Source organism: Prosopis cineraria, unplaced genomic scaffold (assembly GCF_029017545.1).
Source record: "Prosopis cineraria cultivar Desert tree isolate PC_DT_omini unplaced genomic scaffold, ASM2901754v1 PC6, whole genome shotgun sequence".
Classification (NCBI taxonomy): domain Eukaryota; kingdom Viridiplantae; phylum Streptophyta; class Magnoliopsida; order Fabales; family Fabaceae; genus Prosopis; species Prosopis cineraria.
Window position 1 is genome coordinate 31,891,896 of NW_026555337.1, and position 64,788 is coordinate 31,956,683.

The window sequence follows — 64,788 nt, forward strand, 5'->3', positions numbered from 1 at the left end:
CGTTGAAATAAGCCCTAGTAGCCACAAGTCTCTCTTCATCGCTACTATCGAGTTCCTAATTTCTCTCTTCTATTTTTCAAGTCTGATTCATGATATGATAAGTGCAGATTTTGCACATGTGCTATGGCGCATTGACATGCCTACTGTGGCGCATGACATAAAAAATCCCATAAAATTTTACACTTCCTTCCATGCTATGGCCCGCTTGAACATCGACCTAGTCCTCTTCTAAGGTTGTCTGAGGATTCAAAGACCATATTAGTCTCCCATAAACCTTACTAAATCAATAATTTATCTAAATTAACCAAATCATCCTTGAAAACATTGATAATTACTAATGGAAAAACTTAAGATGTTACACGTCATGGCGCATTGACACGCTCGCCATGGTGCATGGCATAAAAAATCTCACAAAATTTTAAACTCCCTTCCATGCCATGGCCTACTTGAACATCGACCTAGCCCTCTTCTAAGGCTGTCTAAGGATTCAAAAATCATAGTAGTCTCCCACAAACCTCACTAAATCAATAGTTCATCTAAATTGACTAAATTACCTTTGAAAACATAGATAATTACTAATGGGAAAACTTATGATGTTATAAGGGCTTTGGTGGCTTGTCTAAAAATGCCACCAGGGAGCCATAAATCTCTTATCATAGAACTACCAAGGTATTGGAAATTCGTTAGCAGTAAAGAATCTCAAAGAGGTCATTTCCAAAAATAAGCCAGTAGTTGTGTTTCTAATGGAAACTAAGCAGCTGGCATCTCGCTTTAACTATATTTGAAGAAATTATAGTATGGCTCATTCCTAGTATGTCGATCCCATAGGCCTCTCTAGAGGCCTTGCTCTTTGATGAAAAGATGATATTTCTATTCAGATCTTGATCTTCTGTAAAAATTACTTACATGTGGCTTTGCATTTTACAATATGGGAAGTTCCTGAGTTCATCACTTTTCTTTATGGTCCCCTTATTAAAGTAGATCGATGGAAAATTTAGGAAGATATTAGTTATTGGGCTCGTGGCATTCATAATTCTTGGCTTTCTTAGGTGACTTTAATGATTTCGTGTCTAATTCTAAAAGTTTGGGGGTGTCCCATAAAATATGCACCATATTCTGAATTCCCAAAGATATGCTGCCTCCTGTGAACTGATTGACTTAGAAACAAAAGGCTCTAGGTATACTTAGAGTAACTAGCATCTCGACAATGATTGTGTGAAAGAAAGAATAGACCGACCCATGGCTAACTCTCACTTTCACAAGTTCTTCCCAAAATCTCTGGCAATCCATGTAGATGTTATTGCCTAAAATCACCACTTCTTTTTGGTTTGTCTTTGTTACTAGGACAGTCGTACTCCTCACTCCTTTAAGTATGAAATCAACTGGGCATTGCATCCTAATTTTAAGAATATTGTCAAAAAATCCTAGTATCTTGAAGATCCTTTTGATACCTTAGTAGTGCCCCAATTTGTTTCTTGTACTAAGAGGTGTAGCCATGAATTATTTTCCTAAAGTAAAAAGGCATTCTCGAACTTTAAAAAGGATATTGAATGCACTTTAAAAAGCATAGAGGTTGTAAAAGAGTGTACTCTTACTTCTTCTAAGAGGCAAGGGATACAGTCTCTAACTAGAAAATTAAAAGGTCTTTATAAGCAAGAAGAAACTTATTGGTGGCAGAGATCTCAGGTTAATTAGGTTTCTGTTGGTGACCTTAACACTTGACTTTTTCACTCATCCACTAAGATTCATAAGCAAAGAAATCAAATAGTGAAGCTTTGTTCTACTTCTGGCCAATGGTTTGACTTTGAGCAGGAAATTGGGTCTTTAATTTCATATTTTTATAAAGATTTATTCTCTACTAGTCATACTATTGACTTACATCTCACCTTGAGCTATGTTTAGCCTTACATATCAAAGGATCAAAACAATTGGTTGGCCTCACTTATCACTAAAGAAGAGCTAAAGCAAGCAATCTTCCAACTTGATGCTTCAAAGGCTCCTAGCCTGATGGCTTTAATGGCCACTTTTATCAATCTTCTTAGGACGAGGTTATACCTAAGAGAGGGGTTAGGCAGGGAGACCCTCTCTTCCCATATCTCTTCATTATTACTAGTGAGGTCCTTTCCTTAATATTGAGCACCCATGCACAAAATGGTGATCTTGCTGGTATTCAGATTGCTAATAATTGTCCCATATTGACGCATTGCCTCTTTGCTGACAACACAGTACTGTTTTTATGTGCTGATAGAGAAAAATGTAGTATTATTAAAGAGCTCCTTCAATCCTATTATAATGCATCAAGTATCTATCTAGGACTTCCTGTTCTTTGGGGTTGTTTGAAAGTAGCTGCCCTCGCTTACATCAGAGAAAAAGTACGGAAGAAACTCCATGGTTAGAGAAGTACAAAGAATAGGAAGTATACTTCTAAGCTTGGCTATAGACTTAAATATGCTAAGACTTATCCAGCTATCTTATTGGTACCTAATACTTCTATAGCGTTTCCAATGGCGCTATGGAAGTATGTGTGGCAACAAAAAAATCATCCAAAAGTTAAGCATTTCACATGGAGGGCTCTTAATCGGTGCCTTGCAACTAAAGATGCTCTTTTCTCTCGTAAATGCATATCAAATCCTCTAGGCCCTCTTTCCAATTATCAGCTCGAAATAATTGACTCTGCTACTTTATGACTGGTTAAGGTACATCTTGTTTAGCTCTCCTCTGTGTCTTACTCTTGATCCTTTATATATTTCATCTTTTGAGAATTGGTGCAGTCACTTTTTGTCTGATAAAAGTCCCATGGATGCATATGAGGAAGCTTATATTACATATTTATGTTAGAATATCTAGAAAATCAAATCAGCATCAGTATTTAATGCTATTGTTATTAACCCAATTCATGTTCTTAGTAGTATCAAAGTTATAGTTAAGGAATATTAGACCACTAATAACTTAATAGGTGAGATGTAACATGTTGATCATCTATGAATTTACTAGATTTCACCTGATCATGATGCTATAAAAATCAATTGCGATGGGGCTTTTGTCCCATATTCTGGCAAAGCTGCTATAGGAGTCATTTGTAGAGATCATGATAGTATTTTTCTTTAAGGTTGGAGGGAACTTGTGATAGCAAATTCAAGCTTTATGATTGAACTCCTTACTTTCCAGAAAGCTGTCCAACTTGCCTTAAATTATAGCAACCAAAAGGTTATAGTGGAAACTGATTGTCTTGATTTATTTAAAGCTTTATCAAAGAAAGATCTCTCTTACTGCACTTGGTTTATCATAATGCTCTTGGTGACTTGTTCAAATGGCTTGAGTTCCATAATTTCATCTCCTTCTTGTTTGTCAAGCGAGAAGGAAATTTTGCTACTGATTGGTTGGCAGCCTCTTCCTTAAAGGGTATGGAGTCTACTGGATTACTTCTCAACATGCCACTCCCTCTTTCAGCCATTATTCAATCTGATTCAACCTTCCCTCAGTCTTCCTTCTAGCACCCTGTGATCCAATAAGATAAAGAAGGAATCGGTTGAGCTGTACTTTTGCAGGGAGTCCTTTTTTTTTCAGACCTCTACCTTTAGGCCTATAGTTTTATTTCTTTCTTTATTGCTTTGCATTGCACTTGCTGCGTTATTACTCTGATGGTTTATGAATGGAATGATTTCTTGTTGGCAAAAAAATGTACCCTTAAAGTCTCATACCAAACCTTCACAATTAACATTATTCTAGTGATTTTATGATGCATCTACATCCACATTTACGGTGGTGATTTTCAGTTTGTTCGATAACGGCCACTTCCATAACTTAGTCCAGACACAAAGGGAGCCAGCAGACTCTCCTTCCTTAAGGAATTTATAGGGGAATTTAACCAAAAATTTACCATTGCTAGTAGGTCTCTACTAAAAAATATCATTCTATTGACTAATAGAAGGAGGGACTGATAGAATTCTGTCAATAATTGCAATAGGGAAATGTTGCAAGAGGGCTGGTTTGTTCCATCTTCCATAATCAAGAGAAAATCCTGAATTTTGGCCATTGCATCAAAAGGGGAATTGTTTTTTAGCCTATGATCAATGAAAGGATTTTCTAAAGGTTCTTAACTATCCCACCAAATACTAGTAGAGGAGCCATTATTAACTTTCTTACTCAACCCTTGTAGAAAAGTCTCCCAAACTTTAGTAATATTATTCTAGGTATGCAAGGCAGATTTTTTCTTACCTACTATGGGAATATTGCTATTTCCACATCCATACTATGCTCTTAAGAATTGTACTTAAAAAGCATCACAATTAGTAAGGATACCCCAACAAATTTTCACTATAAAAGCCTTATTTTGATTTTACAAGTACTTGATATCCAGACCCCCTTTATATTTGCACTTTCTAATTGTATCCTAGTTAGTGAGGTGTAATTTCCTTTGATCATTTCCATTATTCCAAAAGAAATTTCTAGTTAGTTTCTCAAGCTCCCTTAACATACTAATCGATATAATCATTGTTTGCATAAAGTAAGAGGGTAAGGTAGAGTTAACAGTCTTTATAAGCATAGTCCTGCCAGTTATATTTAAAAAATTACTTTTCCAAGAAGTTAGCATATTTTGCACCTTTTGGATAAGAGAAGAAAAAATACCTTTAATGACCCTTTTTATGAAGTAATGGCACGCCTAAATACTTTCCCAAGTCAGAAGTAAGGCCAACTCAAAGTACTGGCTAATTTCAACAATATGAAGGAAGCTAATTTTCTTAAAGCAAACATCTTTATCTTTCCCAAATTCATTTTGTGTCCTCAAGCAAGAAAAAAATTGCATTAATGTCTCAATCAGGTTAGCTTGCTCTAGAGATGCTTTAAAGAAGAGAATAAGATCATTCATCAAAAAGAGGTGAGAAATTGCAAGGCCAATGGCCACAATTTTCAAAGGTTTTCATTTCTTTCTTCTACAGAGCTCATATATTATCATCCCTAACCTCTTCATATAGAGAATAAAGATATAAAAGCTTAAAGGGTCACCTTGTCTTATCCCTTTAGTTGGTTGGAAATCTTTAGATTCATCCCCATTCCAAACCACTTTCATAGAAGGCATGGATAAGCATTCCATAACAATAGAAATGAACTGTGGTGCAAGCCCAATATATTAAAGAGTATTCTGAATAAAGCTCTAATAAAGCTCCAATCTAATCTATCGTAGGCTTTTTCAAGGTCAATTTTAATAGTCATGTATCCTTTTCTCCTTTTTCCAGCTGTTATCGTGTGTATTGCTTCTTGAGCAATGGTAATGTTATCACAACTTTAACATCTAGTGTAACCTCTCCTTATACCAACTGTAACCTCACCATAAATCTAGTATAAGAAGGGGTTAACAAAATCACTACATCATACAATACACAATTAAAGAAACATTTAGTTTAAAATACTTGGGACCCCAAGACTTCTAAGTTAAAATCATTCGAAATCAATCACATATCAAAGTAATATATAACAAAAAAATAGTTCTTGCATTCATCACTTCCAACACATAGTTTTAAACAAAAGAAACAAGACTAGAAGAATGGCCATGTGTTGCGACATACACCATATGCACCCGACATGTGACACAGAGCCATGGGCTCCCTTTCTATGTCATGTGCTACAACATGTTACACCATGCACTGTGGCTCACAATGACAAATTTTACTATTACTTGACAGGTCATGAAAGTGAACTTTTTATGTGCGTTGTTTCCTCATACAACATTTAATCGGAATTATTCAAGCACTCACATGAGGATTATTTCATAAGTTAACTATTGAGACATATTTGGACATGATACAATGGTCCAATCTAAATTTAGACACTTGGGCTCAAAAAGTCACTTTTCTTTATAAATTCAAGCACCAAAGTGTTCGAATCACACATTTTGTTTTATGAGACCATTTCGGGCCTAGAACTATGTCCAAAAAGACCAATTACACATGATTAAACAATAATATTCTCATAGAAATTCCTACATCAAAATTTGGCCATTAAACCACCCACATGACAACATATAGGCTTGTTTTTCCCAACTATACACAATAATGTTTTCTTGACCAACCAATTCATAATTTAACAAGTTTACCACTATCAATATATTCATATACACACATAAAGTAATCTTAGCCCACAATCACATTTTATCACTTTTTCACATAATGGGGCTAAGATTTACAAAGTTAACATATTTCACCATAAAATCACCTCATACACATTGACATTATAATTTCAGTCAAATCTTAGCTCATATCACATGATTCATTACATATATTGCAATTTCACACACATTAGGCTAAGATTCTCAAAATCACTACTTATCACAATTTAAAACATGTATATGATTTCTTGTGGCAACTTATTCATTTACAGATGTACAACAAAAGCATATTCATTACACATACTCTTAACCACACAGCCGTAGCATTACTACGCTGGTCTAAAATCTTTCTCTTTGCTTGGCTTGCTGTTATGACTTATAAAAATATAACCATAGGGTGAGATAATAATCATAGTAACATAATGAACCACTACTACTAACTATGATAGGTAACTGTAAGCAAGTATTACATATAAGTAGTCAAATATAGCATATGACATAATTTCACTTCATAAAACCATTTTCATAACAAATTATCACTACTAGTATGATCAACTATCATCCAAATCTTTGAGTCACCCCAACTAAAACCATAGGCTCTTATTAGGCCAATACACACTCATTGAACTAAGTCGACCTTCAGTACTAGTATGATCAACTATCATCCAAATCTTTGAGTCACCCCAACTAAAACCATAGGCTCTTATTAGGCCAATACACACTCATTGAACTAAGTCGACCTTCAGTAGTGCAATCACCTAACTAAAGGTGTTATGTTCCACTTTCAAACTATGATTTTCCTATATCACACACATTGATTAGGGTGTTATTACTCTAATATCACATGTTACAGATGCTAAAGAGCTTTGATATCCAACACCACACCCCACATAGGTATTAAGGAGATAATCTTCAACACCATACCTTAATAGGTACTAAGGAGATGAAATTCTCTAACACTGTACCTCATTGGGCACTAAGGAGAATAATGCCATATGGACTTCTCACTACTTCTCCCTGTGGGTGAACTTCTGCCCTCCTATAATCATGCTCACATATAAACCACTTATTTGTATACATATCCATGTATATATAGTTAAAAAATCATATAATTTCATAAACTCATTTCCTTTAAAATCATTTTCATGCATCAATCATTCACTTTTCAAATGTGCACATTCTAAAACCATTTCATGCAATAACATTCATATTCACAAACAATTAAGCTAGATAATCAAATAGAGTAAGTTATTTAGTTATTTTAACTATTCTGTCACAAGAAGGGGTTACTCGTGCATTTCTCAATAAATAATTTCTCTACTTGCTTCCTTTTCTCAAGTTACATGTGAAATGCAACAATCTACACACAATTAGTATTATTAGTCACGTAATCAAATTGACCACAACAACTAATTATTACTAAAAATCACATTTAGCCATTTTTTTTCCTTTCACTGGAGTAATTTACTTCATTACAATCCAATTACTCATTTCTATCATTTTTACTGATTCCATCACATCTCTTCCACAACTTCATCCCTATTTGCCTTTTAGTTTATAGCTAATTTAAGCTTACAGCTTCAAATCTTCATTATTTAACTTTAAACTAGTCATAAAACCTTAATTTGACTCTAGAGAACCTTTTCATTACTAAAGAATAAGAAACAAATCCCTTAAAACTTTTTGATTCAATCTCTATAACTTATGCTAAGAAAAATTAGGATAGAACTAAAGCTAAAGGCGGTATGAAACTTACCCAATAAACTACTAGTCAAAAATGTCTCTTAAGCTTCTAAGAATGCTTGCCCTAGCTAACCCCTGATCTCTTCTCCTCTCTTCCTCACATTTCTTTCCCTTTTCTCTTTGAAACTTACGAGCCTCCACCTACTTATTAATAAGTTTTCTATGCTGTGCGTCATGACTTGTGGTATAGTAAGAAAAATTCTCATCACGTGCAACTAAGGGGCCTATATTTGCGTTATTGCCAATAACTTTATGTTCTTACTAATTTGACTTCGATGTTTGGTAGGTATATCTAAGATTTGGTCCATTTATTTTTAGGATAATTATAACATCTTAGGTTTCTAAACTAAGAATTTTCAGTGTTTCCAAGGCATTTTGGTCAGTTTAGATAAATTATTCACTAATGACATTTTTGGGAGACTAATATAATTTTTAGATCCTTAAACAGCCTTAAAAGAGGCTAGGTCAAGGTTTGAGTGGGCCATAGCATGGAAGGGAGTTTAAATTTTAATGAGACTTTTTGTGCCATGTGCTATGATAGGTGTGTTAATGCGCCACGGTAGGCATGCAAAATCAACATTTATTAGTTCATGAAAAGTAGATTAAAATCAAAGAAAGGAAAAGAGATATCACGAGGAGGAGATAGGAAATGATCGGTGTCTATTTGGGCACAATTCTTAGGCCACATTAGAAGCATTTTAAGTTTAAATCATCACCAGGTAAGTTTCACATTCCCTCTTCTCCCTCTTTATACAAAAATTTTGACTTTTAAGATAATAGGGACTTTAATCTCAGTTTTCTTGAGTTTAGACTAAACCCATTAGATTATTTAAGGTCTTGGGATTAAATCAAGCTTCTAACCCTAGGTTTATGAGCTTTATAGTGATTTGGAATTTTTGTTGAGAGTTTAAACGAACCCTAGGCATAATTTAAAGATTTTAAGACAATGTGAGGAATTGGATGGTGATTTTAATATGTTAGGATGTTTGATAAGATGGTTAGAGTATTTTGAAATGGTTGATGTTGTTAAATAAGGAATTTGAGCATTATAGGTGCTTAGAACCTAGTGAATTCAGCATTATTTAGAGTGATAATTGACGATTGTTACTTAATTGTGTAGATTAAGTATTGCTCGAGCTTTATCATGCATATAGAGAGTGTGGAGCTAATATTGATCCACAATAACCCTTTTGCGTGACAAAGGGTTAGGTTAACAGGATAATTTATACTATTTGATTATATTGCTTAACTATTTATGAGTAGATATATTAATTTATTACTTGGGATTTGATAACCTTGGATATTGTGAAATGTGATTTTGTGCATAAAAAACTATTTGCAAATGATGAGAATGGTGAAAATTTATATGGACTGGTTGAGAAATTTGAAATGTATATGTGTTATATATGATGAGTGTGAGCATGATCATGTTAGAAGGTAGGAGTTCATCCATAGAAAGAAGTAGTGAAATTCTATATGGCATATATCTCCTTAGTGTCTAGTGAGGCATAGTATTAGAAATTATCTCCTTAGTATCCATACAGGATACGACGTTAGAGAGTGATGCTTTTTAGCATCAGTGATATGGTGTTGGAGTAACGACACTCTGATTTATGAGCGATAGGGGGAGATCATAGTTCAGAAGTGGGATAGGACACCTTTAACTGGGTGATCCTAATAGTGAGCTCAGACCATTGTGAATGTACACTTGGTTCAGGAGCCTATAGTTTCAGTCGAGGTGATATTGAGGCTCGGATGATAGAATGATCATGCTAGTAATAAATGACTTGTGTTCATGAAAAAGAGTATATTGTAATATGCTAAAAATAATAGTTTTACTCCCTTATAATTGTGCATGTTAATTAATGGTAATTAATTATTCTATTAATGAGATGTTTATCTCACCCCATAGTTATATTTTACAGGTGAGGGCTTTGGTAGGAGCAACAGGAAGGAAGGAGCGATTGAAGAGTGAAGAGAATTATCGTATATCTCTTCCCTTTCTCTTTTTGGGTTTGTAATGAATATTGCTATTATATTATGCCAACTTAGGAACATGACATTGTTTTGTTATTACTTATATAAATTTGTGATATGTGTGTGTATCTTAGCCTATAGTTGATGCTATTGTAATTGAATGAGTGTGCTTGGCTAAGATACAATTACAAGTGATATATTTGAAGTGATTTATGTGTCAAAATGACTAAATTAATATGTGTGTTAAGTTTTATCCATTCCTTTATATTGTTGTGATTTGGGGGTTTGGTGGTTGTTTTGAGTATAAATGATTGTTTATATGATATGATTGATTTCTCATGTTGTGCATAGTCCATTTAAGGTGGTCAAAGTGTTTTTGAGGCTAATGGCATTTAGTATTGTGAGTTGGACACCGTTGAAAGTGTTTTAAGGTGAAAACCAACCATTTTGGGTATAGGTATCCATCTTTTTAACGGATGATTATTTGAGTGTAAGACTGGTGCCATTAGATAGAGGGCTTGAAGACTTCATATGGATACTTGAATCACTCAAATCAAATACCAAATGGTAAAATGATGCATTCTGGAAATTTAAAGTGTTGTCATGATAGTAATCTACTATTATGATAGTAGGTACGCACCACGACACATGGTAGTTATGTCATGGCACAAATGTCTTCCTAGGGATTCATCCCTCTGTGCCATCTATTGTGGTGGGCATAACTTGCGTCGTGGTAGACGGACCAAATTTTTGAAAAATGGCTTGTTTTGAAGTGTTGTTTGATTTTCATGCTTCCGTAGTTATTTTTAACTAATTTTAAAATATGGTTGGAGCTCAAATAATATTTTTAAAAGGGTTTTTTTAATTCCATTGTTGTAAACTAATTATCTTTTAAACCTTTGGGTTGTGATAACTTTTACTTAGGATTAAGCAAATTCTAGTTATCACAATGGCATGTAAGAGTATTGTCCTAGTAATGTCAAGACGGACATTACAATGGAAGCTTCGAAAACTTGTTTCCCTGGTTCTTTTTTATCAACAACCTTAGGCTGAAGGTTCTGCTTCTCTCTCATTGTTTGAGAGTCCTTACCAAACATGTTGTTTTTTAACTTAGGGACTTAACTTTGCCTTACTAAACTCCTCTGTTCTGCCTCCTCTATGATAGGCTAGTCATCTCTATTTTGCAGAGATCTTCTCTTATCTGTAGGCACAGTTACTCTGTTAGTATTACTTTGGGTAGGTTCAATAGTTTGACCTTCCTCTTCCAACTTAGCAATAGCAGTAAATCTTGATTGATATATTTCTACCTTCTCTTGTCTATCATATTTGACTGCTCCTTTCTGATAGTCCATATAATCTGTCCTTACCCAATCTATTCTTGAAAAGTAGGCCTTGAACATATTACAAGGCCATATCCACGACCTGAAAATGTTTTCAGCTTCAAAAGGGTAATTTGTAACATCATAGATTTCAAACTTGGGGATTTTAAGTGTTTAGAAGGGTAGACTATTAATTTCAAGTGAAATTTAGATTAATGACATTTTTAGGAGACTAATATACTTAATGGATCCTTAGATGCACCGATGAGGTCGATGCTCAAGTGGGCCATGGCACAGAGAGAGAGAGACCTAAAACGTGTGTGGGAATCTTTGTGGCATGCACCACAGTACATGTGCAAAATCTGCACTTATTAGCTTTGCGAATCAAATCAAAAAATCAAAAGTGGAGATAGAGTGAAAATGAGAGGCTATGGAGGATGAACTCTTGACTGCTAGGGCACAACTTTTAGACCAATTTGGGAGTATTTAGAGCAAGATTTATCCTTGGGTAAGCTTTCTACACTTCTTCCTCTCCCTTTATGTTAATTCCTGACTTCTTGAGGCAATAGAGGTTGTGATTTCATTTCCCTTTCATTCAGACGGAACCCATTGACTTGGTTAAGGTCTTGAAGAGTTAAATCAAGCCTTTAATCCTATGTTTATGGGTTTTGTATGGATTTAGAATTTTTAGTTAGGGTTTGAGCAAACCCTAGGTATAATTTAAGAGTTTTAAAACAATGTGGGTAAATAGTTAGTGATATTACTATGTTTAAATGTTAAATAAGATTAATGGAGTGTGTTGGAAGGGTTGAAGTTATGAATGAGATTTTTGGTATAGTGGGTACCCAAAATTTAGTGATTTCAGAGTGTAATTAGAGTGATAATTGACAATTATCACTTAATTATATAGATTAAGTGTTTCTTGAGTGTAGTTATATGTGTTGAATGTGTGGAGCAAATGTTAAGCTATAGTAACCCTTTTTGTAATAAAAGAGTTGAGGTAACGAAATAATTTATACTATTTGATTAAAGTGCTCAATGGTCTGTGAGTAGATATATAAATTTTTTTCATGTGATTTGAAAGCATTGCATATCACAAAATAAGGTTTTTATGCATTTGAAATAATTTTCAAATAATGACAATTAGTAAAAGACTCTTATATGAGTTAAATGTAATTTAGATACAAATATGTGGTATGTATGATAATTGTGAGCATGATCATCATAGGGGATGAGAGTTTACTTGTAGGAAGGAAAAATAGAAGTCCATATGGAATATATCTCTTTAGTTCCTAATAAGGTACCTTGTTAAAGATTATCTCTTAGTACCCATGTGGGATACGGTGTTGAGATTGATGCTTCTTAGCTTCAGTGATGTGGTGTTAGAGTAACGACACCTTGATTTGTGCTTGATAGAAGGAAACCATATTTTTAAAGTAGGATAAGATACCCTTGGCCGGATGATCCTACCATTGAAGGTGAACTCGGGCTATGGTGAATGTGCACTTGGTCCAATTGAGCCTATAGTTTTAGTTAGGGTGATATAAAGCTTGGATGGTAGAGTAATCATGCTAGAGTGAAAATGAATCTTGATTATTGAAAAGATTATGTTGACTATGCTAAATGAATGTTTTCACGTATATTAGTTTTACTTATTTATAATTGTACATGTTAATTGATAGTTGTGAATTATTTTGTTACCAAAATGTTTATCTTATCATGTGATTATATTTTATAAGTAAGGGCTTCAATAGAAGCAAAGGGAAAGAAGGGACTACAGAGGATTGAGGGCTACATTTGTACAACTCTCTTCCCTTACTATTTTGATTTTGTGAGGAATGTTTTAGATATTATGCCAATTTAGGAGCATTTCATTATTTTTTTTTCATTTACATGAAAATCATGATGCATGAGTGTGTATCTCGACCTAGATTGATGTATATGTATTGAAATAGTCAAGAAGTCGAGATATTTGTACAAGTGATATGTTTGTGTGAATTTATGTGTTGGAATGATCAAAATGACATTTATGATGAATGTTAGCCACCCATGGATACTGTTGTAAAATGAGGGTTTGGTAGTCATTTTGTGCATGGAATGTTATTTGTGTGTAGTCCATTTAAGTTGGTCCAGGTATTTTCGAGGCTTTTGGCACCAGGTTGTGCGATTTGGACGCCCTTAAGTGTGTAATGAGGTGAAAATGAATCATTTTAGCTTTGGGTATCTACTTTTTAATGGTTGAGAATTTAAGTGTGAGACCAGTGCCTATAGCTAGAGGGCTCGAAGAGCTATATGTAGACATTTGAACCGCTCAAATTGGACATGAAATGGTGAAATGTTGTTCTCCGAAAGTTGACTTGGAGTGCTGTCATGACAGTAGGTGCGTGCCGTTATGTATAACAGTCGCACCGCGATGCATTTGCCAATAAGAGACTTCACTCTCTATGCCATCTGCCACAATGAGTAAGACCTGTGCCGTGGTAGATGGTGCAAATTTTGAAATTTTCCCAATTTACTCCAATTGTGCTTTTAAGTGCTAATTTGTGTTTCCATGCTTCCATTACCTTGTTTAACTTATTTTAAACTATAGTTTAAGCTCAAATGACTTTGACTTTTCAAAAGGGCTAACTTGGGATCCCAATATTTTAAATTGTCTTATAATCCTTAGGTTGTGATGACTTTTCCTAAAGATTTTAATTGATACTGGTTATCACAATGGTGTATGAGTATTGTTCTGGTAATGTCAAGGTGGACATTATAAATTTCACCACCATCTTTTTCAGCAAGCAGTGTATGTGTGTCTTACCTCTGTGAATTTTCATCCTTTAATTCATGATGCCACAGAGAATTCTCACACCTGTGTCCATATCATCCACACCAAAAGCAAATTAGTCTCATTCTTTCATAATCAACACTATACACCATGTTTCTAAAAATTACTTTTGGAACAAGCTTTTTTTGTAAATCAATCTCTACACAAATTCTAAAAATTTTCCCTCTCCCAATCTTCTGCATTTTTTCCTGCCCAGAACCCACCTCATTCAAAGTGTTAAGATCAACCTTCAGAGTTTTATCAACACGATCACCTAGTCTCCAAACAAAATTTTTATTGTAATAGTGCATATTGGCATTAGGGATTCTTACCCATACAGCCATCTGTCCTAGTGTGTTGTTATAAGTATAAAATCTGGAAAAATTAACCATGATTAGTCAACCCTATTATTTTGATTAATAAGTTAATGAGGTGTGTGACTAGAAGGGCTTAACTTAGTGTAATTATGGTAATTTCAGCCCTAAAAGTGGGTCCGAATTGATGGCGGGCCACCTGGGCAAAGAAAGAGGAAGAAAAAGTGAAGATTTGTTCTCTGTGCCACATACTGCGGCGCGTGGTTAGTCCACCGCAGTGTACAAAGACAAATTTAAAAGTAACAGGCTCTTCTATGCCATGCGCCGTGGCAGAGGGCATTGTTTACGGTAGTGCACGGGCAAAATTTTTGATAAATTAGTTCGCATCTGTGTGAGAAAACAGAAGAGAGAAAAGGAAGAAAACGAAAGGAACATTGGAGCTCTACTAGGGCACACATATTGGCTTCCATTGTTGATGTTTTGAAGCTTCCAATCACCTAAGGTGGATAATCTAAGCCTTTTTCTTCCTTTCTCTCCCTCATTTATGATTATTTATAAAAGGGTCTAAGTTGGAAGGTTGAAATTCAGTCTATAAAGGTATGAGTCCAATTTTATTAGTTGAAATGAGTATAATAGGAGTTCTTTAAGGTATTGAAACACCATATTGATAATTTTAGAAGTGGTTGGTCCATGAGAGCATTTAATATCTAAAAATTGATATAAATGTGGTAGTCGGAAAAGGTTTATACGCATTAATGATGATTTGAAATGTTATCAATTATAATATGCATTAGTAGAACTTAAAGAGCCTATTGGGTATGAATAGATAGTGATTTATGGGTTGATTAAGTAGAGTGTGTGGAGATTTAAATTGGTAGAATATCAAAAATGAGATAATGATGGCATTGATTGCTTATGATTATAGTGTGAATTATTTGGCACCATTCAAGCTTGGGATAAGCTTTGGAAGTTGATATTAGGGGGAAAAACCTTTAACCACTCAAAGGTTTGAGGTAACTGAGGGAAACCTATTTTTTTATAGTTGAATATTAATTATGTTTGTGAAATGTGATTTATGATTTAAATTTATGATGCATATTGGCAATGTGTTTGACTTGCGAAATGGTTTTAAAAAGAAAAACCTCAATTATGCCACCCTTTGTGATGTGTGAACTTGATTTTGGTTTGTTATAGTGGGTGGATAATTGTAATGAGAAATGTGTTGAGTTAGTGGAGTATTTGAGCTTATGTGAGTTTATGTGCTATGAATTGATTGTTTAAAATGCATATTATGTGAGAAATGTGCATAGCATGATCATTGGCGAGAGTTCGCCTAGGGAGAGGAGTAGATTAGTTTAAATCCATGTGGTACTAGCAGTGACCGTTGGAATCGAGAACTTGCCTTGTCATTAACCGTTAGAATTGGGAGGTAGCCCTTGTCCTATAGTTGATTCGGGACTGTGCCACTTGTTCTATAAGGGACTTAAACCTAACTAGTCTCAACCGGTTCATGAGGAGGTTAGATTAGAGGTACAACACCTCATGATTGTTAGTATTGAGGGAAACTAGATTACATAAATGAGTAAGTTTATCCTGGCCCGATAGCTCCTCACAAGTAGAAGGCTGGGTTAGTCTAGGAAGGACGTAGCCACGTGATAGCCACTGGTTTTGTGTCAAAGGTAATGGGAGGATAGAAGGTTGGCATATGATCATGCATATAAGTCCCAAAATATGGTTGTTAGTTTTGTGGTCTTACATGTGTTAAGGGCGCATGGTTGTTATTTTTACGACCCCACGTTGTGGTTTGTGAAATATCATGATAAAGTGTGTTGTGGTAAGCTCGGTCACATGGTTGTTAGTTTTGTGAACTATGGCTGAGTGTTTATTCATGATATCTGTGCTTATTTGCCTATTTACATCTATTTACAATTGATATGCAACTGTATAGATTAGATGAAACTTGATTGCTGAGTGATTGTACTCACTCCTCAATTCTCAATATTTTCAAGACCTCGTTCATCAAATTTGAGTCAAGAAAAACACACAAAGGTGTAGGATTGTGGAGTAATCCTCTTTATGCCTCTTTTTGTTGTTTTCATGTGTATTTGTTAATGTAATTTCTAACTAGGATCATTTGACATGATTTATGCACTACTTGTATGATTTTGTGTATAACTTGTATATTTTGTGCCTGGATTAGTGAGTTTTGATTGTAAACCCGTGGATCGAGCCAAAATACTTGTGCAAGTAGACATCTGTATTTTGAAAGAATTGGAATAAAATTGATGAATTGTGCAATTTTTTGCTCCCCCTTTGTGTTTTGAGAAAATTGGGGTTGAGTAGTGATTTTATTATAAGCGTGTTTTTAATTGTGTGTGGTGTATTGCACGGGTCCGCTAGAGTCTATTGAGTATAGTCGGATAGTCGGTATGAGCTATTGGCATGTGTGGTGAAGTTGGGACACCCCATTTGTGAAATTTTTTGAAAAAGTAGTCAAAATAAGTTTTGATATCCAACTTTTTATAGAAAATGAGTTTGAGTGGAAAAAACCAGTGCTATTAGCTAGAGCTAGGAGAAAGCTCCAAGTAGACATTGAAACCACCTTAATCGGACGTCGAACGAAGATTTGAGATACGTTGGAAATTCGCTCCCTGTGCTGTCAAATGACAGTACTAATGCTGTCAAATTCATGCAATGTGTCGTGGCGTATGGTGCCTCACACTGCGACACATAGCACAGAGAAGATAAGTCACGGCGCACATGCCGTAAACAGCGGCGCACATGTCATTTTCTACACAAAATCTATTTTTGAGTTTTAAAACTTATTATTTTGGATTCCAATTGATTCCCAAGCTTCTGCATTACTTTTAAAACTCTGGATCCCACCTTAGAACAATCATACAGTGTTGTTGGATTGTCCATGGCCTTTTGAAAACAGCCTTTTGGTACTGTTCTCTCCACATTTCTCCATCTGTAAATCTCACTGTGAAATAATTATTTGGCAGATCGATGATTTCAAATTCTAAGATTGCCTAAATCCTTGATAGCCACCCTTTCATCATTGAGAGCATCATCCTCTTTCCCAACACTACAAGAGCGTATTTCCACGGTTTGCACCATTCTTGAAATTCATCTTCAATAACTAGTATAATTGGATAAAGCTTCATTTCTTTTATCTCCTTGATTAGGTTCATCCATTTCCAGGGTATATGGTCTACATCATCAAACAAATCATCTTCTTCCATTACTAAAGCACCATTAACAACTCCATTAAAACCTAATAGAGAGTCTCTATAGGACACCTTCTTCGTAGCATCCTTTTTTTCCTCAGTCAATGGATTTGTAGTCTTTGCAATAGAGATTCACCTATGTCTCTTTCCTCTTCACCAGTCATTTTGTCATCCATGGTTGAATTTTCTTTCGCATCCATATTGCCTGAGTTAGAGGGATTTGTCTTTGTGTTCTCACTCATCCCCAACTTTAGAGCATCCACCGATCGATCCGGATGTTGTTTGCAGTGGCCATTAGCGTTAGAGCTCATGGAGAAAATCTATGGCACAGAACCCAAGAGAGAACCTTTGACGATTCTTCTGACTCTGCATATACTTCAATTAGATCCATATCAAATACACAACTTAAATTCTAAAAGGAAAGTACAGAAAACTTGGGGCGTAGCTTGCGTGGTTGTTGTAATGTTACTTCCTCATCGTAGTGATGAGACTGTCTAAATTTAATTATTTTGTTTTATTTTTATTATATATTTATTAAAATAAAAATTATAAATTTGCTTGATCATCAATTTGAATAATTTAGATTTAATTTAAAATGTTCAATTTTAATATTAAAATTTTATAATGTTTATAGATTGATAATTCAAATTTACTCTAAACAATTTAGATTTAAAAATTTTAATTTTTGATTTTCTCAAAAAATATTTTTAGACAGTGTTAGGCTCGTTTGGAGATTATCTTTATTTTTAATATGTTATTTATTAAAATAAAAATTATAAAAATTTTTAATATTAAATTTAAATTGTCAATTTTTAAATATTATAATAATATTTAAGATTAAATTAAATTATTTAAATTAATTATAGACTATTTAAATTGGTGATAAACAAATTTATTAAATATTTTATAATTTTTATTTATTAAAGAAAATTTTTAAATATGAATTGTTCAAATTTTGAATGGATCGCGTCTCGTTAAATCACCTTGATAAATGAGGTGATGGGTAAGGGTGAGCAAAATCGAATCAAAATAAAAAATCGAACCAAATCGAATCAAATTTTGTCTATTTGATTCGATTTATTTAATTTTTCGATTCGATTTGATTTTTTTATTTTAAATATTTCGTTAATCAGTTCGATTCGGTTAGTAAAATTTAAAATCAAATAGCCCAATCCAACTGAATTACATATAATTTATTAATTTATAAATTATATTTAATTTATAAATTATTTTATTTTATTTTATTTTTTATTTTAATAAAGAATAAAAAATAATAACATCACTTGAAACTGTATTTTTGTCTGTCACTCTCATCAGTAGATGTTGTTACTGGATTATGGTGTTGTGACTGAATTATGAGGCCATTATTTGATCATTAGTGTTTATTTGTGATTGTTTATTTGATTATTCATGCCTTTATAATATTTGAGTTTTATGTCATATGGGTGTAATTAAAATGGGCTCAAATTAAAAAAAATGAATAAAAAAAAGTCCAATTTTGTAGTGTTATTTGTTTTAATATTTAAAAAAATGAGCTCAATTTCAATAGCCCAATGTGAAATCAAAAAATCGAATTAACCAACTGAACTGAATTATCAAATTTTAGTTTGATCCTTGTTCGGTTTGATTGGTTTGTTTGGTTCAATTCGATTTTTATTTTCAGTGTTATTCAATCGATCGATTCTATATATTTTAGGATCGAACCAAAGCGAACCGATTGATACTCACCTCTAGTGATGAGTAGTTGAGAGAGAGGTTTCTTCACTTTCTATCACTCTTTTCCTTTTATTTTCTAATTATAATTATTAGTAGTATTATATTAAATGAATTTGTTTTAATCATAAATTGGATGAACGTTTTGGTTACGAAAGCGAAGAAAAATCAATAATAATAATAATAATAAAAATGAAGACTTTATAGTTTGTAAACGTGTCAGTAAGTGACAGGCGGTAGTGGGCCCCAACATAACTGTTCATCCGGGATGAATACCAAAGGCAAACGATTACAGCTACAGGGCGTTATTGCCACTGACACTTGTCTTTGGTGTTTTTTAGCACGTGATACTGAATTATTTCTATCAATTTCATTAATATTAATATAAAAATATTAAAAATATACATAAAATTTTAAATATATTTCTATATAATAAATATAAAAAAAATAAATATAATTTTTAATTTTTGAATTTTACTCGTATTTTATTTTTAATCTCTATATTTTTTTAATATTTTAGTTCTTTATATTTTTATTTTTTATTATTTTAAATTTTTTCAAGATTTCTATACTTTGCTCCTAAAGGGATTAAAAATAATTAAAAATAAAAGTGTAAGGATATAAAATATTGACAAACAAAGTATAGATATCAAAAGAAAACGCAAGTAAAGTACATAAATTAAAAGTTACTCATTCCATTTAAAAATATAAGACATTTTTAATCGAATCTCATATTCAATAAAGTAGTTACCTACTTTTTAAGTAACTCTATCTTTATATATTTACTTTTATTAAACACCTTACAATAAATATAAAGTCATTATCAATAGGGGCACTTTTGAAAAAAATGATAATAATTGCATCTTAAAAGATTAAAAATGTTTCACATTTTTAAATATCCAACTTGTTAAAAAATGCCTTACATTTTTGAACAAAGAGAGTATATGTAGCCTATAAAAACAATGTTATATTGCTTTTTTTTGTGAAGGATAATTTTACAAATATATTATAAATATCACCTAAAAAGCAGCACCGTAATTTATAAATGAAACTAAATAAGTCTTTTAAAACGTACCTTATAAATGAAACTAAAAGAGTATTGGTTATTGAGGGGTTTGAGATAGGTTATGAGCAATGTTTTTAAAACCAGACTGGATACTAAATTAAAAAGGTCAGTAATTCATGGTTTGTATGGTTCAATCAGGTTAAATTAATGGTCAAACTGAGATATAATAATTAAATTAAAAAATTATATATGTGTATAATAATCTAAATATAAGAAACAAATATAAAATTACTACATAACCTAAAAGTATAACCAAAATTAAATTAAATTATCTAAATTAAATATATAAAATTGATGATAAACAAATTTATTAAATATTTTATAATTTTTAGTTATTAAATAAAATTTTCAAATCTAAATTGTTCAAATTTTGAATGATTCATGTCTCATTTAATCACCTTGATAAATGAGGTGAAGAGAAGTTGGGATCTACAGTTTCTTATCACCCTATCCTTTTAGTTTCTAAGTATAATTATTAATATTATTATATTAAATAAATTTGTTTTAATCATAATTATTTTAGTCCTGTGTCTCATCCCACCTCGAAAGTTGTCCCGTCCCGTTAGGAGTTGGGATGAGATCGTGACAAGATCGGGACGTCCCATCATCCCGATAAATAGAATAATATCGAAGAAAGATTTAGATAATAATATTCACTAAAATTTTAAATTATATAACTTATTAAATTTAAAATCAAAACAATACCAGTACATAAACCACAATAATTTAAAATTAATTATTGAATTATATTAATGATAATTATACATTATAATAGCAAATACAAGTGATCTTTATGCTATAAGGTAGCAACAATAGATAAGTTAAGTACAACATTAAATCATTGTTCTTTTTCTTTAGTGAAGATATACTAAGTTAATTGCCTCTTCTAAAAATAAAGCAAGAAATATGTTATAAATAAAAATTATTAAATAGATAGACATAAAAATAAATTATATTAATATAATTAATATATTATAAAGAAAGATATTGCCATGTTTATTTCATGTCATTAAAATTATCAATATAAAAAAACTTTAGTTTTAAATAAGAATTACAAGTATTGAAATTATAATTGATATAATTAATATAAATATAAATTATATTAATATAATTAATATATTTAAAATAAAAATAATATATATAATATTCGGGACGGGACGAGACGTGACGTCCGATAGTAATCCCGTGTCTTATCCGATCCCAAATTTCTTTCTTGTTTGTCTCGTAAAATTTTATCTTGATTATTTTTAAATCAAAATAAAATTTATTTTAATATAATTGAGATGATATTGAACTAATTAAGATAAATTCAAAGTGAACATCCCAAATAAATTTGATGAACGGTTTTGGTTACGAAAGCGAAGAAAAATCAATAATAATAATAACAATAATAAAATGGTGACACTCAAGCTTGAACCCACCAAAATTGGCGCCATTAACTTTCAAAATGAAGACTTTAAAGTATGTAAATGTGTCAGTGCGTGACAGACGGCAGTGGGCCCCGATATAACTGTTCATTCTGAGTGGTTACCAAGGGCAAACGATGACAGGGCATAATTGCCACGGACATTTGTCTTTAATGTTTTTTGGCGCGTGATACTCAATTCCCACCGTAAATTATTTTTATCAATTTTATTGATACTAATAAAAAAATAATAAAAATATATAAAATTTTAAATATACTGCTATATAATAAATGTAAAAAACAATGTTATATTATTTTTATTCATAAAAGATAATTTTAAAAATATATTTTAAATATTATTTAAAATATGATACTATAATTTATAAATAAAATTAAATAAGTCTTTTAAAACGTGCTTTATAAATGAAATTAGAGACAGTATTGGTTATTGAAGGGGTTGAAATGGGTTACGAGTAATATTTTTAAAATTAGATCGGATATTGAACGAGAAAGGTCAATGATTTATAGCTCGTATGGTTTAATTAAGTAGAACTAATCGTCAACAATAATTAAAATAAAAAATTATATATGTATATAATAATTTAAATATAAAAAAATATAAAATTACTATATAACTTAAAAATATAATCAAATATTTTAAATTTATCATGATTTAATAAGCCACATGATATAACATGACGTTATATGATTAAAAAAATTGGTTGAAAATATAAAAAAAAAAATTAAACAGTCTAATTTTTTAAAACTAGATCCAATTTTCGACTTAATTTTGGTTTCTGATGTGATCATCAGTTCAAAATGGCCTAACTCGACTCAACTCTCAAAATAATTTTTACATACTGACCAAGTTAAAACCTTGATTGATTGATGATCAAATCGGTCGAATTAGTCTAATTTTTAATCACTGGTTATGAGATTTAAAAAGCTTAACTATTTCCTCGGATTTATTATGAATCAACCCTATCTCACATACAATAATTTAATACCATCACTTTTTTATTTTATTTTTTTCGTGACACACTTATGTTTTAAACATGGGAATCTCTTTTAGTAAAAATATAAATTTTAGTTTGTTTTACTGTGAAAGATTAGCTTTTTTTTTTTGTTAAATTCAAATTCAATCTTAAAAAGTACTCTATCCATTTAAAAATATATAACATTTTTAACTAAATCTCACCTCCAATACAGTAGTTACTTACTTTCAAATTAATCTTATTTTTTCATATTTATCCCTATTAAACACTATACAATAAATATAAAGTCATTCATCAATATGGACATTTTTTAAAAAAGATAATGATTATATCTCGAAAGACTAAAAATGTTTTATATTTTTAAATATTCAACCTTTTAAAAAATATGTTATATTTTTGAACGGAGAAAGTATTTTGATCCAAATAGAATTTAACAATAGAAATAAAAAAAATTGTATTTAAAAGTATGTTCTCCATGACCTGAAAAATGAGTGGAATTTGTGATTTTTTTTAATTTTTTAATTTTTTAATTTTTGAAGTTCTTGTTCTTTTTTAAAAATGACATCCGTGCAAGAAAATAAATTTAAAAAAAATGAAAAAAATAATAATAAAATTTTTTTAAAATGTGTGAATGAAAATTTGGTCTTTTAAAATGTAATAATTCCTTTAAAATCTCTAGAGATTTTTCTATCTTTAATAAATTTATATAAATTATTAAATTATTTTTGTTGAAAATAAATGCTTCACAAGTTTTGTTTAAATATTCATAACTTTCTTTCTTATATTTACAATAAAACAATAACAAATCACGACTTTATATGTTAATTCCTTATTTGGTGTTGCATTACTATGAATGTAAAAAAGCATTAAAGAATAGTTCTTCTCTCTTTTTTTATTTATATTTCAGCCATGCACATATTCTTCTCGCCAGTTTGTTTTCAGTTTGACAAAAAATCATTTATTAAAAATTTAAAATAACAAAAAATTTAATATGTTAAATAATAAAAATTAAAAAATATATATTTTAATATGTGAAAAAATAAAACATAATAAAAATATTATGATTATTTATAATAATAGACAACTCAACTCACATTTATAATTTTAAATTCATTAAAAAGTTGAATTGTCAAATTTACATTTAAACTCATTTTTAAAAAGTTATTTTATTTATATATAAAAAAAATACCCAAATAACATTTAACATCTCAAATATTACAAAGTGAATTGAAATGTTAGATGTGAAAAACTCAATCGCGCCCTTCATCTCAATATCTATTCTTCTTTCATTCTTCGTACCCCTGCATCTGCTTGTGCTTCTCTGCATGGCAGCATAATTTCCGTGCTCTCCATTGCCTTTCATAGCTTGCACGACGAAGTCTCTTGAAAAAAGGTAAAATCTACTGATTTTTACCCTGTTTCTTTCTATCAGCTTGGATCGATGCATGTTAATATCGTTTTTCCTAGTTAGGGGGGAAAAAGACAATAATTGATTGGCTGTGATCCATGTTACATATCAATTATCATCCCTGATAGAAATAGAATTAGAAGAGAAAAAATCTTGTGCTCGCCAAAATTGAAAATCTCTCTCTCTCTCTGAGAGTTTGACTAAACTAACTTCCTAATCGTGCATTAAGGAGACTGATTTTGTCTTTAAATCTTATTATGCATTCTGTTTCAATTCATTGCCGAGTCATAAGGTTCTTTCCGCATCTGCTTAACTGTTCTCTCGCGTTTTTATCTCAGAATCTCTTTCCGTTGCTCTTCGTTGCTCGTTTTGTTCTTTTTCAATTTCCCAGAAAAACAGAGGAGGAGGAGACTTCTCTGTTCCACAGGATTGGAACTCTCCAAGGTCAAAAAAGTTAAAAGGGTGGGGGGCGGTAAGGGTGCATTTATCTATTTCGTTTAATTTAATTTCGTGCTTCATTTTATTTGTATATGTGACTGAGTCTTGTGATTGCTATACAAAATATGGTATTTTATTTTATTTCTTTTTTAAAATTAGTAGAAATTGTTACTTTGAGTTGTATTTGGCTGGCTATTGTTCTCAGTCCTAAAGTTCTTTGGGCTTCTGCTTAGGTCTTTGTTGAGAAATAAATGTTCTTCATCATCAAAAGGTTATATGATTCTGCAGGTGTTGTATGTTCACATTTGCTTGCGTGGCAGTTCCTTCCAGTGTTTTCTTCATCGTTGTTAGAATCTCTCACAATCTGGTGAGAAGACATTTTAATTATTTTTGTTTTTATATTTACAATTATAATTGTTTTACCTTTTTTTTATTGTGAATTGTTTGCCAATAAAACTTTTTTATTATGAATAATTGAAAAGATTTAATACAATAGGACAAATGGAATGTGTTGAAAATAAAGAACAAATAAATTATCCATCAATAATTCGAGTATCATAGAGTACTTGATTCAAAAACCCACAAAGAGAAAAGATTATTGCTCCCTCCTTTAAAAAATGTAAAACAGTTTTAACCGAATTAAAATGAGAACTTGAAGTTTTAGAGAGGTAAAGGCATTTTCAATTTCATGTTTGAAGTACAACAATGGGAACATGAAGCAAATGCTGCCATTAATACAAACACTAAAGTGAAGAAGAAAGTCTTTTTTGGTTGGTGTTCTAATTGTTGGTGGCAACATTGAAGAGCTAAGGAGTTAGCAGAGAGGACTAAGCAGATTGAAGAATTAATAGGAAGATGTAATTTCAATATAGTTGTTAGTCGAGGAAACATGTTAGACATGAGCTACCTTTCTTCACAAGATTTCATTCATTTTGAGAGTAGAGAGTCCAAGTTTGAAGACCGCATTGTTGGATAGGGATGAATAGTGAAAGATTAAATTTTTGAATCCCTATTTCCAAGTAGACCGAATGAACTCGTTTAAGTTGAGGTGAATGGAAGAATTATATTTTAATTGTGAGCTCTTGACATGCATTCTCTTCAAGAGTTTGGATTTCAGGAGCTGATATGTAGATATGCTCTCTCTACTGGTATTTACACGAACAACTTCCCAACTTGAACAATGTGCTAGCACTTTGAATCTTTGTTTGTCTTTGAATGTCAGTTTCCTTTTCTTTATAGCGTTCTGTGACTCTCAAAGTATTTTGTCGTTAAAACTTTTCTAATTGTCTCTTAATAAGTACACCCTCTCCTATACCATATATATAGATTAGGGTTTTAGTCATTCTTTAATGAGCAAATGAAAATATCAGATTAAATTTATCTCATAAATAAAATCTATAATATTATATCTAATTTAATTTTATCTTATAAATTTAAATTATAAAACTGACATGATATTCTCTGATATCATGTTAGTTATAAAATTTAATTTATCACATAAAATTAAATTTAAAACTAACACAATATAATATATATATATATATATATATTATATTTAATTTCATATATTATACACACACATGAATATATATCTATAATTATATTTTAAATTTTATATAAATATAAATATAAATATATATATATAATATATATATTATCAAATGAATATTCAAACATATATATAAAATTTATTTACCCTATATTACATTCATTGAATTAGACATATTCCAAATTCAATGAACTTAGATATTATAGCTCGAGTTGAGTTGTTCTTGTGTGCGACCCTATAGGCCCATATAAAATTGGCAATAGGCTAATTACACTTTTAGCCTACAAGTCATAAGTGGCCTCTATTAAGACATTATAACTACCTAATGCATATGGAGATCGATGATCTGATGCAACCTTTCATATAATTATACTACATCCCTTTTATCACGCAATTTTTAGATCAAGCGTCAGATATGGAATTGTCATTCTCATTTACCTGACCATTACTTTCTCAATCTCTAAGTGGATTGATATGACAATGGAAAAAACCCTTTCCATTGTATGATCATATATTTTTTCAGTTTTACTCGTTAAGGGCCTAATATCTCTCAATTGACATAAGGGAGAAATTTTATCTTAATCACTCATATTTTTCTACATGAATATCACTAAATTCAATGATAACCATTATGATCATCCAATCAAAGGTAACTTTTGATTAGATTAAAGTTTAATGGTCATCATGGAGGAGTTCATGATGATCTTAGGTCAAAGAGCTTAGTGATATGATTACATATGAGATAAGCTTATAACTTGTACTGTGTAGCTTTTTCATAGCGGGTTGATCCAACATTTTGTACTCTTTCAAGTGACTATGACTTTGATTTATATCTCTATAATTAATTAAAGTCATACTAGTCTTATTTCATTTATGATCCCTCATAGATGACTGATTAGGGACATTTAGGACAATCATTATAGTTTGTCCAAAGATACAGTTATCATAATGAATATGTAATTAATATGATAACGAAAGAGAAATTTATTAAATAACAATGTGCATAGTACAATGATTGGCTCTAAAATACAATTTTCAACAGGCATTACAAGATGATAATTGCAATAAGATTGGATTGTAGGGCATAGGCAGAGCAAGCAAAACTTCAATGGCAAAAGAAGTGGGTCATAAGCTAAAAGAATCTAAAGTATTTGACAAAGTCATATTTCTTTTCATGTCTAAGCTTCCTGATTTTAAAAAGATTCGAGGTGAACTTGCAAGAAGTTTAGATTTGGATTTAGGAGTTCCCCCCAAACCTATAATCCCAGCGGCTCCTATTTCATGGCACTTCACTTGGCCGTGGCTAGTCAGAACCCTCCTTGGGAGGCACCTTTCGAGATAAGCCCAAATGAAGTGGTACCACCATTCAAAAATCTAGTCTATTTGGTGAGAGAATCCCTCACACTTATAAATCTTACACTACTTGTGAGACTTCTTGATGTGGGACTTATGATAATGCCACCCTATCGAGAGCCAACGTCTCCGGAAGCTTTACTTCACAGCACTTCACTTGGCCTGTTTCCAGTCAGAACTCTTCATGGGTAGCTCTTTTTGTAACACTAGCCTTTCAATGAAAGCACCAATATAACAAAATGTAATAAGTACAAGCCTAAAAAGGAGAGCCTATCCTAAAATACTAGTCTATTAGGTAAGAGAGCTCCCTAAACTTGTAAATCTCATACCACTTGTGAGGCTCCATGATATAGGACTTGTGACAATGTCACCCTGTCAAGAGCTGACATCCACAGTGGTTTCACTCCATGAACTTTACTTAGCCTTTTGTTAGTCAAGACCCTCCATGGTTGGTCTTTTTCATGATAGGGGCCTTTTAATGAAATCACCAACGTAACAAGCACAAGCCCAAAGGGAGAGCTCGTTTCAAAAGACTAGCTTGTTAGGTGAAAGAGTTTTTTGAACTTATAAACCCTACACCACTTGTGAGACTCCTCGATGTAGGACTTATGACACTATTCAAAGTTTATTGCAGTTGAAAGAACATAAAATTAAAAGGTGCAATGCGCTGGAATACTTCATAATAGATCAGAGTTCAGATGGGGAAATAGTCAACGATAGTCAAAAGAGTTATGAATCAATATTGCCCCCAAAACTAGAGACTTAAAATTTGAAGGATGTGACAAATTGGAAATAATGTTGCCAGTCTTTTTTCCTGGAGGTCTTCTCTCTTTGGAACAGATAGAAATATGTGACTGCCGGCAGCTAGAATACATAGAGGGGGATCATGTTACGCTTTCCACACTACAAATGGAACTTTTTAGACCACCAAGCTAAGTTTGATTGGTATTTATAGAGAATACCATAAACCCACTTCTTCACCTATGCAGAAGCCATCATCTCCACTTTTAAGAGATATATAATTCGAAAGAGATACTTCAGAGCCATGGCAGAACACGTGCTTCTTCTTGGGCTCAAATCTGGTTTTTTTTTTTTAGATAAATTAAGGCCCACTGGTCATGAAGAGACCGATATCGCTGTTTCTAAGGAGAGAATGCGTGACCATACGATATCTAAATTGTACTGATACCTTTTTCTTACTGTGTCTTAATTTGCAATAACAAAAATTTATATATGCATCGTGTTGAAAACTATTCGTTCTAGGGTAAAATGAAAGGAGTAAAAGCTTAATAAGTGCTATTTTCCTAGATTTCATGTCTATATCTATAAGCATTGATTTTTTTTTATAGAAAAAACTGTCTCAAACCTAGCTTTGTGCCAAAAAACTACCATTATATGGTGGATATTGATTGATTGTTATCAATATATTTCGTTAATATAGCAAATTGTTGTGTGGTTAAATCTTTTAATAACAATTTTGATACGTCGGGATTGCTTGCATCAAAGAAGTGGATTGTTGCTACTGATATCCTTTGTATAGAACAACTTAGCTTTCATTATGTAAAGAAGATTGAATTTGCACATCTCTCTTTAAATTTGGTATCATGGTTCTCTTTATCCGTGACCTCAATGATATTATCATGGGAAGAACTGACAATCAGAGAATGTGATGGATTGAAGCAAATAACATGGGAGGGAATAATGATGGTGATCAAAGCTCCATGTTCCCAAAGTTAGAGAAGCTGGAAATCGAGTCCTGCAAGAACTTGGAATTTTTGTTTCCATCTACAATATCATCTGGACCAATTAACTATATTGATGGGAACTATGATAATGAGGATCATTTACAATATCAGAATCGAAATGTTTTTTATCTTCCTTCTTTGGAGGTCCTCTGCCTTCAAGATGTACCAAAATTCATCAGCATTTGTCCCATGAATTACAAACTGACGTCACCATCTCAGCATGCAAATACAATCAAGGTAACCCTTTAACTTAATATTATTGTCTTTTCTATTTTTACTAAGGTTGAAACCTTATGGAATGGGGAAATATAACAGAAATTACTAACTTCAAGATTGTTGTTATTGATTTTCATACCATTTTTTAATATATTGATTAGGAGAAATATGTTTTGATACATACTTCTAAGAGAAATATGTAATAATAATAGGACGCTTCATGTCAATAATTTTATTTTATATGTACTGTTCTATTTATTATTATAGTTCACGGAGTAAATCATTTCATGTAACTTTATTAGACTTTCTATTATAACATGGTGACATAAAAACAATTTATGCTCCAATTTTTTTTTTTTTTTTCGAAAGAGTCATAAAGACATTAAAAGAAAAGAGAAATTAATGCAGCAATTAAATTAAATTAAGGCTAAAGTATACTTTTAGTCCTCTATCTTTATAGAAGGTTTCAATTTAATCCTTTAATTTTGTAAAGTGTTTTTTTTTAATTTTTAACCTTAATATTATTATTTTTAAATAATTATTTTTTGTGTCAATCATTATTGTTCTGAAAAAATTAAACTTAATATGTCAAAATTGGAGAATGTTTTGTTAATATTTGAAAATTCAATGCAAAAATGTTAGAATAAAACTAACAATATTAGGGTTAAAAGACTAAAAAGATATTTTATAAAATTAAGGGATTAAAATGAAATGTTGTGTAAAGTTAAAGGACTAAATATGACTAAAAGAATGTGCATATATGAAATGACTTTTAAAATGCTAACCCAGAGCGAAAACTAAATTATTTATTTTGAATTTATCTAGTTAATTAATACTAAATTTATTTTCTCTTCATATCATTGTCGTCTATAGAAGTCCAATGTAGCAGATGACGGGCTTGCTCAAGCTCACATTTTCCCAAGATTAGAGAAGCTAGAAATCGATGGTTGCAAGGAGTTGAAGTTCTTATTTCCATCCTCAATATCTGCAGGGCTTAACAATTTAAAGTCTTTGACTATCAAGTATGCTCCTATGCTAAGACATTTTCTTGGAGCATACCAGCATGATTTGGCGGTTCAAAATCTATGCCTTACAGATATGCCAAAGTTTATCTATAAGACAATAAATCAATACCTGGCACCTCTATCTCTGCGAGAAGTTGTTTTGGCTGATTGTGGAATCAAATCATTCACAATTTGATCGTTTTCTCCGGTGAAGATCATCAACTGAATGGGAAAATTACAAAGGTAAACACTCTTTTAGTTTATTATATATCGGTAACTTGTTTTGTTCTGGTCCTGTTACTCTTAGATTAATTGTTTTGTTGACAATAGAATCCTATAGGCCAATAAAAATTTCTTCGTTTATAATTGTTGCGTATTGATGCTTATATATACGATCTAAGGCTTAAAATAAGGATATTTTTTAATTCATGATGAAGATAAATCATTAATTACATTGATTTATGTGTTAAGCATTTTTGGAAAAAAATGTTAAGCGTTGATATTATTTTACACACACACACACTCTCTTAAAATGTGCTAACAGTTTACTTAAATCGTCCATTTTATTATGTGTAATGACTCAAGAATTTAGAATCTTTTTAATATACAATAACTATTTGTTTAAAAAAGGAATAATTAGACCTCTCATTTATTATTGGCAAAAAACACAATTTTACTGTAGCAGCAAACGTTGGTGTGAACCTAAAAATAAATTAAAATAAAATAACTAATTGTTCTTGTAAATATTTTGACTTCAACGTTATTAAGATGTATAGGAAAATAATTTTTACACACACATAATGAATAAATACATTAGTAGTCAAGTGGAGTTCAGTGCTTATCTCTATTTGGTGTTCGATTTTCTTATGTGCTATTAAGGGAAATTTTATTTCTATTCTTAATTCTATTTCTATTCATAATATTATGATTGTGAAGTTACCAAAAACCACATTTTGTTTTATGTTTTACCACGGAAAGTTAAGTCCTTTCCCAACCAAACCCTTACTTCATATTTTTTCTTGGAGCAGCCTCAAAGTGGAGGAGAAATTTTTGGAAGCTTTTCATTGTGCCCTATTTTTTCCTCGACTCAACATTGTTCTTCTCCTTTCCTGTTGCAGACGTCTATGTTTGTGCGTGGCATGGGTTGAGCGATTCCATTTTCTCTTCTATCTATCTTTCTTTAACTTGGGTTGGTGCTAGTGGCCTCAACCCTTCATTCTCCACTTTCCATGTTAGTGGGTGTATGTGCAAGCTTTCATTTTCTGTTAATGTGGGTCAACTTGTGGTGTTAAGAATCAGGTGTTGAAGGAAGAAAAACTTAGAAGTTGTAAGAAGTAAAATTTAGACTTTGTTTTTTTTTTTTTACTGAAGTATCACAAGTGTTGAATATTTTGTTAACTAAATTATCCGAGGTCATAAGGTCATAGTTTTTATGGCAAAGAACATAGAAATTTTTGTGTGTGCAATTTTTCTCACGCAATATATCTCTCACATTGGCAAAAAAAAAAAAAAAATTTTTACAAGTTCCAGCAACTCTACTTGATGAAGGCAAGCATGGGAATTGGCAAAGAATTTTATAAGATATTTGCGATGGATTTGTAAATTGAGAAGGATTGATGAGTCAAATGATTAATGCAAGTTTGATTTTGAGAATAGATGACCATATTTCAATAACAAATATTTTCTTACATATTTGAAAATTGATTTTGAAGGGAGTATCTATAGAATGTAACACTAGTTGTTAATGACAGTTATATTAGCTTTTGACATGCCATGATAAAAACTTAACTAGCTAGCTAATTTGATTTTCATGAGTACTGTTCTCACATTTGTTATTTATGGAGTCTCATACCTAAGTTTGATTTTGTGGCTTGGAGTCGCATATGAGTTATTTACCCTCATAGACTATCTATCTACATTTGTTTTCATAGCTTATGCTACTTTCGGTTATTTATTCTTGTGAACTGTGTGTCTACGTTTGTGTTTATAGCTTCAAGCTGCGTTTAATTGGTTACTTATTTTATGGACAGTGTTCACGTTTGTTATTTATTCTATTGATAAAACATAATTTTCTTTAATTCATTTATGATATAAAATTTCATTTTATTTATATTGACAAGGTTACTTCAACTTTCATTTTATTAGTCTAATTATTCATGGTCTAAGTCTTGATTTTATATTTGCAGTTGTGCAAATTGGAATTGTATAATGATGGACATATATTGTTTTTGTTCATATGGCCAAAATGTCCCAGATATTTTATGGCCTTGAAACCAGGTGTTTATATTATACTAAATTACTTCTTTAAAATAGTTACATGTTTCCTTTATCGTGTCTTTTCTTATTATTTAATTTTTATAATTAGAATATTATTCATTGAAAAATATTTTTGAACTTAGATACCCTAGCTATCCTTGTCCACTAGCTGAGGTCAGTGAGGGGTTTCATTTTTTTTTTTCCAGGTTGTGACAGTGTGTGGGGAACCCAATTTTTGCTTATTGCATAAGTAATGACATGTTTTTCTTCTTCAAAATCTCAAACATTTTTTTTTTAATCTTTCTTTTCTGTAATAAAGTTACCATCAGACCACATTTGAAGAAAGTTGAATGCATGTTTGTAGGAAATACAACCATCCAGAGATGGACTTCTTCCTCTTGATAATCACGTGGCTCAGAGCCTTTCGATCCAAGCATTGGTCAATGTTAGGGAAATAAAACCGTGAAATGTTGGGAGTTAACATCATTGTCCACTCTATCCATTGCCTCAACGATTTTGTGGGAAAAATTGACAATCCAAGAATGTCATAAACTCAAGTGCATTGTAGAAGATAAGCAAGGTGATGATGCTCACTTATTTTGCCGCTCCATCTTCCCAAAACTACAGCGACTAGAGATATCAAAATGTGAAGAATTTGTCAAGATCGTTGAAGAGCAAAATGATGAAAGTGCTGGAGATCATTTGCGTCATCAACCATCCTTCCCAGAGTTACAAAATCTATCTATTATTGGCTGTCGTAGAATGGAGTATTTGTTCTCTATCACAGTGTCTAGTATCCTCCCAAAACTACAGAGATTAGACATAGAAGAAGCATCTGCCCTCGAGCACGTACTGATCAGAGAAGATGAACCGAAAGAAATGGCAATGAAGGACGTGCTTCCTCAGCTAATGTATATAAGACTCCAGAAACTTCCAAGACTAAATAGCGTCTGCCATGGGATTGATTTTCAAACATTGGAAGAATCTTCTCAAGTGGATGATTGTCCCAATTTTTCTTTTCATGGTATGCATTCAAACATTAAAATCGAAAATTATTATTCTGTGAATTTTGAAATAATTAACATCGAAAATCTTACTTGCAGAAACTACTGCTAATCACCTTCAAGGAACACAGGAAAAGCTTACTTCACATCTAATAAATACAAATCCATCAGACACGGGAAAAGCCAAAGGGACGCCACACTCGACAAGGGTATATTTTCCATTTCACTCTATCTTATATGTTGATTTTTTTTTTTTAAAATCTAGAAGTTGGAAGAAAACATTTGATTTCTGATGATATTCTACTAATGCTTCAAAAATATGATTATATCTTCAAGCTTGTAATAGATATCATTCTCCAGTACACGAAGATCTTTCTCTGTTTTAAAATTATCTTCCGAGACAGTATTATTCAAATAATAGTAGCACAAACATTCAATTCGATCGATTATTTAAAAAACCAACACACACACACACATGATAGAGTGAAATGGGAGATATAATATATAAAGCACTTCCAACATGACTATACTTTTTTATTTCTTATATATAAAGTTCTCTTGGTCAATGAAACCCATAATGACTATAATTTTTTACTCTGGTTGGTTTGGGCACTATGGAAACAACAAAGGAAATTGTTGAAGTGGATGTTATTTCCGAGAATTCAAAAATGCCAAGTTTATCATCTGATTCAAATGCAGGCATAGATCAATTGGTATGTATTTGCTAACCTCATCTCTTTTAGAATTTCTTTTACATTTATTGAGATGTTGGTTGTAGTACATAAATCATGAAGAGAAATTGTTTAGATCAAATTTTAATAGTTCAAATCTATTTATATTTTTTTATGTAAAATTATGATAATAATTTTGTCAAATATTAAATCAGAACCATTGAAAGCTTTGATGATTCAATTGTGATGAAAGTAAAAGAAGGGAAATGAAAAGTATGAGAGAATGAGAGGCCCCTCTCCCGTCACACACACGATCAATGTACATTTCTCATCTCACTTACACACAGTACGTACATAGGTGTCACAGACACAGACACGAACTCACACTGAGACAAGTGGCATGGAAAAATGATAATTATCACAAAGTATCGAATTAATGTCAACTGGGTTCTCAATAATTTTTTTTTTTGGAAAATAAGTTGGAAGTATCTATTTATAGAATTGTAAATTCAAGATTTTAATTATAAATAAGGTATTTAAATTTCTCAATATTTTTCTTATCTTTGTTTCTTAAAAAAATTGGTTTGTGAATGTATTTATTTACTTGTGGATTCAAAATAACTAGAAACTTTTTCCCTTTTGTTCTTTTGTTGTTTAGGGTACTAAAGATCAAGTAGGGTATGCAGCTATTCTAGAAGATCCTAATACAAAAAAGATTGAAAAAAATGAATTCGAAGGTTCAGAATTAGGAAAAACAACGCCAGCCACACCTGTTGTTACTATTGTAACATATTTGTTGTTTCTAATATAATGTATGTATAGCTTGATGGTAGATGACTTAATTAAACTTGCAACTTCTTATTCATCTTCAAATAGGATGAGTTGGTTTGCAAAGATGTGAAAAAGGAAGCAGATACAATGGATCCTCATTCAGTCTCTGGGGAAACTGAACCTGACATGAAATCAAATGAATCAAGAAATGTTAACAATCTATTGAAGATTAAATTTCTAACGCATTGTTTTCACATAAAAATCAAAACTTAATTAATATATTTGGTGTGTGCAGATTGTTGAAAAAAAAGCGGAAGAAGGTGCTTCATTAGAGAACTTGAAGCCGAACTCATTAAATTCTAAAGAGGTGGGCTTCGTGCAACCAGTTAAGCATTTAATGTATTTTCTATTGTGATAATAATGATAATGATGAGTTGTCTATGTTTTAAGGCACCTATTCCTACTGGAGGTAGCACAATGAGTACGACATTAAAATTTTTTGAAGAAGAACTAGAGGAAGAGGGAGGTAATGTCTGCTAAGTGTCTTTATTTCAAAGTTCATATCTCATTTGATTACTTATTTTGGGCTTTACAGGTGGCTTAAGAACAAGTAGAAGACACGTGAATTCTTCAATGGGAAAAGAGCATGAGACTTCAATTCATGGTACCTATTGCTTTCTTTAAATGAATTCTTTCAACCTTTTAATTGCTAATCATGTTTTTATGTATTTTGTTATAGGTGACCCTTGTATGCCTCCTGCACCAATTGTTTCAAATGATCAAACTTCTATGTCACTCTTGCCATTGAGTCCTGTATCATCAATAGCTCCAACAAGTCTCCAACGAACCCCTTCATCAACTCCCTCAAAGTCTACTCTTGGCAAGTTTCTTTACTATCTAATTTTAACAACATTTCCTTCCTTTTCTCAACTAAATTTGAATGGATTTGATATTCAATCTTCACTTCATTTAGGGATCCAAGACAGTGTTGAAACCAGTAACCAACTTCCGCATGAAGCTATGGACACTACTATTCAAGTTTCTAGTAAGTCTTATGCCCTTAGCAATTTTGCTTTAAAATATAGTTGACTTGATTACTCCATATCATCTGAGATCTTTTGCCTTTGTGAGGTTGCTTTTATTATATTTTTATTTCCTAATCTAATTTTTTTTAGGTGAACTTGTCGAACATGAAGAGCCAGCCACGTTGCCTTCCTTTCGTAAGAGCAATAATGCTCAAGACTAACCCAAATTTACATCTTCCTAATGATCGAAGCACTCAAATGTTGTGCGTCTCCTAGAGTGTTGTTGAATATCTTAAACATTTTGGCAACTAAGACTCCCTTCACGATAACTGAGGATGACAAAAAATCATTGTTTGAAAATTTAAATGATGCTTCCATTCTCGGTTTTGACAAGGATTGGCTTGAGTCAATCAAGACCAAGGTTTTCGATTGTTATGCATCTGAAGTTCATCACATCCAAGAAGTTCTAAAGAGCTTGGGAAATAAGCTTGAGACCAAAGCGACAGAACTTGCAATTGTTTGTGATCAAGAAGGCTGCAAGGAAAGTAAAGGTGGCTCAGAAAGAGTTTGAGATCAATGTTCTGAAACAATTGCCGCCAGGTTTATGTATTTTTAGCTTTTGATACGTATGGATATCACGTACACGTCGTAATTTCTTCAATTGTATGCGCATTATTGTCTATTTTGTTTTGAGAATAATATTGTTATAGACTCTATAACCTATGAAGGAATTGTTGAACCTACGCCATCACGTATTACTAGGCCCCAACGCTTCCCTAGCCAGCAAGTTAGAGAGACATGGGAACACAAGGGCCATGGTTCGTAACAATTGGACCGTGTACATTACTCATGGGTAAGGGTTGCATTTGTAGTTCTAAAGGTATTTTATATATTTTGACACATAAAAATTGAATCCTATGGAAAGGAAAACTAGATTTAGTTGATTGAAGTGAGGTTAGAACTCACGATAAAGTACGTGTTTGATTCTATCGTTTTGATTAAAGCAGGTTATGGTGGTTGATGTGAAACTAAATATTCTATAAGGGCCGATGACTATTTTTATTGATGTAATTTAAAATCTCTTGTTTGGTGAAGTATAACATTTTACTTTAGCCCAATGAACCTCTATGGTTACAGAGAGCATGAACTTCTATATGTTCGTTTATTATCAAGTCTCTTTGGAAATTGGTTTCTTTTTATATTTACAGATATGCACTATTTTTGCTTTCAAATGTCCATCTTCTCACCTAATGCATATATCATATTTTCTGAATGTTAAGGGGGGCAAAAACTTCGTCAATCCGGACACCTAGGTTTATTCATTCATGTTGTCATCTTACATTCCAAAGCAACGAATGTGGCACTCCTTGCATAGTGATGCATGCACGGTGTCACTTACTCAGCAAATACAAGACAGAAATGGATGAAATATTCTAGCTCAAGTCATTATTCAAATCAAAGTTCAGTATGGGGGAAATTAAAAGTTCAGAAAGAAAATAGAGGGAAGGGAAAATTCAGAGAGAAAGAAGAAGCAACAGAAACGAGAAGCACAATCACAAATTGCACACCCGTAGCTTCGCCCACAGAGGCCAATGTTTGAGGTAAGGCCATTGAGGTCACAGCCCTAGGCCTCAAAATAAAAAGCTTACTTATACTCTATATAACAGGTCATTAATTTTTCTATTAAATAATAATGTTAATTATATATTTTTGTTAAGAATTTAATGCTTGCTTATAACCTATATAATCAATTATTATTTTTTCCTTTAAGCATTAATGTTAACTGCATCTTTCTATTAAAAATTTATTGCCCCAATTTCATTACACCTATAAATCTCATTCTTCAATATCAATTAACCGTTTTCTAAATTGAGAGGTTATATTATTCACATACTGTCAATCTACCACAATAGACAATAAGATGGAGGGAACCATTTTGTTGTAATCTAACAATTCTCATCTCTTTCAATGTGATCGCTGTCGCAACTGTACGAGATCACAGTAATAAATTACTGGAGTATTTCAGGTGTCGAACCCACAGAAAAGTTATGCTTTTACTAATTTAATTAATCAATAATTCAAGAAAAATAGATAAAATGGATAATTTTGATGAAAATAGAAAGAATAAAATTAAATAAAGAAAATAATGATGACGAAAACATAATCACTTGAAGCGCTGGGATTTAGAATTCACCCTATAGGTTGCTAGCTTTTACCCTTTGAATTGACTCTAATCAATTATAGTGACAACTATTCCTAAAGTATTCTAGTATCCTCCTAAATTATAAGTCCCTTTTTAATTAGCGTTGAATTCGTTCCCACGATATCCAAGTAACTAATTAAACCGTAAAGTTATAACTTAAGTCACCATAAATTTTTAGAACTATCAACCTAGTTATTTCTGTTTAGTTCTCTATATTTAGGTTCTCTCTTCACCTCCCAGTCCATCAAGATTACCCATAGATTTGATTAAATGGTGGCTAGTCATTAAATCAATATGAAAACAAGAGAAATAAATATAATTGGAAAAAGCAAAAATACCCATAAATAAAATACAAAGAGTCAAAATAAAGGAAATAAAAAACTAGCTCTCTATTGGGCTACATCCTATCCCAACTGAGTAATTTAAAAACACATAATAAAATCAAATAACATCATTCTAAAATCCCCAATCATGAAAAATGATCACAGAAAAAATTAATGAGTAGAAAAGAAATAATTATAATTTATGAAACTCCTCAATGATCTTGCTTTCAGCCTTCAGAATGCTTCTCTGAGCTCCAAATATCTCAAAGAGAATTTTGAAGTACTCAGATAAGTGATTGGATGCCTTTGTTCTTGATGGAGAGAGTATTTATAGTTAAAGTGGAGGCTCCTTCTTTTTTTCCTTATCAATGTGGGACTCTATATATATATATATATATATATCTTTTTTCTTTCTTTCCTTCTATTTAGTTTATTCTTTTTCTCTACAAAATATAAAGATAAAATGATATAGATAAAAAGATATGAGTGGATTTTGTATTAAAATTCTTTTTATCTTATAATTAAGTGATGAGGGAAAATATATAAATATCAATTAAATAGATATGAAATCTTAATAAATATAATCAAATTCAAACTAAAATCTATACCTATTAATTATAAAATATGCACTTATCAAATTCCCCCACACTTAGCTTGTTGCTTGTCCTTAAGCAAATACTTCTACATTTAGCCCTATTCCTTAAATAAGTATATCAAATACAGAACTTTACTCAAAGTACTAGTAAAACTTAACTGTATAACTAACTACAGAGCTTCAATGTGAGAGAGAAAGCTAATAATTATACTAGTACCACCACAAGGAGTGAATATTTTGATTGACCACTTATCGGTAAAATAAATTTGTCTATACCCTTAGGCCTTACCTGTTTCTTTTTCTGAGTTAGTGCAATGGGGTCACCATCCTTAACTATTCAAGAATTTCCTTTCTTCTTAAATACTCTTTAGGTCCTTTTGACACGAACCCTCATATTAGTAATACAAAGGCTCGGTTACTCAGACTTCAAGAACTTTATTGGCACACTCTTGATACTTACTAAGCTGTTTGATGCAAAGGCCAACATTGGTGATGAAAGTCCCCGGTTACTAGGCCTAGTTGGTATCAATGGAGTACGTACTCATCAATTTTTTTTCTCTCTATTTTTTGTAAGATCATTCCCTTTTTAACTACTTTGCAAGGTGTTAGCTTTCTAGGCATAGAAATAAATAATTAGGAAAAATAATTCATGCATTAAGTATATTTTTGATAAACTCCTATGGGGTAAAATAACTTTAAATTCTTTTTAAAACACATATTTTCCCTTAGTAGTTATATAGCTAAATAAAATAGTACAAAAGAGCAAAAGGTTTCAAAAAAAATTCAAAAATTTTTAAAATTTTCAAAATTAGGGTCAATTGCAGCATGTAAATTGCTAAGGAAATTATAACAGCATAAGCAATAGAAAATTATCATGATATTCCCTCCCCCACACTTAAATTTCACATTGTCCTCAATGTTTGTAGAAAAGAAAAAAGATAAAAGGAACAGAAGCTCCCCTGATTTAATTTGTTTTGGTGTGACTTTGATAACCGTTTAAGAAGCTCCCTTTTAAGTATTGTAATCCTGCAATTCATCTTAGTGAGGGTCTTAGTGATCAAATAAAATTTTATGGGGATAACAAACAGTAAAAAGAAATTAAAACAAATTAAAATAACAAAGAAAAGGAAATAAAAACAAAATTGAGTTGCCTCCCAACAAGCGCTACATTTAATGTCTTATAGCTAGACATTGCTATAAAAATCAAGAGATGCCTTCCGAGTATGGTAGAAATCCTTGTCCTCTTAAATCAAAAGACACCTTCTTATTCCAACTAATATTCATCTTTCCTTTGGAGAGGGTTCTTGTTAATGAGCAAGGAACTTTCCAATTTGATTTCAATATACGAGTGCTAGAGCTTTTGTGAGGACTAGTGAGTAGATCTTTAGGTTGCCTTTGTGGCTCCCTCCCTTCTCTATTGCTAATTTCCTCCTCTTTATTTTCTAAAGTATGTAAGGGAGGGTCTTTTCGGTGTTTTTCCTCTTCCTGTGTCACCTGTATGCTGCATAAAGATTTTTCAAGAATAGGGAGGTTAGTAGCTTTAGTAAATTTAAATATCTCTTTTTCCTCGCCTACTTTGAATATTAATTCTCCCTTAGGCAATTAATTAAGGCACCTCTAGTGGCTAAAAATGATCTTCCTAATATAAGTGAGACATTCCAATTATCTTTAATGTCTAAAATAATAAAATCTGCAAGAATATAAAGTTTATCGACTTTTACTATGACATCCTTAACTACACCATATGGATATTTGAATGATCTATCTGTGGGTTGAAGAGTCACACTGATTAGCTTGATATCTATTATACCAAGTTTCTTGCATAGAGAATAAGGCATTAAGTTAACACTGGCACCTAAATCACATAAACAATTTTCAATAATATTACAACTAATATTACAAGGAATAGTAAAACTCCTTGGATCTATCAATTTGGATGGTAGCTTTTTTTGTAGAATCGTACTACACTCCTTTGTAAGTGTAATCATGGCATATTCTTCTAACTTTTTCTTGTTTGAAACCAGCTCCTTAATGTATTTGGTATAAATAGGCATCTTTGCCAATGCCTCTATAAAGGGAATATTAATTTGAATTTTCTTGAACATCTCAAAATTTTTGGAAGCCTAAATTTGGATCCTTTTTTAGAAGGCGCTCAGGGCATGGAATGGGGGGCATATAAGGTTTGGCTTTAGAGGAGAATGCCCACTTTTAACTCCACTATCGACCTCTTGGGATTCCTTACCATTATGTATGGTGACTGCCATAACTTGCTCTCGTGGATTGACTTAGGTATTGCTTGAAAGTTTATTTTGACACTTTCTAGTAACTAAGCTAGCCAAATTGCTTATTTGAGTTTCCATATTCCTCAAAGAATTACCCATTTGAGATTCTATATTCTTCATAAAAGTTTGAGTTGAAGTAACTGTTTGTTTTAGTTGGTCAATCTCTTAATTAATGCTCTTCATGCTATTCACTTGGTAAGTCACCATTTGAGCCAAAGCTTCCTCTAACTTCATTGTACGATCTTCAATTGTGTTTCTTTGTTATTGAAAGCCTGGATGTGCTTATAGCCCCTGAGTAGAGAAATTCTTCCAAGAGAAATTTGGATGATTTCTCCATCCAAGGTTGTATGTGTTGGAGTATGGGTCACTCGATCATTACTAGCTCTCATATAATTAGCCTCCTCCACATAGTCACCATCACAACCTATATGAAGAGAATTGTTAATAGAAGAAAGGGAATTAACAGATTCAATAATAAATTTAAACTCTTTGTTAAATCTTGTAGTTCATGTGAGACATTTGATGTAAAAACTTTATTAACCATCGCCTTCCTTCCTTAAACTGCCTTCTGCCTTGAATTTGCTGCTAGCATTTTATAAATCTCTTCCCTTTCTTTAACTATCATATTACTTGGATCACCTCAAGCTGTATTATCAACTTTTGATTGGCATGCAACATTAAGCCCATCATAAAAAAAATCCATCAAGAGTATGTGTGGAAATTGGTGATGGGGACATTGGCTTATGAGGAGATTATAATGTTCCCAGGCCTCATGGAACAATTCACTATTTTGCTGTGTGAAGAAGTGAATCTTATCCCTTAATTCTAAAGTCTTCTGAAGAGAATAATATTTCAATATAAATTGCTCATACATCTCCGTCCAAGAGCTTATGGAAGCTTTTGGTAATCGTAAAAGCCATTGACAAGCTTCTCATTTTAAATAGTAAGAAAGCAACGCAGCTTTAAATCATCATCCGATAGATTATTTAGCAGTAGTGTATCAATTACCACATAAAATTCTCATATAAAATCTAACGCATCTTTAGTTCGGTGCTTGTTGAAATTAGGTAGCACATTTAAGTGAATATTCTTAAATTCATAATTACGTGCTCTCGTACTCAGTTGGATGCTTGATGGATTAGATGTGATGAATGGGCGTTGAATATCTTTAAATGTAATGGATGGTTCCGAAATAGTTCCATCACCCATCTTTCTTCTTCTTTGAGATCTATTTTTCCTGCAAAACTGTTCAATTTCTAGATTAATAGAATCAAATTTAAATCACCAGAACTTCTCAGTTGCATAAAAAATAAAAGGAAAAAATTAAAATTTAAAATTAAAATGAACTAAAAATTAAGTAGTTAGTAAATTTGTGACTTCCTGGCAATGACACCACAAACTTGATCGCTCTCGCAAGTGTACGAGATCACAGTAATAAATTACCTGGAGCATTCTAGGTGTCGAACCCACAAGGATGTTACGTTTTTACTAATTTAAATAATGAATAATTCAAGAAAAATAGATAAAATGGATAATTTTGATGAAAATATAAAGAATAAAATTAAATAAATAAAATAATGATGATGAAAATACAATCACTTGAAGCGTTGGATTTAGGATTTACCCTATAGATTGCTAGTTTCTACACTTTGAATTGACTCTGATCAATTACAGTGGCAACTATTTCTAAAGTGTCTTAGTATTCTCCCAAATTATTAGTCTCTTTTTAATTAGCATTGAATTCATTTCCATGATACCCAAATAACTAATTAAACTGTGAAGTTATAGTTTAAGTCACCACAAATTTCTAGAACTATCCAAAACCTAGTTATTTATGTTTAGTTCTCTATATTTAGGTTCTCTCTTCACCTCCCAATCCATCAAGATTACCCATAGATTTGGTTAAATGATGGCCAGTCACTAAATCAATATGAAGAACAAGAGAAATAAATATACTTGGAAAAAGCAAAAATATTCATAAATATAAATGTAAAGAGTGAAAACAAAGGAAATAGAAAACTAGCTCCTCTATTGGGCTACATTCCTATCCCAACTGGGTAATTTAGAAACACATAATAAAATTAAATAACACCATTCTAAAATCTCCAATCATGAAAAATGATCACAGAGAAAATTAATGAGTAGAAAAGAAATAATTATAATTTGTGAAACTTCTCAATGATCTCGCTTTCAGCCTTCAGAATGCTTCTATGAGCTCCAAATATCTCAGAGAGAATTTTTGAGGTACTCAAATAAATGATTGGATGCCTTCCCTCTTGATGGAGGGAGTATTTATAGTTAAAGTGGAGGCTTCTTCTTTTTTTTTTTCCTTGTCGATGTGAGACTTTACTATATATATATATATATATATATTTCTCTTTTTCTTCTTTTCTTCTATTTGATTTATTTTTTTTCTCTTCAAAATATAAAGATAAAAAGATATAGATAAAATGATAAGAGTGAATTTTATATTAAAATTCCTTTTTATCTTATAATTAAGTAAAGAGGAAAAATATATAAATATCAATTAAATAAATATGAAATCTTAATAAATATAATAAAATTCAAACTTAAATCTATACCTATTAATTATAAAATATGCACTTATCACAAATCATTTTCTACCGTTATGGTCATTTTCTTATTGAAAACAAATATCGCTATGTTGATCTTGCTCAAGTATGTTGCACTACTGTGACTTTGTTGTTTTGCTTCTTGTTGCCGCTTGCCACTGCCAAATCCTTTTGTTTCTTTATTGGAGTTTTTCGCTTGCTATTTAATTGGGAAAAAACAAAGAACACCGATCATAGATATGAGATGTTGGTCACATCAAGTGTGTTTGTTCCTCTTTTACTATTATTTTACAATAGTAACAATTGTTACTATTGAAAGAAGTTTTTTAAAATTAAAATTTCTTAAATCTTACTTAAAATCAATAGTGTTACAAAATAAATTAAATGTATTATTTATATTATCTATTGAAATTAAAATGTTAGAATTACTTAATTACAAAAAATTAATATTTGCTTTTGCAGCTAAAAAACTAGAAAAGTAATGGGGAGAATGACATAAAAATACTTTAAAATACCCAAATGACAAGTAAGTAATGCAGAATATGATAATTATTTTATAATTTCAAGAGACTTGTCTATCAGTTAATTTTAATGTAAAAATATTATTTTACCCCTAAGAAAAAAAATGAGCAGCCAAACCCAATCGAATCCGACCATCAAAAATACAAACCACCCATATTCTAACCTCAAGCTTAGAAATTGAATTCAATGAATACACTCAACAGGGAGCTTGCTTGCTCACCACCATCAACCCAGACTGCCAAAAAAAAAAACACCAATCCCTTGCTAAAATACCGTATATTCCTTGCTAATTACATTCTAGAGAGGGATTATCACCCTTGCTAAATTTGCAGCTAAAAAATAACTTGGTAAATTTACAAATAAAAGCTACTAATTTAGTAAAATAATTCGGTGTGGTCCTTGTCCCCATGGATCCGTCCCTAATAAAGTATATGTAAATAGTACAACTTATTCTCTTTATTTTATACAAATACACAAGGCTCCCCCAATTAAGCGCACTTTGAAAAGAGGCATTGTCTTAATACATTGACGTAGATTGACTTGTAATTAACTTAATTAAAAAATAAATAGAAATAAAAATGTGCATGCTATGCTGAAAAAAAAAAAAAACAAGAAGAAGGAATGTGGATGCTATGCTTTATGTTTTTATTACGCTAAAGAGATTATCTCTTTCACCACTACTCGTAATTCTGTAATCAAGATTTGTTTTTTTTCCCTCATATTAATTTCCATGCAAGGCTCCAGGACATATTTGGGGAAGGGAACGCTGGATATCATTATTATTAAGGGTTTAATGAGATAAAAAAGGATTATACAATTATATTATTGATTCATATAATTTTATTGTGTTTGTTGTTGGTCATTATAGTTTTTTTCCCCCTTTGTTCAAACTTTGAACTTATCTCTTTGCCTCTTTTTTTGGCTTCGTCCGTCGCACCGAGATATTTTTTATTTGGAAGCCATTGATTGTTATTATTATTATTTTTTGTTAATGTTGATGATAGAGTTTATTTTGTGTTTGTGTAGTTGGGTATGGTCTTCAGTTTATTTCTTCTAGTTGATCTTTGTTACTCTGAATTTTTTGATTACTTAGTCTCTTACTTATTGTAACATCTATCACAAGATTTAACATTGTTATAATTACACGTTAGACAATTTAATATGATTATTATTACATCATCATCTTTATGGACATATTTAAAAATAAAAAGACTAATGTTGTAAATGAGAAAAATTATAAGAACTTTGGGCCAAAAAAAAAAGGTACAGGCACTAACAACAGCACAGGATAAAACTATAGAGGGCCTCTATGGTTTCTGTTTTCAAAAATAATTTTTTATTTTTAAAGGTAAAAAGAATTAAAAAACTTGTGTGGATAAGTCTTTTTTATTTAATTGTTTTCAAAATCATTCTTATTTTTGAAAAAAAAAAGTAAATATTTTAAAGTTGTTTTCATTTATTCTTGTTTTTAAAACACACTACATTTGATTATTGAAAAATATAGTTAGCTTGACTAATTTCTACCATAAATCACCACTATTAACCGCCTGCAACTATTATTATCAACTTATTTTTTAATTTTAAAACTATTTTTGGATTAACATAACTAAACGGATTTTTATTTTGTTCTGTTTTAAAAAAAAATTTTGAAAATTGTATTACCAACTAACAAGCTCTAATAGTTGTGTTTTTCTAATTAAAATAAATATGAACGATAGATTAAAACACAATGGATGGCCCATATATTCTTCTATTTATTGAATGATGCGCAGACTGATGAGCACCTTCACACCCAAGATGAACCCAGAAATGAAGAATCTCCAACATGCATGAACCTGCAACCTGGGTTTGGAATAAATAAGCAAAAAAATTTGAATTTAATTTCTTGAATTAAAGATGGACATAGACTCGATGGGTTAAAGAAAATTTGACTTAACAAGAGAAATATTTGAGTCAGGACAAATCAAGTTTGGCAAGAAATGTATCATGGTCAGTTGGAGATGAATTAATCCTCTGTCACATGCATGTGCAAAAAGTAGCCTTGAAATCTTGATAATGTAATCAAGTAGTCTGTTACAGATTAGTTATAATCAAAGTAATTAGGTTAAGTTGTTACTCTTAGCTAGTGTTGGCATGTTACTTTGTATTCTGTATATATTGTTAGTTTTCTGTCAAATGTAATGTAACTTATTCATTTCACTCAATACCTTCTCTCACTTACTTTTGTTCTCTCTACTCTTTGAATACCTTTATGGTATCAAAGCAAGTCTCTTCTTTTGATGTGAGTTCTGTCTTTGTGAAAAAGGATGTCGCTACCTTTACTCATCTTATCTTCGTCAAGCTTAAGGAGCATAACTACTTGATTTTGAAGCACTAGATTCTTTCAGCCATTCATGTTCATGATTTGCAACAGTTTATTGATCAATCTCTCAAACCTCTAGCTCAATATCTTCCAAGTACTGAAGATCCAGAAGGCTTTATGGCCAATCCTATCTATCTTGACTGGCATTGTCAAGATCAACTTCTCATCTCTTAGGTGTCCTGTTTTATGTCTGATGCTATGCTCATGTATATTAATGTTGGATATGAGACATCACTTCAGATCTAGGAGAAGATTCAATCTCACTTTGCCTCTCAAACTCAGGCTAAAGTCCATCAACTGAAGGCTCAATGAAAGAATCTTAAGAAAGGTTCTCTTTCTGCCAATGACTACCTACTCAAAATCAAGAGCATTATAGACTCTCTTACTAGTATTAGTAGTCCGATCCTTTAATTAGACTACATTGAATTCATTTTTAAAGGTCTTATTGAGGATTATGATCCTTGGATTATCACTCTTACAAACATCTTTGGACCTTTGGTTGTTCATGTTTTCCTCTTACAAGACCTTATAACAAGCATAAGCTTGACTATCGCTCAGTTTATTGCATATTTTTGGGTTATAGCTTATCACACAAAGGTTATGAATGCTGGGATCCTAAGGGAAGATTATATATCTTAAGAGATGTTATTTTTAATGAGAATGAGTTTCCTTATTGCTCTCTTATTCCTTCTCTCACTTCTCCATCTCAATTTTCTACTTCTCTTCCTACTTCCATTACTCTTAAACTTGTGTCCTTAGTTTCCTCCTTGTCTTTTCAGTGCAATGATACTGTGTTACCCCGTACACCTTTCTCTAATTTGTGCAAGCCCTCTAAGGATGCTCCTTTTTGTGTTTTTATCTTAGAGTCTCCTTCTATTGTTCCTTTCACCAATATGTCTTCTATTAATTCTGACTCTATGCCTGTTCATGATAATGGTGTTGCTTTTATTTTTGCTGCACATCCACCAAGGATGGTTTCTTGGTCTATGAATGGTATTTTAAAACCAAAGGTCTATCTTGTGGATACTGAACCCAACACTATCTCTTAAGCTCTTGCTTCTTCTCATTGGAAGCAAGCTATGGATGATGAATGTTCTGCTTTAGTGAAAAATAAGACTTGGAATCTTGTTCCTCTTCTTCCTAATCATAAGGCTATTGGTTTTAAGTGGGTTTTTCAACCGAAGACTTATCCAGCTAGTTCTTAAGTTAAATATAAGGCTAGATTAGTGGCCAAGGGTTTTCATTAGAGAGCAGGTTTTGATTTTACTGAGACTTTTAGTCTAGTATTAAGCAAGCCACTATTCATTTGATTTTGTCTCTTGCTGTCTCTTAATGATGGTGTATTAGACAACTAGATGTAAATAATGCCTTTTTAAATGGAACTCTTCATGAGGAAGTACATATGCAACAGCCTAAGTATGAACATCATGACAAGTCATTAGTTTGTAAACTAGATAAGGCTCTGTATGGACTCAAACAAGCTCCTAGAGCTTGGTTTGAATGTCTTATAGCTGTCTTTCTTAAGTTAGTTTTTGAAGTAGTAGGTGTGATCAATCTTTGTTTATTCATGATACTAGTCTAGATATTTTCTATGTCTTGGTCTATGTTAATGACGTTATCATCATAGGCAGCTCTGCTTCTAAAATTTTTGACCTTATTACAGCTTTGAATAAAGAGTTTACTCCTAAGGATCTTAGTTCTCTTAATTACTTCTTAGGCATTAAGGTTCAATGGCTGCATAATGGTGCTCTGGTGTTGTCCCAGTCTAAGTATATTTTTGACATTCTTAAGAAAGTTGGCATGTTAAATGCCAAAGGTGCTCAAAAACCAATGGTGTTTGGTTTGAAACTATTCAAGGAAAGTCCTATTTCTTTTATTGATCTAGCTTTATATCGGTCTATTATCGGCGCTCTTCAGTATGCAACTATCACTAGACCAAAAATTAGTTATATAGTGAACAAGGTTTTCCAATTTATGCAAGATCCTATTCAAGAGCATTGGAAAGCTGTCAAATGCATTTTGTGGTATCTTTCTAGTTCCATTTCTCATGGTCTTCTCTTTTTGCCATTTACTGACAGGTCGTTGATTGTCTACTGTGATGCTGACTAGACATACGATTGTAATGACAGATGTAGTACCTCTGGTCATTGTGTTTATTTTGGTGAAAATCTTGTCTCTTAGTCGTCTAACAAGCAAACCACTGTTTCTCGATCCAGTACTGAGCCTGAGTGTATAAGTATGGCTTTTGTAATGGCAAAATTACTTTGGTTGTGCTCTCTCCTTTATGAGCTACATGTTAAGCTTGTAACTATTCCTCGTGTCTTCTATAATAATCAAGGAGCTGTCATGATCATTGCTAATCCTGTGTTGCATGCTGGAACTAAGCATCTCCTTTATTTGAGATCATGCTATCAAGAACAATATTCACGTTCAACATATTCTTGCTTCTCACAAATTGCTAAGGGCCTGAATAAGCCTATTTCTAGCGCTCTATTTTTTGATTTCAAAAGACGTGTGTTAGGGAGTATGTCAAATTGAGAGGGCATGATAATGTAATCAAATAGTCTGGTATAGATCAGTTTTAATAAAACTAATTAAGTTGTTACTCTTAGTTAGTGTTGGCACATGACTTTGTATTTTATAAATATTGTACGTTCTCTCTCAGATGTAATACAACTTATTCATTTCAGTCAATACCTTACTCTCGCTTACTTTTGTTCTCTCTGCTCTCTAAATACTTTTACACCTAACGCTAACTTTTTTTCAAATGAAATTGGAATTTCATTTCAAAAATTAACTATACATATAAAATTTAGACTTGAATTCAACTTCAGTATGAATGTCTGGATAATTAATACACTAATTTTGAAAATCTAAATTAGGTGAAACCAACTCTTTAATGGTTCGAACAGGAAGAACATTTTGTGCATCTATATTAACATTCACATTCAATTGATTATCCTCTTTCATTTTGACTTTGCAATCAGATGAATTGGAAGATGGGTTAACAAAAGAACTATTAGCTATAAGCTTTTCAACTTGAATCTTTCTTCGTTGGTGAAATGTCCTTTTAATTTCAGGATTTTCAAATAATTTTTTAAAAGAAGATTTGGTCATGCACTAAACAAGTTCCAAACTTCAAAGAAAAGACTCAAGAAGCTCAAAGAGAAATTAAAATGTAAATACTAGAATTTTTTAACAAAGTGTATGAAAAAGAAAAAGAAAATACCCAAAAATCCAAATTAAGTCAAACAACCACCAAAGCTTTGAAAGAGGTATTAAAAGACATTAATTAACACATCCAAAGCTCATCACAACAAAAGGGAGACCAGAAAAATTCAGTAAAAAGAACTAGAAAAACCTGGGAAAAAAAGAAAAAATAAAAAAAATTTGCAAAAAAGGAAGAAAATTAGAAAAATTATTGAAAACGGACAAATTTGATAAAAATAACCCACATCTGGTACCATTAGGTACCAAAATTGATCAACACATCCAAAAACCTTGGAATACCGAAAATTAGAATTTTTTGGACAAAAACAGAGCAATTTCTAGAACAGGGTATTTATGAAAAATCAATTGAAATGCAAAATGTAAAAGACCAAAACAAGATAAAAATGCATGAAAAATGCAAGTGGAATGCATGAAAACACCTAGGAACTCCTAAGACTAACCATTTCTCCTTGGCAACGTACCAAAATTGATGGATGCCTAAGTTGTATAAGCACTCAATTAAATTAAGATTGACTTAATATAATATAGGTCAACTTAGATCATTCTTCCAAGGAGCAATTTAGGGGTTATCTTATATTTTCTAGGTATTTAATTGCAAAAAAAAATCTAAAACTAAATGCTACTTCTACACTAAAATGCAAATGAGAAAATGTAATGTATGCCACTAAAATTGGCTAAATGCCTAAAAAATGAAAAAAGACCAGTCTCTTCTTATTGAATAAAAAACTGTTGCACTCTTGGTGAAATTGAAGTCATAGTTAAATTTAATTACAAAGTTGTTTTTGATGGGTGGTATACTAGTCCCTTTTACGGTTCTACTTTGATTATGTTCTATTTTGATTCTTATCAATTTTATCAATTTGATTAACCTGTGAAGACAGGTTTTTTGTTGTGGTTGTCAAGTGATCAAGCTTAGAATATATACTGTGAAGGACTCTATTTCGAATAATAACATTCTGAGACTATCAGTTAAAAACTTCTTTTGCAGTGTAATAGGCTTGAGAGTGCCTTTATTATAAGTTTTATGCATGATTTGGTATTATAAACAGTTTTAGTATAAAAATTGATTTGTGGAATGGAATTTGAAAGGTTGTTGGTTTTGATTTATATGTATATGTACATATTTATATATGAATATATAGTGGAAATTATGAAAATAGTAAGTGACATGTTGTGAAATGTGAAAAAAGTATAATCATAATGGGTGAGAGTTCACCCAGGATATGTGTAAATGTGTGTGTGTGTGTGTGTGTGTGTGGAGATGTGAGTAAAAATCCATATGGTTAGGATGGCACCATCGAACATCTGGTATAGCATTGTACGAGATGGTACCATGGGTAATCCAATATAGCATTATATTAGGACTATTACCATGGGACATTTGGGTAGTCTGGCAACTCCTTAGTGCCCATGAGAGTGTGGTTAGGAGTCAACAATACCTCTATCATAAGTATGTGAAAAGAGGAAAACCATGGTCCGTAGATGAGTTATATTACCTTTGGCCAGGTGTTTTTACCATCGAAAGTGTGCTCGAGTCAATGAATGATTAATCTAGTAGAGTCAATGGTTTTGTGTTGGGAAGCTTTGGAGGATCGGTGGATAGATGATCATATTAGTGTGCGAAAATGATTTATATGAGAAAAAGTTATGAATAAAGTTATGTTATGCTAAATATATATGCTATACTTTAGTTTTACTACTTTGGCATGTTTATTAATGTTAATAGACATTCAATGAGCTATACTGGTTACTAAGATTTTAATCTCACCCATTATTATTTATATTTTTTTCAAGTTCTGGTGATAGTAGGGAAAAAGGGAAGGAATTAGGCCGAGAATAGAGATTTCTTGATTTAATCTTGTAAGAATCGGTGTAATGAATTTGCGTGTAAGTAGTGGTAAATGTGTATATAAGTTGCCTTAGGAACCATGTTCATTTTACTATGGTATTTTGATGCTTTGGTTTTCCTAGCCTTATGTATATGTGTGTATGTGATGAAATGATAGTGTGGGCTAGTTGCTTAGGCTTCCTAGTCTTTCTTCTTCTAGAACTATAGTTATCATCATTAGAATCATTCCAGAGATAATAATCATAACTAGGATCATGCATTTTTAGAGGACAATCCTAAATAAAGTGACCATTGATGTGCGAGACATAAATAGGCTAAGCATCTATATTAAACTGCTTGATCGGAGGGTGTTCCTTATCTATAGTAAAAGCTAAAGAAATAGACATAATCCTGCCAGAAATCTAGTTTGGATTGTGGATTCTAGGCTTCTTAAAAACAAACTTCATGACACAATCTTGCATCCTATAAAGGATTGGAGGTTTTTTAGTATGAACATCTCTTTGAACACTATAAAACTATTTCTCATAATTGTTGATCCATTCCAGGGGCATCATGTCAACTAGTTGTTCAGTAGATAGCTGTCTTGAGATCTATAAAATTGATGGATTCTCTGAATTCCTTACATCCATAAACAAAGCATCAATAATTACATTAAGAAAATCAAGATTAAATGAATGATCTTGAAGTCTGAAGATCATCTGGTGGTGTAGGGTGGCCATGATAGCATCAGGTTCTTATTCAACTCCATGAATTTGGATATGAACTTTTAGTCTTTTGGAAAGAGATTTGTCAATAAGTTTGATATTGAAGTTGGGGGCTATAGTGAGAACTATACTTCCTTAGTTAAGGGTAGTTAAGATGGCTCCATTCAAAGCATTACCATATGAGTTGAAGGTAGTATCTAACAAAGCAACTCTAGCTACGACTACCATACCCTTTCTTTCATGAAAAGTAAGGATAAGGCGAATAGCTCTGATATGAAGGCGAGTGTAACTATAACCTCCCTGAAACTAAACCGTAAAGTCTCCCTTACTAAACTACATTTGACCCCAAATCATGGCAACCTAAAGTTTAACCCTCAAGGATTACCAAATTGTAAAGTTTTATAAAAGAAATTTCTCAAAATTCTTTTAAAGGAATCTCAATTTCAATAATTCAAATCTCAAACATTATCTAACAAGTCTAAATCAGAGTTTTAAAAGTAAAGTGGAAGCTTGAAAATTAATTGAGACCTAAAATAATGAGTTTTAAAACTCAAAAATAGATTTTGTGCAGAAAGTGTCACGTGCACTACAGCTTACGGCATATGTGCCGTGGCTTGTCCTCTCTGTGCCATGCACCGCGACATGAGGCACCATACGTTGCGGTGCATTGCATGAATTTTGATGCTATCATTTGACAACACGAGAAGTAAACTTTCAATGCATTCCAAATCTCCATCCAACATTCGATTGAGGTGGTTTCGGTATCTACACAGAGCTTTCTCTTAGCTCTAGCAAATGGCACGGTTTTACACTAAAACTTATTTTTTATAAAAAGTTAGACACCAAAACACATTTTGATCACTTTTTCACAAAATTTCACAATTGAGGTATCTCAACTCAACCACATCTGCTAATAGCTCACACCAATTATTCCACCACACTCAATGGACTCTTGCAGACTCGTGCAATATACCACACACAATCAAAAACACTTATCTCATAAAATCACCACTCAACCTCGATTTTCACAAAACATAAAAAGGGAGGAAATGTTGCACAAAATCATCAATTTCATTCCAAATTTCTCAAAATACATATGTTTCTACTTGTACAAGTATTTTGGTCCTATCTATGGGTTCACAACCAAAACTTACTAACCCAGGGCACAAAATACATTAGTTATACACAAAATCATGCAAGTAGTGTATAAATCATGTCAAATAATCTTAGTTGACAATTACATTAATAAATACACATGAAAGTAACAAAGAGAGGCATATAGAGGATTACTCTACAATCCTAGGGCTCTGTATGTTTTCTCCAACTCGGATTCGATGAGCTAGGTCCTTAAAATATTGAGAATTGAGTGGTGAGTACAATCACTCAGCAACCAAGTTTCACTTAACCCATATTATTGCATATCAATTGTAAATAAATGTGATTAGGAAAATAAGTATAAATAACTCATAACACTTGGCCACGGTTTACAAAACTAACAGCCATGTGACCGGGCTTGTCACAAAACACTTTATCATGTTATTTAGCAAAAACATAACACAGGGTTGCAAAAATAACAACTATGCACCCTCAACACATGCCAGACCAAAAAACTAACAACTATATGGCTGGACTTATGTGCATGATCATATGTCAACCTTATATCCTCCTGTTACCTCTGACACAAAATTGGTGTCCTTCACGGACTAAACTAGCCTTCCACTTGTGAGGAGCTATCAGGCCAAAGTAAACTCACTTACTTATATAATCTGGTTTTCCCCAATACTAACAACCATGGGATGTCATACTCCTAATCTAGCTTCCTCATGAACCGGTGGAGACTAATTAGGTTCGAGTCCCTCATATAACAAGTGAGATAGTCCCGAATCAACCATGAGACAAGGGCTACCTCTCGATTTCAATGGTCGGTGCCAAAGTTAGTTTCCCATTCCAACAATCACTGTCAATACCATGTGGATTTCAATCAATCTATTTCTCTCCTAGGAGAATTTTCACCAATGATCATGCTATGCACATTTCTCACATATTATGCATTTTAACAATCAATTCATAATACATGAACTTACATAACTCAAATGCTCCACAACTCAACATATAATATATCACAATTCTCCCCCTATAGTAATAAATCATAATCAATTTTATAAAACACCAAGGGTGGCATAATCAAGGTTTTCCTTTCAAAAATCATGTCACAAATTAAACATTTTGCCAATATGCATTACTAATTTAAATCATAATTTATATTTCACAAACACAATTAACATTCAATTGTATAGATTAAGTTTTTCCTGATTACTTCAAACCTTTGATAGGTTAAAGGTTTATCCCTCACTATACCAACTTTCTAAAGCTTCAACAAGCTTAAATGGTGCCAAAAACAAACCTCACTACATCCATACTACAAGAATATCATCATTGTCTAATTCTTAAAGATTTATCAACATATAACTTCACACACTTCATTTTTACCAACTCATAATCACTACCCATTCAAATCTAATGGGCTCATTAAATTTTGTTAACACATATTATCACTAATAACACTTCAAATTACCATTAATGCACATAAACCTCTTCTAACTACCATATTTATGTTAAGTTTTAGATAATAAATGCTTCCATGGACTAATCACTTCTAAAATCATCAATATGGTGTTCCAATACATTAAACAACTCCCATTATACTTATTTTAACTAATGGAATCAGATTCATAATCCTATGGATCAAAAATCCATCTCCCAAGTCAAACCCTACTATAAATCATCATAAATCAGGGAGAGAAAGGAAGAATGAGGCTTAGATTACCTACCTTGGGTGTTTAGGAGCTTTAAAATGTCAACAATAGGAGCCAATGAGCGTGCCCTAGTAGAGCTCCAATGTTTTATTCATTTTCTTCCCCTTCTCTCTTCTGTTTTCTTGCACAAACGTGATTTGATTTATCAAAAAACTTTACTCGTGCACCGCGGTGCACGCTACCCTCCGTTGCGACACATAGTACAGAGGAGCCCATGGCATTTAAAATTATCTTTGTGCGTCATGGCAAACCAATCATAGACCACAACTTATGGCACAGAGAATAATTCTTCATTTTTTTTCCTTGCTCGGGTGGCCCGTCTTCGATTCAAGACTACTTTTAGGGATGAAATCATAACAATTACACCAAGTTAAGTCCCTTTAGCCACACACCTTATTAACTCACTAATTACCCTCATTAGGTTAATAAACCAGGGTTAAATTTTCTCAAATATTATAGTAACCTGGTTGATCTAACCATCAATTAGGGGTTGAGCAATCTTAAGAGTGATATACTGTGCAACTATGGCAGCAAGAATACCACACTAGTCAAGACTAGAGGCATAGATTACTTCTTTTAGTTGAGGTTAGTTTGAGTGAATTAGGGTCCTAATACCTCGAGTTAAAGAATTTTCTCAATGGTATAGTTTATAAGGATTAAGAAAAGGGAGTTAAGTAGCTGGGACACAAGATCTATAGGAACAACAGTATATTTTACAAGGTTTTCTATTTTTTTAGGCAAGAGTTCTTTTTACAGTAGTAAGAGGAAGACAATCAAAGGAAAGGGCTAAAGAAAGATTTACAAGGTCAAGAAATATAGTAAGAGTTTTTGAAGAAGAGCTTTATGGAAATCTACTCATGCTTTCTAAAGTTCTCCTTACTCACTCTTATCAATAATATCTAGGATCTGTCAATAAGAAAGATGGCTTTGATAACACGAGAGCAGGACTCATCATGTGCACCTAGTCTAAGAGATCCTAGTGTCTTAGTGCTCAAGGGTATATTAGTCTAGGTAAGGCCCTCAAAACCTCTCCCGAGCAAACTCGGGCTGCTTTAGGATCCTTAACCCTTTAAAACTTCAACCTATAGATCTCTAAGCGTAGTGACATGGGCTCACATATATGGATCGTTAGTCAGATTCTTTCTAATACATAAGTTCCTCAAAGAGGCAAGTGCAGAGCATACTTAATTTAAGTATGATAGATACAAGATATTAAAGAATCAAGCTTTTAAGAGAGAAAAAAAAAGTTTAGAGAGACATAATTATAAAACAGAATTTTTTTACCAAACGAGTTCTGCCATATAAGAGAAACTAAATCCTCCTTATATAGACATAGAGTGGAGGATAGAAACAAATGGTGCATGATTACAAGCACACAAATTATAATCGCATGCCTGATTACTCTAGACAAAGTAAAAGTAAAAGCAGGATGACAAGATTAAAAGAAAACCACTTTTATCTAAAAGTCAAAAGTGACTTTTGACAAAATTACATTAAGACAAACACATAAAAAGCTCATATGATGAAAGTAGTTTCGTCCATGATTAATGCAAGCTTTTATGAATGCACTCTTGATCATTTGACAGATTAAGCTAACTTTTTTCTTCCTTTTGGTGCCTTCTAGATGCAAGATTGTTGAGTCACATCATTTCTTCCAATTGTTCATAATCAAAATCTTGATCCATATCTTGAGTGGGTCCTGGTGCTTTGTGTCCTTTAGCTTTAGGAACAGCTAACAAGTCTAGGTCTCTATCTGGTATGGGTCCTAGCTGTGTGGTGAAAATGATAAAGGTATGGATGACGATGCTCTATTATAAGATTCCATACAAGTAGAGTATCCTGTTTATACTGTAAGACTTATTAGCCATTTTGGAAATTAGTAATAGACAGATAGAGATGGGCCACTTAGTAGGATAGGCTAGTGAGGGATTAGACTGATGAAGTTATACTTAAGATGAGGATCTAGAACAGGATAATTATTCATTTCACATAAAAATTCTTTTAATTTGATTAAAGTAAATTTTCATGTGTTGTCCAATCAATAGCGATCTTCCGTAAGAAAACTTTGTTGGCCACATAAAGTCTTCCCTTACTATTAAGGTGATCAGGGTGATGGAGGATAAAGAAGGAATAGGCTTTTTGTTCATATAGAGGGACTTTTTATAATAATTCCTTCTGGACTACTCTAGAGAGTTCTTTGTACTATTTAGAAATAGGTGAGAACCATCCAAGGAGTTTCCATAGGGTTGAGCCTTCCTGAGCTGAGTCATATAGGAAATGATACATCTCTAGGGGAGGAATATCAATAATAGAGATATAAAGAGAAGATAAACACCAAATATCAAAGTAAGGGCCTTTGATGAAGGGGACAATAAGGTAAGGGGCTTGAATATCAAAATATTCAAGTTGTGGTTGGATTTGGATTTTTTGAAAGAGAATGTGAAGCCAGTAAAATAAACTTCCCCTAGCTAATTTTTGAACTTTTGGGATAGTGGTTGGACAGTTTCCTAGTAGGAAAAGTAGGTTATTGGCATGATGTTTAAGTGAAGAGAGGTAGCTTTTTTGGCAAGGTGATGAGATTGATTCTTTTTTGAGGTCTGGTGGGGTAATTAGCAATGGTATTGTAGTTTCCTTTGATGTGTCTGACTGTAAATTTATAGTAACCAAACCAGTCTTTCCATCGGAGGAGTTAGGCTTCAGGAAGGATTTTCTTATTTTGGTCTAGGATTTTATTTATTTATTTTTTTATTATTTTTTATTTATTTACATCTGAAGACTCGAACAAAATATGATGTTATATGTAGACTTTTACCAAATAAATGATATTCTGTATACAGTTTGTTATTTTGATAAGATATAATATAATAATAAAACTATGAAAGAATATAATAAAAATAAAACATTTACAAAAAGTCTTTCTAGGTCAACTATTTAGTAAAAAGTTAAAAACAATAGGATCTCATATGCGTTTAAACACATTTACAATTCCCTTCACTCTTAAATATATAAGATCATTTTTTAACCTAATCTCATATATTTGGAAATGTAGTTAAAGTAGTTAATAACATCATCCTTTCATTGGTTCTGAATATAGGATCCTTTACAATTTATAGTATATTACAATATCCTAGTTAAATGGCCCCCGGTTAAATAAACTCATGGGAAAATAACAATGAAGGATCACTGGAGGAAATTTATATAAGTAAAGAATTAGCTTTTGTCAAAATCCGAATAGAAAAAAATCTGAATGAATTATTGTTAATTTAAAATAAGTTATTTTTAAAACCTGAATGGATACTTATTGATAAAAAACTAATTCGAATTCACAAGTATCCATTCAAGTTTTGACAACAAGTAATCCTTGATTGATATAAATTTTTTCCAACGGTTCTTGATTGATATTTTCCTAAATTCATTCTTACAAGGTACATCTTAGTTTTCATATTTTAGAATTTCTATGTCCATGTAAAGATTGAATTCATGTGGTCTGGTGCAATTTAATTGGGGAGAGCATAGATGAGATGGTGCATTGGAAGCACCCAAGAATTTCTCAAAACGATCTTATGTAGTGTTTGGATTAGTAAATTTGTATTTGAAATTTTGATTTAAAATTTCACATTCAAAGGTTATCATTATCCGGTAGGTTTCTAAAGTGTATTTTAAGATTTGAAATAATAAAAGTTTAAAAATAATTTTAAATTATGAAGGAATCAAGATAAAATTTGAATTTAAATAAAATTCAAATGCATACATTTTTAAGGCCCAAATAGTGAATTTGGCTCATATCCAAATCCAAACCCATACAATAACAATAATAAGCCTTATCTCATTAGATGAGGTCGGCATCCAAATTTAAATCCAAATGTATTCAATATATGATTAGGAAAAGTGATAATTAAAGATATTGCAAAGACATTGATTATAACTAAAGACTTCTCAGAATATTGAAATATCATTGAATAAACATGATCTTTAATTTATTTGTAATTAAAATACTTCTAGTTATTGAAATAACCAAAAAAGGTCACTTATAAATTTAAGGAAATAAAATTGGTTGTAAATTTAAGATGGATCAGTTTTGAATATATGGAATGTCAATTGTAAATAGATAGATAGTTTCATGAATATATACATCATCACTTGTGAATTTATGAGTAACCACTTGTGAATTTTCGAAACATTACTTCTAAACAAGGTTTTAAAAACTAAATCGGTCATTGAATTAGACAAAATATGGGTTCAAAAGTCAATGGCCTGACCGTAATTGAATTGGTTAGGATTAATTTAATATATTTCAAAATTGATATTCTAAATTTTACATTAGAAATGAAATTTTATATAATATTATAAGCTTCTTAAACAAAATAAAATTGAAAAGCAAGAGAGTGAGAGATTTCTTTTAGTTTAGTAAAGAAACACATAACAATGTTCAAATTTACTCCTAACTTCATTTTTTTAAGAGCACACATTCATTATATATATATATATATATATAATAACAAAGCATGAGGCTCCCTTCTAGGAGGCTTATTTAGACTAAATTGAAAATACAAGGTTTGTAAAAAAAGATATAAATAAACAATTTGAACTACAGTGATTAAATATATACGTTTACATTAAGAAAACAATGCAAGATTTTAGCAAAATAATTCAACAAAGTTGAGAAAAAGGAAAGTACAAGAAGAGGAACCATATGGCTTCATATTCTGGACGATGGTAAGCATAGAAAAGGTGAAAATTAAAAGAAAAGCAAAGAAAAGAAAAATGCTTGTTGAAAGTTCCCTACCATTCATGTGAAAGCAGTGGGTGGAGAGAATCGTCCACGAAATAAGGTGGGGCGGGGCCGCGGAGGTGATCCCATGTGACATGTGGTGAGCTTCGATCAAAAAGCTGGGCCCACGGTTAAGTTTCAAGCTGTGCTGCTGGTGTCTTTTTTATTTTATTTTTAAGTTTTTCAAGCGCTTTTTTTTTTTTTTAATTTCTCTTTGGTTTTCCACGAACAGGTTTATGTGGTTGTTGACTAGTTCATTAGATTTTGACTGGTTCTCTTAATCTTAGTATTTCGTTTTTAGGTTAAACCAGACTAGAGTAAGTTGAAAGGTGGTGGCTTTTAAAACCTTGTATTAATATTCAGAAATATGAAAGGTGTCTAAATTAATAATATACGAACTAACATTTCATATATTTTATAAGTGACAATCTTTAAGTTGACACGATTGAATGCCACTAGTTAATCACAAAGTAATACATAAATTCAAAAGGTTATCTATTCATTTACAATTGAATGATAAATTCATTAGAGACTTTTTTAAAATTTACAAGTAGCTATTAAATTCATCAGTGAATTTACTTCATAAAAATATCTATTCATTTATAATTGACTTTCCATTAATTCATAAGTAACATTATTTAAATTCATAACTCAATTTACTTAAGTTCATAACTCAATTTACTCAATTTACTTAATAACCTTTTATTTTCTAATTTCAAATAAAGATCATAATCCTTCCATGACCTTTTAATCATTTAAGGTCCTCAATTGTCATTAATACCTTAATAACTTCTATAAATGTCAAGTTTCCATGATCAATCCTTTATATGCTTAGGATCTGAGGGAGAAATATTTTTTATCATATCGTCATTTTTTAATGAATATATTTGTCTCAGATAAAAAAAATGAGGATCAGAGAAATATTTTGTTATATATCCTTCATGTACTCTTTTTTTAATGAATACATTTGACTCAGATTAAAAAAAAAAGGGGATAGGAGGGAGAAATTTTTCCTATAACAAGACATATTTGAAAAGGGGGCCAACAATTGCTTTTATGTAAGGTATGTTACATCTCATGCCAAATAAGAATAGAGACAAGTTGATGAAATTAACTTCAAAATAATGAATTATTAAGATTGATTATCCATTTTCAAAATATTGGTACGATATCATCCCAAATGGACAATCCTAATTGATTAGTTATGATGCATGTTAGAACTTAGATTCTACCTCTCCTTATCCCAAATAAAAAAAGTGACAAGTCAAGTCAATTAAAAAAATAATTATGGAAGACTTTGATTAAATTAACGTTTTGATCGTCAATGAATATGATCGGATTGGTTTTCATATGCATGTGCAGTGGCGGAGCCACGTTGAACTCAAGGGGGCAGATGCACCCCCTCAGTTGGGGTCAGTTCAATATGGGTGATGAGGGAGAGAGAAATTTGAAAGTGTGTCTAAATGTTAAAAGTCATGCCACATAGGAAAGAAATATGGAATTGTGCACCTTGTGTAGTCTTTTTGCTGCACTATGTTTGACAAAAAAGTTATTTAACTTGCAATAATGACCTCCTTTCTATTCATTTCACTGAATACATTTTATTTTATATTAAAAATGCAAATACTTCTTTTTATAATTAGATTGTATAAGATTTAAGCTTTTATGCCTTCTATTATTTTGATATTTTGCAAACCTTTATTATTTGACAGCCACCTAGTCTTGATTATCCAAATATATTTAATTTAAAATAGCTAGTTTTTTCATATATACTATGTATATAGATGTGTGTTCTAACTTACAACCTAATAAACTTTAAACATAAATTGTAAACTCACTAACTTGAATATGCCATTGTTCATTTTTATTTTACATATATCAAATAAAAAATCTTCACAACAATTTTTTTAAATTATTTATTTTTTATTTCTCATATTCACTATTTTTAAAACATGAAATCACAACTACAAGATATAAAATTAAATTTTAATTATTAAATTTTATTTTTAAATATTTTTAAATTATATTGCACCCCCGAGCTAGGATCCTGACTACGCCACTGTGCATGTGAATAGATAACCTTAGTTGTGCTCTGTTAAATGCAATCAATGAAAATTATGAAGATATATTTTCTCCAAAAATTCATAAAAATCGTCACGATAAGCAAAGTATTATTATTAAGCTTTGTTGGTATGTACAATGTTATCTCAAATTGTCTTATAATTTAGAATGGATAGAGTAATCTATAAGATTCCCATATAATTTTTAAGATAAGGGCTCTTGTTTAAGACATTTATTTCTCCTCCACCTACCCTTTGATTAAATATTTCATAGCAAATCAAACAACATATAATCTAATTAAAGATTTTAATATTGAAGGTAATTTGAAGTTTTGCAATAATTAACTAATTTTAATCAAATTTTAGTTTACACACAGTTGTTAATGAGTGCTTCTAAAAATGACAAGTGGAACTGAGTAGAGTTGAGAACAGAGTTGGGCCTCAAGTCCCTATTTAAATAAGGGTTCTGGCTTTAGAAATTAAATTTTTTAACGTAATCAGGCTTAAAAGCCTGGCCCTGATAAGCCAGAACATCTTATATGTCATACACATACATACATATATTTAATTGATAATGACAAAATTCTGTTAATATTTATTATAGATGATGAAAAAAAAGTTACAGAGATAACTGACATTAATCTCTACCTCCATCTTTAAGAAGTGAACCTACATTTGATAGATTTATATTTTATTTTTAGATGATGATGAGACAAATTTAGATTTATATTGATAAATATTTTAATTTCATATTAAATTTAAAATTTTAAATATTTATCAAATTTTATGTTGAATTTTATGTAAGAATTTAATTTGTTTATGTTGATTTTAAAAATTATATTTAAATTAAAATATTAAACTTTTTTCAAAAAAGAGAGCTTAAGAGCCCGATCATGAGCCCTATCAATAAAGGCCAAGCTTTAAAATTAAGTAAAATTTTGAGTAATTAAATTTTAAGGTTTGAGCCTTTAACCGTTTGGCTCACCTTAATTTTCACCTTTAAAATTAATTGAATAGTATTATTTGTTTATATTTTTTTTATAAAGTTAGCAAAGTCTAAAAGATTTGCTTGCTTGCTTGCTTGCTTGCATCACAATTGCTGCCATTTTTCCTGTATGAATGGGGACAATAAATGCTCGAATCTTCACGAGGAAAGAAGGACACGCCACAGCCAACTTTTTACTATACGGATTCAACCGAACTCAAAAGGTAGCAGCAGAACTCAATCAACCTAACCCCCTTCTGTACATTTTAAATAATTAATATAAGCCCACTTGGTGATCATCATCAATGTTGATGCTGATACCATGGTTAATTATTTTTAAAGGATGGCGTAATAAAAATATAAAATAAAATAAAAACTGGAAAACGGAGAGATCACGTGTTACTTGCAACATACATACACAAACATACATACATATATATATATATATTATAAGGCTTAAAAGATATTTTTGCCTTTCAATTATTTAGTTAAGAGTATTTGGTATTTTAAACTTTATGTGAAAAAATTTTTCCCCAACATTCATTAAAAATGGGCATTGACACCCTATTGTAAAATAAAAAAAGTTAATTTTGACCATAAATTGACCCAAAAAATTATAAAAAAAATCTAAAAATTAAAAAAACTTTAAAATTAAAAAATTATCATATAAAAAACTAATGCTGATTAAGTTCATAAAACAGTGTGATAATTGTCCTCCTTCAAAATTTACAGGTAGTATAAAAAACATATTCATATAAGTCACAAATATAAACTAATTAAGTTGTAAATTTCTAGAAAATTATTAATATCAAAGGTTAACTTGTAAATTGTGTATGAAGATTTGTAAATAATAATAACCACATTTAAATTTTTTTATATTAATGTATTAATAAGATATTATTTAAATAAATGTAATATTTTTAATTTCTTATTATGTTGTTGACAGCAATGATGATCCATTAATTTTCTTTAAGGGTGGTTATGTGCAACTTTATGGGTTATTTTTAAATTTGTAAGTCAACAAATAGTTAAGGTTAACCTTTTAACGGCAAAGTATTCATACATTATTTTAAATATTGAATGAAAAAATTGCATCATATATAAACTTAAGATATTATCTACTCCCGAGTAAATAGTTGAGATATAACAATACCTTACTTATATGTACAAACAGGTTTGATTTCTTTAATATAGAACGGTGACACTACTGTGAATAGTATCAAAATTAATAAAAATTTAAATTTTACAGCAAAGCACAACTTAACGTCGTTCCTTAAGAGTTAATAGAGTAACTATTGAATTATGATTATGAAAAGGTAAATAATGGGGAGGTTTTTATGATGAAATTAAAACTAAATTAAATTAAATAAATAGAGGAAATTCAACTAAGAA

The 64,788-nt window shown here is 31.5% G+C and overlaps 1 protein-coding gene and 1 non-coding gene across 4 annotated transcripts; both read left to right on the top strand.

Moving 5' to 3' along the window:
- The first annotated feature begins 24,814 nt into the window (after positions 1-24,814).
- On the top strand, positions 24,815-36,863 carry LOC129313019 (uncharacterized). 3 transcript variants are annotated; one of them, XM_054955844.1, is made up of 14 exons: positions 24,815-24,893; positions 29,077-29,410; positions 30,263-30,636; positions 33,014-33,673; positions 33,753-33,862; positions 34,283-34,366; positions 34,983-35,108; positions 35,201-35,305; positions 35,391-35,462; positions 35,546-35,621; positions 35,691-35,759; positions 35,835-35,975; positions 36,069-36,140; positions 36,271-36,863. In XM_054955844.1, exons 4-14 carry the CDS (start codon positions 33,412-33,414, stop codon positions 36,339-36,341), a joined length of 1,188 nt encoding a protein of 395 aa, XP_054811819.1. In that variant the 5' UTR covers positions 24,815-24,893; positions 29,077-29,410; positions 30,263-30,636; positions 33,014-33,411; the 3' UTR covers positions 36,342-36,863. The 3 variants fall into 3 exon arrangements, with proteins under 3 accessions (XP_054811819.1, XP_054811820.1, XP_054811821.1); XM_054955845.1 differs by lacking the exons at positions 24,815-24,893; positions 35,201-35,305 and having other exon boundaries at positions 28,922-29,410; XM_054955846.1 differs by lacking the exons at positions 24,815-24,893; positions 34,983-35,108; positions 35,201-35,305 and having other exon boundaries at positions 28,922-29,410.
- Positions 36,864-42,242: 5,379 nt separating this feature from the next.
- Positions 42,243-42,349, top strand: LOC129314737 (small nucleolar RNA R71). The gene has a single exon (XR_008594246.1). It is a non-coding gene; the product is annotated as a small nucleolar RNA R71 (small nucleolar RNA).
- Positions 42,350-64,788: the final 22,439 nt, after the last annotated feature.

Coding starts and splice junctions, on each gene's coding strand:
- LOC129313019 (XM_054955844.1), top strand. CDS start 33,412: ATGGAGTATTTGTTCTCTATCACAGTGTCTAGTATCCTCCCAAAACTA. Junction 35,109..35,200: donor CCACACCTGTTGTTACTATT/GTAACATATTTG, acceptor ATCTTCAAATAG/GATGAGTTGGTTTGCAAAGA. Junction 35,760..35,834: donor GCATGAGACTTCAATTCATG/GTACCTATTGCT, acceptor ATTTTGTTATAG/GTGACCCTTGTATGCCTCCT.